Below are 72,089 nucleotides of genomic sequence, written 5' to 3'. Positions count from 1 at the left end.
TTTCATTTGCTTATAACATGGATAGTAATGACTTCACATATAAAGAGTATGAGGCATAAAAATTGTTGAGAGTTGGCAAACGTAGTTTTGGTCATCGTTGCAATTAATAGGAAGTAATAAGGAAAGAGAGGTTCACATACAAATATATTATCTTGGACATCTTTTATGATTGTGAAGCACTCATTAAGTATGACATTCTAAAAGAGTTGACGTTGGACAAGGAAGACAACGTAATGGTTTATGTTTTCTGACATCTCAGTTAAAGTATATTGTCATTGACCTTCCAAACATGTTGAGCTTGCCTTTCCCCCTCATGCTAGCCAAAAATTCCTAGCACCAAGTAGAGATACTACTTGTGCTTCCAAATATCCTTAAACCCAGTTTTGCCATGAGAGTCCACCATATCTACCTATGGATTGAGTAAGATCCTTCAAGTAAGTTGTCATTAGTGCAAGCAATAAAAATTGCTCTCAAAATATGCATAACTTATTAATGTGGAGAAAATAAACTTTGTACGATCTTGTTGTGGAAGTAATAAAAGCGGCGGACTACATAATAAAGGTCCACATACAAGGGGCAATATAAAGTGACGTTCTTTCGCATTAAGATTTTGTGTATCCAACCCTAAAAGCGAATGACAACCTCTGCTTCCCTCTACGAAGGGCCTATCTTTTACTTTATGCTTTTACTTTATGCTTGAGTCAAGGTGATCCTCACCTTTCCCTTTTTCATTTTTATCCTTTGGCAAGCTCCTCGTGTTTGAAAGATCATGATATATATATCCAATTGGATGTAAGTTAGCATGGGCTATTAATGTTGACATCACCTAAAGGTGAATACGTTGGGAGGCAACACAATAAGCCCCGATCTTTCTCAGTTTCCGGCTGCAACTCCATAACCACAAGTATTGCGTGAGTGTTAGCAATTGTAGAAGACTATATGATAGTTGAGTATGTGGACTTGCTGAAAAGCTCTATTCTTGACTCTTTCTGATGTTATGATAAATTGCAATTTCTTCAATGACTGAGATTATAGTTTGTTAGTTCTCAATGAAGTTTCTGAACCATACTTGACATTGTGAACATATTATTACTTGATCATGAAATTTTTTATGAGATAAGCTATTATTATGACACATATTGATGCTAGAAAAGGTGATTGAAATTATCTTTGATCAAACTTGTGCACCTACTAGCATTCACACTTCATAAATTATTTCTTTTATCATTTACCTACTCGAGGACGAGCAGGAATTAAGCTTGGGGATGCTGATACATCTCCAATGTATCTATAATTTATGAAGTATTCATGCTATTATATTATCCTTCTATGATGATTTATATGCATTTACATGTCATTTTATATGATTTTTGGGACTAACCTATTAACCTAGAGCCCAGTGCTAGTTTCTGTTTTCTCCTTGTTTTTGTGTTTTATAGAAAAGGGATACCAAACGAGTCCAAATGATGTGCCAATTTTTGAGGATTTTTTATGGACCAAAAGAAGACCACGGAGCATCGAAGTTGGGCCATAAGAGTCCCGGGCTGCCCATGAGAGTGCCCCCCCTAGGGCGTGCCCCCCTATCTCGTGGACAGCCCGGAGACCCCCCTGACATGAAACCAACGCCAAATATTCCTATAAATACAGAAACCTTCGGGAATGAACCTAGATCGGAAGTGCCGCCGCCGCAAGCCTCTGTAGCCACGAGAAATCAATCTAGGCCCTCTCCCGTACCCTACCGGAGGGGGCCATCATCACCGCAGGCCATGGAGGAGGATCTCGGAGGGGCCATCATCACCATGAAGGCCAAGGACCAGAGTGGGAAAGCCATGGAGGAGGAAGCACAAGGGGGAGAACCTCTCCTCCTCTCTCTTGGTGGCGCCGGAGTGCCATCGGGAGGGGAATCATCGCCGCGGTGATCGTCTTCATCAACATCACCATCATCATCACCATCCTCATCTCTTTTACGCGGTCCATTCTCCCACACCCCGCTGTAATCCCTACTTGAACATGGTGCTTTATGCTACATATTATGATCCAATGATGTGTTGCCATCCTTTGATGTTTTGAGTAGATATCTTTTGTCCTTGAGTTGATTGATGATCTAGATTGGTACGAGTTGTATTTTCATTATTGGTGTTGTCCTATGGTGCCCTCCGTGTCGCGCAAGCATGAGGGATTCCCGCTGTAGGGTGTTGCAATACGTTCATGATTCGCTTATAGTGGGTTGCTAGAGTGACAGAAGCTTAAACCCGAGTAAGGGGGTTGTTGCGTATGGGATAAAAGGGGACTTGATGCTTTAATGCTATGGTTGGGTTTTTACCTTAATGATCTTTAGTATTTGCGGACGCTTTCTATAGTTCCAATCATAAGAGCATATGATCCAAGTAGGAAAAGTATGTTAGTTTAGGCCTCTCCCTCATATGAAATTGCAATGAAGACTATCGATCTTGTTAACAATTGCTTAGGACAATTCCGCACACCAATCCACCATTATTCCACACTCGCTATTTATATTATTTAGTAATATATTTTAACTTTATGATAACAGCACCTACTTTTATATTTTAGCTCTCTGATATCATACAAAGTTATCCTCTTTATACCCACAACACAGTTTTATTTCTTGTTTCTTGCTGGAAGCAAACGTTAGGTGCACGTAGAATCGTATCAGTGGCAGATAGGGCTTGAGAGAATATTGATGTTACCTTTAGCTCCTTGTGGGTTCGACACTCCATTCTTATAACTTCCACCTTTGGGAATTGCTATGATGATTCCCTGCACTAGGGGATTATCATTCTCTCTACGGTGCTATGTGAAATTTGTCTTGCTGAGCCGGACACGACTTAAGTGTTCGAAATTTACCTTGAAATATTTGGAGATGGAACCCGCCTTGCAATGCCGAAGACAATCTGCGCGCCGGACTCATCGTCGTTGAAGCCTGATTCAGGGGCTACTGAGGGAGTCCTGGATAAGGGGGTATCCGGACAGCCGGACTATATACTTTGGCCGCACTGTTGGACTATGAAGATACAAGATTGAAGACTTCGTGACGTGTTCGGATGGGACTCTCCTTTGTGTGGAAGGCAAGCTTGGCGATTCGTATGATAGATATCCTTCTCTATAACCAACTCTATGTAACCCTAGCATCCTTCGGTGTCTATATAAACCAGATGATTTAGTTTGTAGGACCAAAACAATCATAATCATAGGCTAGCTTCTAGGGTTTAGCCTCTACGATCTCGTGGTAGATCAACTCTTGTAATACTCATATCATCAAGATCAATCAAGCAGGAAGTAGGGTATTACCTCCACGAGAGGGCCCGAACCTGGGTAAACACCGTGTCCCCAGTCTCCTGTTACCATTAGCCTTAGACGCACAGTTCGGGACCCCCTACCCGAGATCTTCCGGTTTTGAGACCGACACCGCCTGCTGGGGCTTCTGGGCCGGGTAGTGGTGCTGCAGCCCCTGGGCAGCCTGGTGAAGTCCCCGTGCCGACTGCTGAAGTCCTCGGGATGGCTCCTGAAGTCCCCACACCGACTGCTGAAGTCCCTGAGCCGGATCTGACTGCTCTAGGGTCAGCCGGCACGAAGATGGAGTCAAACTCCGACGAGGGTTGGACAGATGGCTTGTGCAGGCACTCGAGGGAGACACCGACTGGTATGGCTTGCCGGGTGGAGCCAATGTGGGTAAGGGTGTCCGTTGCATCATTGTCGGCTCGTGGTACGTCAATGAACTCGCATCCATCAAAGTGCCCGTTCATCTGCTGGATGAGGTAGTGGTAGCTCGCCATGTTGGCATCCTTGGCGTCCCATTCACTGGACAACTGCTGGACCACCAAGTCCAAGTCGCCATAGCAGAGAATGCGGCGAATGCCAATTTCTTTGGCCAGTCGAAGCCCAAAGATGAGCGCCTCGTACTCGGCTATGTTGTTGGAGGCGGCGAAGTGGATCTGCAGTGTATACTTCAGCTTGTCGCATTTGGGAGAAGTGAGGACAATGTCGTCTCCCAATCTGGTGCACATCTTTGAGCCATCAAAGTGCATCCAACAATGCGTAGAATCCAGCGCTGGTGGCAGGTACTAGGACTTGGCGCAGTCGACGAGGAAGTCGGCCAGTGCTTGGGACTTGATGGTGGTGCGTGGCTGGTAGAGGATGGTGTAGGGGCTAGCTCAATGGCCCACTTGGCCACTCGGCCCAAGGCGTCTCTGTTGCCCATCATCTCGGTGAGGGGGCGGTGCAGACAACCGTGATGGAGTGCTCTTGGAAATATTGCTTTAGCTTCTTGGTGGCAAAGTACACGTTGTAGCACATTTTCTGGTAATGGGGGTAGTTCTGCTTGGAGGCAGACATGACCTCGCTCAGGTAGAACACTGGCCTCTGGACCGACTGGACCTTGCCGTCTTCTAGACGCTCGACGATGAACACCATGCCGATGACTCGGTTGGTGGCGGTGATGTAGAGGAGCATGGGCTCTTTAGAAGCCGGAGCCACCAGGATAAGCGGTGTAGACATCATGCGCTTGAGCTGGAGGAAGGCGGCGTCCGCATGGTCATTCCACTTGAAGAAAGTGGTTTTCTTCATGAGCTGGTATAGAGGGAGTGCCTTCTCGTCTAGCCGACTAATGAAGCGACTGAGGGATGCCAGGCACCCGGTGAACTTTTGGACGTCATGCAGCTTTGTGGGTTTCTCCATCCGCTTGATGGCCTTGATCTTCACAGGGTTGCACTCCATGCCGCATTCCGAGACAAGGAAGCCAAGGAGCTGACCGGCTGGTACACCAAAGACACACTTCTCCGGGTTGATCTTGATTTGGAAGCGGTGCAAGTTCTCAAAGGTCTCCTTAAGGTCTTCCATCAGGGTACCACGCTTCTCCGTCTTCACCACAATGTCATCCACATAGACGTGGGCATTACGTCCGAGTTGCTTCAACAAGCACTTCTGCATACAGAGCTGGAATGTGGCGCCGACATTTCTCAAGCCGAACGTCATGGTGATGTAGTAGAAAGCGCCGAATGGAGTAATGAAGGCGGTCTTCAGGCGATCAGTCGGATCCAGCTTGATCTGGTGGTAGCCGGAGTAGGCGTCAAGGAAAGACAACAGCTCGCATCTGGCTATGGAGTCGATCACTTGATCTATCTGAGGCAGGGAAAACGGATCTTTGGGGCAGGCTTTGTTGAGACTAGTGTAGTCGATGCACATGCACCACATGTTGTTGTTCTTCAAGACGAGGACTGGGTTGGCAAGCCAGTCCCGGTGGAAAACTTCCATGATGAAGCCGGCTGCCAGAAGCCGGGCGATTTCTTCACCAAATCCTTCTCTTCTCTTCTGATAGATGGCGGACGGCTTGCTTGACCGGCTTGGCATCCGGCCTCACATGCAGTTTGTGCTCTGCAAAATCCGTCGGGACACCTGGCATGTCTTTGGGGGACCATGTGAAGACGTCTCGATTCTCACGGAGGAAATCGACGAGCTCGCCTTCCTATTTGTTGTCAAGGCCGGTGCCTACGACAGCAAACCTCTCCGGGTGCGCCGGGTCCAGGGGATCCTCTTGGTCTCTTTGGACGGCTGGAAGGAGGCCCCTGCTTCCGTCTCCTTGGGATCAGTCAGCACGGTCGGCTTCTCGCTGGCCATGGCTACCATCCGATCAAGGAGAAGCTTTTCTTGAGTGATGATGAGGGACTCGGCCAGCCGGCTGCTGGCAACAGTACAATCTAGCGACTTCTGGTAGTCGCCGATAATGGTGATGATGCCCTTGGCATCTTGGCCTTCAGGTAGGCATAGTGTGGGGCTATCATGAACTTGGCCAGCGCAGGGCGGCCCAAGAGCGTGTGGTAGGGGCTGTCTAGGTCGACCACCTCGAACCAGATTGGTTCGTGGTGGAAGTGGTCCCTATCACCGAACAGGACATCAATCTTGATCTTGTCGATTGGGGAGCAGGAAAGGCCGGGAACTATGCCGTGGAAGACGGTCCGTCTTGGCTGAAGCTGCTTGGCCTTGATGCCCAACCGCTCCATGGTCTCGTGGTACAGGATGTTGATGCTACTGCCGCCATCTATCAGAACCCGGCCGAAATGGCAAGTCTGCCTCTCCGTTGCAAAGGTTGCTTCCAACACAAAGGCGTATGAACCCGGAGAGGGCATGATGGCCGGGTGGTCATCTTGGCTCCAGGTGATGGGCCTCTCAGACCAGTGCATGCGGGTGGGAACCTCTGAGCTGACAGTGTTCACCTCTCAGTGCTGCTGCCGTCTGCTGTGCTTATCGCCGGCTTCACTTGTGAAGATGACGTAGGCGGCGTGTTCATCAGGGAACTCGTCTTGGATGGCGTCGACTGGTCGAGCTGTCGGCTGCTGTGCGGGCGGAGCTGCCGGGCCGGCTAGTGGGGGAGGCGGGAGGGCCTCGCCCTTGGTGATTCGAGCGAGCCAGTTGCACTTCCGAGTGGTGTGGTTGGATGGCTTTGCACCGCTGTGGAACTTGCACGGGGCATCGAGGGCCTGTTCGAAGGAGAAGGCGGGTAGCCATGCTCCCTTGCCACTTCGCTAACGCTTGAGGGCAGGCTATCCAGCCGGCTGCTGATCTTTAACTACTGCTACCTACCGGCTGTTGGAAGCCGACTGTTGGGCCTTGCGCTTGTTGTCGTTCAGCTGGCGCCGGTTGGTTTCACCAGCTGGTGTTTGGGGAGCCAGAGGGAGTGATGTCTACTACACAACCTTCTTCTTGTAGACATTGTTGGGCCTGCATGTGCACAGGTTTGTAGGACAGTAGAAAATTTCCCTCAAGTGGATGACCTAAGGTTTATCAATCCATGGGAGGCGTAGGATGAAGATGGTCTCTATCAAACAACCTTGCAACCAAATAACAAAGAGTCTCTTGTGTCCCCAACACACCCAATACAATGGTAAATTGTATAGGTGCACTAGTTCGGCGAAGAGATGGTGATACAAGTGCAATATGGATGGTAGATAAAGGTATTTGTAATCTGAAATTATAAAAACAGCAAGGTAACTAATGATAAAAGTGAGCGTAAACGGTATTGCAATGGTAGGAAATAAGGCATAAGGTTCATACTTTCACTAGTGCAAGTTCTCTCAACAATAATAACATCATATAACAATCCCTCAACGTGCAACAAAGAGTCACTCCAAAGCCACTAATAGCGGAGAACAAACGAAGAGATTATGTTAGGGTATCAAACCACCTCAAACTTATCCTTTCTATTCTATCTATTCAAGAGTTCGTAGTAAAATAACATGAAGCTATTCTTTCTGCTAAATCTATCATAGAGTTCATACTAGAATAACACCTTAAGACACAAATCAACCAAAACCCTAATGTCACCTCGATACTCCATTGTCACCTCAAGTATCCGTGGGCATGATTATACGATATGCATCACACAATCTCAAATTCATCTATTCAACCAACACAAAGTACTTCAAAGAGTGTCCCAAAGTTTCTACCGGAGAGTCAAGACGAAAACGTGTGCCAACCCCTATGCATAGGTTCATGGGCGGAACCCGCAAGTTGGTCACCAAAACATACATCAAGTGGCACATGATATCCCATTGTCACCACAGATAATCATGGATATACATACATCAAGTGTTCTCAAATCATAAAAGACTCAATCCGATAAGATAACTTCAGAGGGGAAAACTCAATCCATTACAAGACAGTAGAGGGGGAGAAACATCATAAGATCCAACTACAGTAGCAAAGCTCGGGATAAATCAAGATCGTGCCATAAAGGGAACACCAGAGAGAACACGAGAGAGAGAGAGCTCAAACACATAGCTACTGGTACATACCCTCAGCCCCGGGGTGAACTACTCCCTCCTCGTCATGGAGAGCACCGGGATGATGAAGATGGCCACCGGTGATGGGATCCCCCCCTCCAGCAGGGTGCCGGAACGGGCTCCCGAGAGGTTTTTGGTGGCTACAGAGGCTTGCGGCGGCGGAACTCCCGATCTATCTTCATATTTGATGTTTTAGGGTACGTAGGCTTATATAGGCGAAAGAAGTCGGTCGGGGGAGCCTCGAGAGGCCCACGAGAGGGTAGGGCATGCCTAGGGGGTGGGCGCGCCCCCTTGTGTCGTGGGCTTCCTCGATGACCCCCGTCTTGCACTCCAAGTCTCCTGGATCATAATCTTTCCAAAAATCACGCTGCCGAAGGTTTCATTCCGTTTGGACTCCATTTGATATTCCTTTTCTTCGAAATACTGAAACAGGCAATAAAACAGCAATATGGGCTGGGCCTCCGGTTAATAGGTTAGTCCCAAAAGTAATATAAAATTGTATAATAAAGCCCATAATCATTCAAAACAGATAATATAATATCATGAATGCTTCATAAATTATAGATACATTGGAGACGTATCAGCATCCACAAGCTTAATTCCTGCTCGTCCTCGAGTAGGTAAATGATAAAAGAAAGAATTTATGAAGTGTGAATGCTAGAGGTGCACAAGTTTGATCAATAATAATTTCAATCACCTCTCTAGCATGTTCATATGTCATAACGGTAGTTCATCTCATAAAACTTTTCATAATCAAGTAACAAGATATTCACATGTTAAAGCATAGACCATAAACTTTCTTGAAAACTAGCAAACTTCATTCTTAGTCATCAAACAATTGCAATTCATCCTATTTTCAGGAAGGGCCTATGTCAGAGCTTTGATTTAGCAAACTTCACATACTCAACTATCATATAGTCTTGTACAATTGCTAACACTCATGCAATACTTGTGGTTATGAAGTTTTAATCAGACACGGAGAAAGATAGGGGCTTAAAATGTTGCCTCCAAATGTATTCACCTTTGGGTGATGTCAACAATAATAGTTCATGCTAACATACATCCAATTGGATATATATATATATATATATATATATATATATATATATATATATATATATATATATATATATATATATATCAGGATCACCCCAACACAAAGTGCTTGCCAAAGGATAAAATGAAAAAGGGAAAGGTGAAGATCACCTTTGACTCTTGCATAAAGTAATAGACATAAAGTAAAAGATAGGCCCTTCGCAGAGGGAAGCAGAGGTTGTCATGCGCTTTTAGAGTTGGATACACAAAATCTTAATGCGAAAGAACGTCACTTTATATTGCCCCTTGTATGGACCTTTATTATGCAGTCCGTCGCTTTTATTGCTTCCATAACAAGATCGTACAAAGCTTATTTTCTCCGCACTAATAAGTCATGAATATTTAGAGAGCAATTTTTATTGCTTGCACCGATGACAACTTACTTGAAGGATCTTACTCAATCCATGGGTAGGTATGGTGGACTCTCATGGCAAAACAGGGTTTAAGGATATTTGGAAGCACAAGTAGTATCTCTACTTGGTGCTAGGAATTTTGGCTAGCATGAGGGGGAAAGGCAAGCTCAACATGTTTGAATGATCCATGACAATATACTTTAACTAAGATGCGAGAATACATAACCCATTACATTGTCTTCCTTGTCCAACATCAACTCTTTAGCATGTCATACTTAATGAGTGCTCACAATTATAAAAGATGTCTAAGATAGTATATTTATATGTGAAATCTCTCTTCCTTCAATATTCTTTCATGAATTGTTCAAATGACCAATACAATGCTTGCTAACCTTCAATAAACTTACTATTTCTACTTTTTTGATGTGAAGTCATTACTCCCCATGGTATAAGCAAATGAAACATATATAATTTCATATTTATGACATTCAACTCATTCAACCATTTACTCATAGGATATAAGTGAAGCACACGAGTAAATGACAAAGTACTCCAAAAAGATATAAGTGAAGATCAATGAGTAGTTAAATTATTATGCAACTATGCAAAGACTCTCTCTCATTGAAGAATTTCAGATCTTGGTATTTTATTCAAACAGCAAGCAACACAAAGTAAAATGACATTGCAAGGATAGCACAACTCATGTGAAGAAGCAAAAACTTAGGCTCAACCGATACTAGCCGATAGTTGTTGAAGAAGAAAGGTGGGATGCCTACCGGGGCATCCCCAAGCTTAGATGCTTGAGACTTCTTGAAATATTATCTTGGGGTGCCTTTGGCATCCCCAATCTTTAACTTTTGTGTCTCCTTGATTCCTCTCATATCATGGTTTCTCTTTTTATCAAAAGCTTCATCCACACCAAACTTAACAAGAACTCGTGAGATAGGTTAGTATAAAACAATGCAAAACCTTATCATTTTATACTGTAAAAAATTACTAACATTATTATTCAACATTGAATACTAGATGTCTCTGCATATTTAATACTCCCATCCTCAAATAGAATCATTGAACAAGCAAGCATATGCAAACAATGCAAACATAACAGCAATCTACCAAAACAGTATAGTCTGTAAAGAATGCAAGATTCATCATACTTCCCTAACTCCAAAAATTATAAGAAAAATACTACACTATAAAATATTTATCAGATCTCAATATGCAAAAATATTCAACATTATATCACTCTCTTACTTCTCTAGGGAATTTTTGCAACAGCGGTAAACTTTTTGCTTTCAAACATTAACATGTATACTAGCAAAATAAGCATGGTAAAGGCTATCCTTGACATTTTTATTGAAAATATAGATGCAAAACTTTATTCTCAATAATAGCAAGCAAATCTAACAAAAGAAAATGACGCTCCAAGAAAAACACATAAAAGTTAGTCCCAAAAGTAATAACATGAATGTGGGGAGCCTCAAGGGGCCCACGAGAGGGTAGGGCGCTCCCAGGGGGTGGGCGTGCCCCCCTGTCTTGTGGCTTCCTCGATGACCCCCCGGCTTGCACTCCAAGTCTCCTGGATCATAATCTTTCCAAAAATCACGCTGCTGAATGTTTCATTCCGTTTGGACTCTATTTGATATTCCTTTTCTTCGAAATACTGAAACAGACAATAAAACAACAATATGGGTTGGGCCTTCGGTTAATAGGTTAGTCCCAAAAGTAATATAAAAGTATATAATAAAGCTCATAATCATTCAAAACAGATAATATAATAGCATGAATGCTTCATAAATTATAGATATGTTGCAGACGTATCAGGGAGCACCTTCCCGGACGCGTCCACTCAGAGTTCTGACATCATGGAGGAGTCAGCCGTGGCGTACTTGTCCGCTATGATCAGCAGTTCATCTAGGGTGGCTGGCTCGTCACAGAGAAGCTTGTCCTTGAGTAGGGTGCCCTCTCTGCATTCGGCAGTGAAGTATTCTATGGTCGTCACCTCGTGCACCCCTTCATAGGACTTGCGCAGCTCGCCCCAACACGTTAAGTAGTCGCTGATGGACTCGGTCGGGCCGTGGACGCACTGGAGAGTTGGCGAGGCTTGGGCAGATGCTTGTAGGTGCTGGTGAAGTTGCGGAGAAGACTTCGGTGAAATCCAGCCAGCTGTTGACACTGTACGGTTTGAGGTTGTTCAGCCATGTCCGGGTCGTGCCCTGGAGCATGAGCGGAACATACTTCGCAGCAACATGCTTGTTGCTGTTTGCGATGTTGACGGTTGTGGAGTAGTCGACCAGCCAATCCGCTAGCTTCACAAAGCCGTTGTACTTGGGAGTGTCTCATGGGAGCAAGAACCCTTTAGAGAAGGGCTCGTCGTGTATGCGGGGGCCGAAACAAGGCGGGCCGACTGCGTCTTCTTCTTCTACCATTAGGGATCGAGCGAGTCGGTCGATCCGGTGGCGAGCGTCATTCTCTCTGACTCCTTCGTGGGGGCCAAGCCGGCCTCTGAGAGTCGGATGCTCGACAGGCGGCGGGGAGGCGCGCCTCTCCCTGCGTGGGGGAGGCAGGTCTAGGACTTTGAGAAGTAAGTCTAGAGGGGGGTGATTAGACTACTTGACCAATTAAAAACTATGCCTTTTCCCAATTTTAGTCTTTGGCAGATTTTAGCTATCTTAGCCCAAGTCAAGCAATCTTCACACAATTCAAGCAAGCATGCAAAGAGTATATGAGTAGCGGAAAGTAAAGCATGCAACTTGCAAGAATGTAAAGGAAAGGGTTTGGAGATTTCAAACGCAATTTTGAGACACGGTGATTTTTGAGCCGTGGTTCCGATAGGTGGTGCTATCGTACATCCACGTTGATGGAGACTTCAACCCACGAAGGGTAACGGTTGCGCGAGTCCACGGAGGGCTCCACCCAAAAGGGTCCACGACTAAGCAACCTTGTCTATCCCACCATGGTTGTCGCCCATGAAGGACTTGCCTCACTAGCGGTAGATCTTCATGAAGTAGGCGATCTCCTTGCCCTTACAAACTCCTTGGTTCAACTCCACAATCTTGTTGGAGGCTCCCAAGTGACACCTAGCCAATCTAGGAGACACCACTCTCCAAGAAGTAACAAATGGTGTATTGATGATGAACTCCTTGCTCTTATGCTTAAAATGATAGTCTCCCCAACACTCAACTCTCTCTCACAGGACTTGGATCTGGTGGAAAGAAGATTTGAGTGGAAAGCAACTTGGGGAAGGCTAGAGATCAAGATTCATATGGTAGGAATGTAATATCTTGGCCTCAACACATGAGTAGATAGTTCTCTCTCAGAAATGGTAAGTTGGAAGTGTAGGTTTGTTCTGATGGCTCTCTCCATGAATGAAGAGGAGGTGGAGGGGTATATATAGCCTCCACACAAAATCTAACCGTTACACATAATTTACCAATCTCGGTGGGACCGAATCAACAAACTCGGTCAGACCGGTTTAGTAAACAATGTGACTGTTAGGGTTTTCGGTGGGACCGATACGCAACTCGGTACGACCGATATGGTTAGGGTTAGGGCATAACGTAATCTCGGTGAGACCGATTACACAAACTCGGTGAGACCGATTTTGGTAACAAGCTAACCAGAGAGTTGGTCAGGCAAACTCGGTGGGACCAATTTTGGTAATAAGTTAACCAGAGAGTTTGCATTGTAATCTTGGTAGTACGAATTGCTCAAACTCGGTGAGACCGATTTTGATAATGGACATACACAGAGAGATTACAATCCCGTCTCGGTGAGACCGAGATCCCTATCGGTGAGACCGATTTGCCTAGGGTTTGTGGCAGTGGCTATGACATCTGAACTCGGTGGCGCCGGATAGAAAGAATCGGTGGGGCCGAGTTAGAATTTTGGTTTAGGACATATGTGGATGTGCGAAAGTAGTTGAGGGCTTTGGAGCATATCACTAAGCACTGTGGAGCAAGAAACTCATTAAGCAACACCTCATCCCTTCTTGATAGTATTGGATTTTCCTATAGACTCAATGTGATCTTGGATCACTAAAATATAAAATGAAAAGTCTTGAGCTTGAAGCTTGAGCCAATCCTTTGTCCTTAGCATCTTGAAGGGGTTCCACATCCTTTATTCCATGCCACTCCATTGTTGAACTTGTCTGAAATATACTTGATAAAAGTGTTAGTCCAACAAGAGATATGTTGACATTAATTACCAAAACCACCCAGGGAGCACTTGTGCTTTCAGTCTCCCCCTTTTTGGTAATTGATGACAACTTACATCAAAGCTTTAGATAAAGATAAAGAGAATAAAAAATAAAGCTTTGGAAAGACATGTAACAAGCATAGGCTCCCCCTACATGTATGCAATCATGTGAATATGGAATATAGAAGCATGTGAATGCATGAACATGACAGAGTAGGCAATGTGTTACATGTATCTTGGCCATATGCATCAGAGAAGAATATTAAAAAATACCTTCATGCTCATGAGTCCTTCTTGCAAACAGTATGTACATCAACAAGAATTCCTCATACACATGATTGTGATGCATATACTTACCTTGTGGTCTTGAGTTGGCTTAGGATGGAATGAACCTGCGTAAACAAGGTTAGATAACACAGATACACCTACTAGCCAGAGCAAACGGAAGAAACCACAAGAATACCAAGACTGGGATGACATGTAGAGAGTGAGTACCAAGTACCACATTGGATTAGACATGTCCCCAAAGGTAAAGATATGCAATGAATTTAAATGATTTCTTTCCCTTAGATGTCTTGCTCCCCCTGAATCTAGCATGGGATACTGGGAGAAGATAGGGAACAGAAAATCAGAGCTGAAAGAAACAAATGAACAGAGCTAATGCAAATAAGCACATAAGAACATGTCTTTCCCCTCAAGAAGACATGTGGCATCTCTCCTCTTGAACACCAAGCATCTGGGATCCTTGAGGATTACTCTCTTCTTGAGTATTCTCTCCCCCTGGAGATCTCTCTCTCCCCCCGTGGGAGTGATACTCTCTTTCTCCCTTTGAAAGTGATAAGCTTTGATGTGATCTCTCCCTCCCCCTTTGACATAAATTTCCAAGAAGGGCCTTCTGGAATTTGTTGTGAATGGGTTTGATCCTCGAGTCACAGCACAAAGCACTGATAAAAAATGTGATGCTTGTAGAGGACAAGATTCATTGAGTGGAGCTGGATCATAAGTAAAGATGAATAAGTGGCAAAATGTTTTTCCTGTTGTGAAGTCGGTGGCACCGAGTGGTATGATTCGGTTGCACCGAAAGGTTTCGGTTGAACCAAAATCAACAAACCAGTGAGACCGAGTTCATCGCAGAGAAAACACTTGTCACCTTAGCTCACTAGACTAGTAAGATCTCACAATGATTTGCAAGGTATTGGATGCAGAAAATATAGAACAAACAGAAAAGAAAGAAATCTAGATGATGTTTTTTTTTGAAAGGGGAAACAAGCATGCATGAGACAAATGCAAGAGCACAGAAAAGAACACGAGAGAACTTCATGTAGAATTGGTCAGCGACAAAGTCACCTATGTTAGAGTATATTGACTTAGGAGTCAAGTGAGATCACTTGATCATAGGTCATACTCATCGTTTAAGCTCAAAATGGGGTTACCATTTTTCGTTTAAGCATCTTGATGTATTCACATCTTGTCGAGTTGCTTTAACTCATGACTCGGAGTAAAGCTTCTCTAAGATGGAATAACATACCTTGGGTGGTGGTGTTGATCATGTAGTTGAACTTGTGTGGGTTGCTCAAGGTTGATGTAGCTCATCAAAAATTGGGAGCACCACTTGGAATTTGAGTTCATCTTCCTACATGGGTTAGTTCTTGCAAGGAAGAGCACTTGTGTGTCCAAAAATGACAATCATGAAACTTAATGTAGAATTTGTCAAAGGATATGTTCGAATGATTCCGTGCTTCCTTGTCTTCAACCACCATAGTGTAGAGACTTGGTGATATAGAGATTGCTCAAGATATGAGTAGGTTACAATCTCATGGAATTTGATTCAACCAAGTACCTACATGGGTTAGATAACATGCAAGATGCAAATATATCCAAGACATTAGATTTTCATCATAAGAGAAATATCTAGGATTAGTCATAAGCTCATGTCTTGCATGTATCCAATGGAGTTTCTACTCCAAGTTCGAAGCATCAATGATGTTCAATTCTCCTCTCAACCTGCGAAACATTTTCTCATCGAGTGGTTTAGTGAAAATATCTTCTAATTGCTTTTCAGTGCGAACATGCTTAAGATTAATGTCACCCTTAGCAACATGATCTCGAATGAAATGATGATGAACTTCAATATGCTTAGTTCGAGAATGTTGCACGGGATTATGAGCAATTTTGATAGCACTTTCATTGTTACAAAGCAATGGAACATGTTTCACATATACCATAATCTTTAAGAGTTTGGGTCATCCAAAGTAATTTAGCACAACATGCACCAGCAGCAATGTATTCCGCTTCGGCGGTGGATAAGGATACCGAGTTTTGTTTCTTGGAAGACCAAGACACAAGAGATCTACCAAGAAATTGACAAGTACCCGAAGTGGACTTTCTATCAACCTTATCTCCGGCATAGTTCGAGTTGGAGTAGCCAACAAGATCGAAAGAGGCCCTCTTAGGCTACCAAATGCCAAAATTTGTCGTATGAATTAAATATCTCACTATTCTTTTCACGGCCTTAAGATGACATTCTTTAGGAGCATCTTGATATCTTGCACACATGCACACACTTAGCATAATATCAGGACGTGAAGCACATAGGTATAACAATGAACCAATCATAGAGCGATAAACCTTTTGATCAACCGGTTCACCATCTTTGGTCAAATCAAGATGTCCACTAGTAGGCATGGGTGTAGACATACCTTTGCATTATTTCATATTGAACTTCTTGAATAAGTCCTTAGTGTAATTCGTTTGAGAGACAAAAGTACCTTCCTTAGTTTGCTTGATTTGTAACCCAAGAAAGAATTTGAGTTCACTCATCATTGACATCTCAAACTTCTCCGACATTAGCTTTCCAAACTTCTCACTAAAATGAGGGTTAGTTGATCCAAATATAATATCATCAACATGAATTTGGCATACAAATAATTCCCCATTAACCCTTTTAGTAAAAAGTGTAGAATCAATTTTCCCAATTTCAAAGCCTTTTTCAATAAGGAACTTGGTTAAGCATTTATACCAAGCTCTAGGAGCTTGTTTAAGACCATAAAGAGCTTTGCGAAGTTTGTAGACATGATTGGGTTTCTTAGGATTGATAAAGCCGGGAGGTTGTTTAACATAAACTTCCTCCTCTATTTCACCATTTAGAAAAGCACTTTTACTGTCCATTTGGTACAAGGGGATATCATGGTGACTAGCATAGGCAAGTAAGATGCGAATGGACTCAAGTCTAGCAACGGGAGCATAAGTCTCACCATATTCCATACCTTCGACTTGTGTGTAGCCTTGGGCGACGAGACGTGCTTTGTTGCGAACTACTTGTCCATCTTCATCTTGCTTGTTGCGAAACACCCATTTGGTACCGATGATGTTGTGGTTGTTGTTGGGCTTCTCAACCAATGTCCAAACTTGATTTCTCTCAAAGTTGTATAGCTCTTCATGCATAGCATTTGTCCAATCCGGATCTTCCAATGCTTCTTCGACCTTCATAGGTTCAATGCTAGAGATGAATGAATAGTTTTCACAAAGTTAGCTAAACGAGTTTTAGAGCGAGTGATTCTCCCGGTTTGAATATCATTGTAGATTTGCTCGACGGGATGGTCTTTAGCAATTCTTGCTCGAACTCGTGAAAGCTTTTGCTTGGGTCTTGGTTGAACATCTTCTTCATCTTGTTCTTCTTACTCTTGGCCTTCTTCATTATTGGCGTTGTCGTTCTCTTGTCATGGTGGAGAAGGAGGTTGTTGACGTTCTTGATGTACTTCCTCGTTTTCTTCATCTTGGTGTGTCCCACTTGTGGATGCTTCCATATCAACTCTTGGTTCACCTTGTCGTGAAGTAGAAGCTTCCACTTGAACGGACGAGGTACTCTCCTTCACCTCCGTTGGACGAATCTTGCCAATAGACAAGTCTTGGATTGCTTCCGGGGGGTCTTTGTCTCCTACATAAATTGCCAATTGCTCTAATTGCGAGCCGTTAGATTCATCAAACTTCACATCTACCCTTTCTTCAACCTTTCGGGTGAAATTGTTGTAGACACGGTAAGTGTGAGAGTTTGAGCCAAAACCAAGTAGGAAACCTTCATGAGACTTAGGAGCAAATTTAGAACAACAATGCTTATCAAGAATGTAGCACTTTGAGCCGAATACCGAACTTGGGGTTTGTTACCGGTGAGAAGCTCGTATGCCGTCTTGCCGAGTAGCTTGTAAAGATACAAGCAATTTGTTGCATGACAAGCTGTCTCAACCGCTTCTGCCCAAAAGTGCTTCGGCGTCTTGTACTCATCAAGCATCATTCTTGCCATTTCGATGAGCGTCCGGTTCTTCCTCTCAACGAGTCCATTTTGTTGAGGTGTGTACGTAGCCGAGAACTCGTGTGAAATCCCTTCTTCGTCAAGAAAGGTGTCCACATTTGTGTTCTTGAACTCTGTTCCGTTGTCGCTACGAACATTCTTTATCTTCACTTCGAACTGATTTTGAGCATTCCTGGCGAAGTTTTTGAAGATCTTTTGGACCTGCGATTTGTCATCGAGAAAGAACACCCACATAAATCTTGAAAATCATCAACTATAACTAGACCAAAAGAATTTCCACCGAGACTTTTGTAGGCATTGGGACCAAAGAGATCCATGTGAAGTAGCTCAAGTGGCCTCCTTATGGTCATGATGTTCTTCACGGGATGCCTTCCTCCAACCTGTTTACCTGCTTGACAAGCACTGCAAAGTCTATCCTTATCAAATATGACATCGTTAACACCAAGGATATGATTCCCTTTAATAAGTTTGTCAAGGTTTCTCATGCCAACGTGACCTAGTCGTCTATGCCATAACCAACCTTTAGAGGATTTAGCAATGAAGCAAGTTTTAGGTTGAGACTTTTTAGTGAAATCAACAATGTAAAGATCACCTCTACGTATACTGGTAAAGACCATTTTATGATTGTCTCTACGAAAAACTTGGCAGTCTACTTCAGTAAATAGGACATTGAAACCGAAATCAGCAAGTCTAGATACTGAAAGTAAGTTGTCGCCAAGAGATTCAACGAGCATAACATTCTGAATGGAGCTGTCATGTGAGATGGCCACCTTACCAAGGCAAACCACCTTACCCTTTGAGTTGTCATCGAAAGTGACATACTTTCGAGGACCATCATTTTCAGCAAGCTCACGAAACATGTCTTTATCTACGGTCATGTGATCGGTACATCCACTGTCAAGAACCCATTCCTTTCCTCCTGCCATATATCCCCGAAGATTTGCCATAAGACCAAATGTCTCATTGCGTCATCAAGATCAAAGTCATCATCATCATCCTCATCATAGTATCCATGTTCAACATTGTCATGTGGTGGATCAATTTGTAGTGAGGGTGATTCATTAGTATGAGTTTGACAATAATATCCTCTATGAAGTCTATTAGCTTCGGAAATAATATCGCTAATAATTCCAACATTTCCTTTGGCACGCATAAGGTTTTTAAGTTCAAATAGACAATTACCAAACATAAGATCATTAGAATTCATCTTACTCAAGGCAATAGACTTATGAAGAATTTCATCCACATTTTTCAAGGAATAATTAGGAAATCGTTCCTCAAGAAATTTCCATATAGTGTAGGCACACTCAAGAGTAGGCAGTTTTACAATCAAGTTTCTAGGCAAGCCTCTAGTGATAAGATTAATAGTTCTAACATACTAATCATGTCAATCGACTCATCAAGGGTAGGATGCCTAGGATCAACATGAGGTGCACAAGGACTAGCAATGTACTTGTTCAAATGATATTGATTGAAAATTACAAGCATCTCATTTTTCCACGCATAAAAATATTCTCCATCAAGTATAGGCACTCTATGTCTAAGACTCCCTAAAGTAGACTCATCCATCTTCCTCCAATGGTGATTAAACCAAAGCAATGGACACCAAGCTCTGATACCACTTGTAGGACCTTGAGAACTAAGTCTAGAGGCGGGGTGATTAGACTACTTGACCAATTAAACACTATGCCTTTTCCCAATTTTAGTCTTTGGCAGATTTTAGCTATCTTAGCACAAGTCAAGCAATCTTCACACAATTCAAGCAAGCATGCAAAGAGTATTTGAGCAGCGGAAAGTAAAGCATGCAACTTGCAAGAATGTAAAGGAAAGGGTTTGGAGATTTCAAACGCAATTTGGAGACACAGTGATTTTTGAGCCGTGGTTCCGATAGGTGGTGCTATCGTACATCCACGTTGATGGAGACTTCAACCCACGAAGGGTAACGGTTGCGCGAGTCCACGGAGGGCTCCACCCAAAAGGGTCCACGAAGAAGCAACCTTGTCTATCCCACCATGGCCGTCGCCCACGAAGTACTTGCCTCACTAGCGGTAGATCTTCATGAAGTAGGCGATCTCCTTGCCCTTACAAACTCCTTGGTTCAACTCCACAATCTTGTCGGAGGCTCCCAAGTGACACCTAGCCAATCCAGGAGACACCACTCTCCAAGAAGTAACAAATGGTGTGTTGATGATGAACTCATTGCTCTTGTGCTTGAAATGATAGTCTCCCCAACACTCAACTCTCTCTCACAAGATTTGGATCTGGTGGAAAGAAGATTTGAGTGGAAAGCAACTTGGGGAAGGCTAGAGATCAAGATTCATATGGTAGGAATGGAATATCTTGGCCTCAATCATGAGTAGCTAGTTCTCTCTCAGAAATGGTAAGTTGGAAGTGTAGGTTTGTTCTGATGGCTCTCTCCATGAATGAAGAGGAGGTGGAGGGGTATATATAGCCTGCACACAAAATATAACCGTTAGACATAATTTACCAATCTCGGTGGGACCGAATCAACAAACTCGGTCGGACCGATTTAGTAAACAAAGTGACCGTTAGGGTTTTCGGTGGGACCGATACGCAACTCGGTACGACCGATATGGTTAGGGTTAGGGCATAACGTAATCTCGGCGAGACCGATTACACAAACTCGGTGAGACCGATTTTGGTAACAAGCTAACTAGAGAGTTGGTCAGGCAAACTCGGTGGGACCGATTACTCAAACTCGGTGGGACCGATTTTGGTAATAAGTTAACCAGAGAGTTTGCATTGTAATCTCAGTAGTACCGATTACTCAAACTCGATGAGACCGATTTTGATAATGGACATACATAGAGAGATTACAATCCCATCTCGGTGAGACCGAGATCCCTATCGGTGAGACCGATTTGCCTAGGGTTTGTGGCAGTGGCTATGACATCTGAACTCGGTGGCGCCGGATAGAAAGAATCGGTGGGGCTGAGTTAGACTTTTGGTTTAGGACATATGTGGATGTGGGAAAGTAGTTGAGGGCTTTGGAGCATATCACTAAGCACTATGGAGCAAGAAACTCATTAAGCAACTCCTCATCCCTTCTTGATAGTATTGGCTTTTCCTATAGACTCAATGTGATCTTGGATCACTAAAATATAAAATGAAGAGTCTTGAGGTTGAAGCATGAGCCAATCCTTTGTGCTTAGCATCTTGAAGGGGTTCCACATCCTTTAGTCCATGCCACTCCATTGTTGAACTTGTCTGAAATATACTTGATAAAAGTGTTAGTCCAACAAGAGATATGTTGACATTAATTACCAAAACCACCCTGGGAGCACTTGTGCTTTCAGCAGGCGGTCGTCCCACCGTTCTACTGCTCTTGGGCTGCCGTCTTGGTCATGCTCGATCATGATGTGGGTGCGCCAACTGCGGCTGGCAGCCGGCTCCGGGTTCCTCCGACCATGAGTGCCGACTGTTGGGGACCGAGATGTCGCGCCATGCTCGCGGTGAGGGAGACGGTTCTCGTCTTGCACGCCGGGTTCCACCATGCGGCGGCCGGCTTCCTGCTGCACGGCGGCCGCGTCAAGGAGCTGTTGGAGGCACTCCGTCATGCAGCATTTCTCATTGCCCTCCAAGTGGTCCAGTTTGTCTGTCGCCGCCTAGGCGGCATGCAGGTTCTCCATCGGGGTGGCGTAGACTGGGCGGTCGGCTCCCAATATGTCGGCAATAGCCACTCAGCGCTGCCGGATTGCGCCCAGACGGCTAGGCTCGCGAGAAGCCGGTGTGCTGCCCACAGCATGGTCGATCACGTGCTGGTAGGCATCATTGAGGTGCCTCATGGCGGCCAACTTGTTGGCGCTATCGAGGAGCGAGACGCGGTATGCTTCGTGCGTCGCACCATCCGCGCCTTCCTTGATCGGGGCAAACAGGGCTCGTAGTGCTACCTGCAGCGGATCCCGGCCCACTCTGGCAGAGGCTCTGCCCTTACTTATCACCAGCACCTCTGTGACGGTGCTGGCGCTGGTGATGTTGTCTGCAGAAGGGAGAGGGTCATCGACGATCTCCACGTGGTTGCGGTAGGCATCAATGTCTGCCCTGTCGGAGTCGATGAGCATCTCGACGGGCGGATGGGGGGAGCCGACGGACTCCAAGTCATAGGCAAGCTCATTGGTGATGTGTAGCTTGCCGAGGAGGTCGAAGAGGCAGCTCTCGGAGGTGGCGGATCCCATGTAGGTTGTGGGCTCATCGGTGAGGCGGATCCCGTCGAGGAGATCAGTGAGGGAGCTCGCAGCGCAAGCGGCCACCACACCGCGCAATGTTTCGGTGCAAGCGCCATCCGGCGCTCCGGGCTAGCTGCGCTCGCTGGGAAGGAAGAGGGTTCCTGTCCAGAACGTATCTCTGGCCAATGGTGCACTTAGCCCCATGGTGGGTGCCAAATGTTGTGGTATTTCCTCAACATATGCCAAGGGATGGCTTATCATGTGTGGGGACAAGAGTATGTTGTCGGGCTCTAGAAGCGGGAGTAGGCAAGACCTCAAACGATGATGGATCTTACCCAGGTACGGGACTCTCCGCGGAGATAACACCCCTCGTCCTGCTCTGCGGGGTCTTCGCATGATGACTATGATCGATAGAGTAGCTATAAGAGTGCTCCTTGAGCTGTTTCAGCTAGAGGAAGGAGAAGGCAAGGCTAGCTCTACCTCTTCCCTAGCTACGTGGGTGTGTGATGGCTGGGATGCTAAACCCTTTGCATGGGTGAGCCTAGGGGTTTATATAGGCCTACCCCCAGGGGTACAATAGTAATCTTGCTGGGAGTAGGACCCGACTGTTAGTGTCTCTGGGCTCCGTCTTCTCCACCGACCATTGGGGCCCGTCGCCTGGTGGGTCCCGCGGGCTGCCGTGAACTCGGCAGACAGGTAGGGCTCACCGCCTGCGGGCCAGGAGGACTGCGCTGCGCTGTAGCCTCGTCTTTGATGACGGAAGCTTGGTCGGGGGCGTATGGCTACAATACCGCTGTCTGGCAGGTGATTACTGTAGCCACAGCCCGTCCCTTCAGGTTAATGGCGCACATACTCCAAGGGGAGGGATGGCCGCCTGCTACGAGTTGGTCTTCCCTTGCGGCCGCCTGTTCTGGCCTCGCCGCCTTCTGGCGATTCACGGACAGGGGGACCTGCCGTCTGCGGGCCATACCGACCGCCCGTCGTGGGAGCATGGCCCTATCTGACGTAGGCGACGTCACGGGCCGTGTGGCTACATTACCGCGTCAGGCGAGGGGTGTCCGCTTGGTACACCTGTACTATGGCCATGTTCCGCGCTATATTTGGGGGCAGCAGGTCGCACCTTAGCCACGCCCTGTCTTGTCGTAGCAGGTGGGTGCAAACTTTGAGGGGGGAGGGCCTCCTAATAGGAGTCGGTCCATGCCCTTGCTGCCTTCTGGAGTGTGCCGCCTTCTTGGGTCCGCCGCCTTCTAGGAGGCGGTCCTTTGGCACCAGCCGGCCCCTAGGGCCGGCCTTGCGACCAGTCAGGCTGAGGGGCTTGGCCAGCCCTGATGTCTTAAAAAGTGTTAAAGTGTTGATGAGGCTACCCAGTGTCTATCCCCCCATCAACGATTTTACTGAGATATGTTGCTTTCAAACATGTCTTATATTACAGGACGAAGGGAGTAGCATACTGCTAACAATAACACAGAATCAGTTGTGTCCATGTAGCCTCAAAGTTAGTAGGCGAATTAACGTTTTTTTCTTTTTAACCTAGCAATGAACAAGCATGCAACATCCAACTGACCAACCACCCTGAGCTATATTGGTCATGGGATACCCGGCCCGGCTAGCCCGACCCGACCTAGCCCAATCTTTTGTGTGGGCCGGACCTGGGTCTAAGTTTTGAGTCTGAAGGACACACCAGGGCGGGCTTGGGCTTGGTCTTTTTGTATTTTAGGGAAGAGGAACGGCCCAAGGCCCAGCAAGATTTTTGGTTGACGGGCCAGCCTTGGGCCTGAAAATTAGGCCCGACAGCCGAGCCTGGCCCGAGCCTAGGTTTTCTGCAACTGGTTTTGTTAGGCCCGACCTGAAGTCCGGCCCTGCCCGACAGATGGCCAGGTATACCCCGAGCCAAAAGACCCACGGACTTAGAAAATTCCTATTTGTGTATAAAAGGGGCTTTAACGAAAAATGATATCGCTTAGCTGGCTATTGTAGTAACGTGATTGCATCCGCACAGATTGCCTCTTGACACACAACAAACTTCACTTAAATGCAAACTGTCAAAAAAAACAAATTCACTTAAATGCAAGGTCTTATCAGGGAAATGCAAGGGTTCTTTAAAAAAAGTTCCAATTTATTCATCATATGTCAAGACAGTACAAAGAACACTGGAAGTAAAAAATTACATCCAACTTCGAAGATAACCTAGCGATGATTATAAGCACTGGAGTGAACCAAAGACGTGTCGCGGTTATTGCCCCTCCTCACTGGAGCCGGGCAAAGCTTGTTATGGTAGACAATCAAAAAATCATCATGTTAAGGCCCAATGAGACCAGAGCAGCAGAATGTCAGTGTACAGAAGTAGGGGCACTCCTTTGTACCCCTTTACCTGTGCACGGGCAGTCAGAGCCACACCTGCGGTCACGCTTAGCAGGGCAGAGGGAGGACTCAAAGCCACAAGATGGTCAAAGCAACGCCAAGACACAAAGAGCAAGAGGGCGAGGTGGACTCCCCTGACAAGACCCCTTGCTGGGGTGGCCTCCGTGGCCCCGGCAAGGACCTTGCCGGGACAGCTCGCCCAATGCCAGCGGAGCGCGCTGCACTTGATCCACAGGTTTTCCAACATCACCAACCACGTTGGGACCAAGGCTCGGGAGGTGCCTCCATGATGGCACGCGGATCTTTGTGAAGACAAGGAATGCTCCAAGTCAGATGAGGATTAGAAGACGATGAACCTCGGCGAGATCCTTGCCGAGGAAACCCACAAGACCTCTGGCAAGATCCTTGCCGGGGACGACCATGACACCACGGAAAGACCCTTGCCGGGGCCCCCGGCTAGGCCCTTGCCGAGGATATCTGCGGGGCCACAGTTAGGCCCACGCCCGCCAAGTTTCTGCCGTAGCTCCCATGCAGCTACCAGCCCACCATCTAGGCAGGCACCTCCGTGTCAACGGGAGGCTTCCAAGCCAACTCAGCGAGCGCCTACGTGGTGGCATGCAAATCTTCGTGAAGGCCCTACCACTGCGCCACCTCAGCAGCCTGCCAGCCTACATGGCACTGACCGCCTCGCTGGTCCGGGAGCATGTCGAAGTAGGGAGAGGCGGCGGTAAAGTAAGGGGGACACCTAAGAGGCGCATTAAATGCATCTTGTACCATAATGGCTAAGCGATAAGCTTAGCCACTATACTCCGATGCCACCTCATGTGTGCCACTGTGGTGATCCCCTTGACTATAAAAGGAGGCCCAAGGCATCCAGGAGAAGGATTCAGACCCTGGGACACGTTACGCTCATCGTAGCTAGCTCAAGAACTCCAAGAACACAGATATACACACCAAAGCATGACTAGGGTATTACGCATCCTCGCGGCCCGAACCTAGGTAAACGACCCGTGTGCCTGTGCTGACTGCCGATCCCGCTCTTCTCACGACCCCGCGCCCCGCAACCGTAGTAGGGATTCTTGTGATCCCATAGGTGTCGTTTCCACCGACATCTTTGGCGCGCCAGGTAGGGGCGCAGTAGTAAGAATCTGGTTCGGTCATCAGCCCGGCAGTTCTCTGTCGCCATGTCTTCCAAGGAAGAGGGCGACCAAGCGAGCAACACCGTCAGCAGATGCTGCAAGCGTTCACGTGACGACAAGAAAGCTAAGTCATGCAAAAACTCTGAGTAATTCCTTTTTATATAAGGTTATCCTCCTCGGAGATCTTACCTTTGTATAAGAAACCTGCATGCAGTGGGGCCCTTCCATTATTGGCAATGCCCTTTGTCTGTTTCGAGTCTGCTCAACAGATCGAGCGGCTGCGTCGAGAACGGCAGGGTGGCCATCCGCTATTTGCAACGCTCTCGCTCTGTCTCGAGTCCGCTCGACAGTTCGAGCGGCCACGTTGAGAACGGCAAGGTGTTTTGCACGGTAGCAAGCATACCCTATCGGCCGCTAAAGGATCCATCCTTCAAAGTGCTGCAGTTTGGGTTTACGCGCCGGCAAGCCTACCCAATTGGCATAGGGTGGACGTACAAGGAGAGGTTGAACAGGGAAATAACATGCATCGTTCTAAAACACTGCAGAGTTATGTTACATCAATTGTTGCCGTGGTTCTAACTAAGGATAAACATTATCTTGGTCATGAACCTACAGCGGCGATAAGAAACGGGGTGCCTAATCCCGGCGCTTGCCCTCTACCCTCTGAATACCGCCAACGCGGCAGATGATGGGCTCGATGCGCTTCTCGAGCACCGTGAGGTCTGCATCCCCCGGCAACCTATCCAGCGCAGCATCAAAGTCAAGGTTGGGGTTCCAGTATGCCAGCTTGGTGAGAACCTTGGTCGTGGCGCCCCGACAAAGTATCTGGGCCTCTCTTGCCAGGGAGCTCGCCCAGTTGGAGTTGAATTGTTCCAGGGCTCCAAGAACACCCTCGAAGAACAGGGTCATCTTGGTGTTGGGGCTCACATTCGGCTCCGGGGCGTACCTCACATCCGGCATCCCCATGTCGGCCAACTGCTTGGTGATCCTATTGGCGACGTCGGCGAGGCGGCTGATCCAGAGGTCCTCGCCCTTCATGAAATCCTTGTGGTTGGTGGCGTCGTTCTTCCACAGCTACCTCTCCTCCGCCAGGCTCTTGGTCAGGGTTCCTTCCCTGGTCCTGGCCTCCGACAGCATCCCCTCAAGGTTCTCCAGCTTCAACTTCAGGTCCTTGATGGAGTCGTTGGCACGAGAGAGCTGCTCGGCCTTGGCAAGGATGTCATCCTGCGCCACCGTCAAGGTGCAGTTGGCCGTATCCCTCTCCTTCGCCAGCTCCTCGGTCCTGTTCTTCAGGCCATCCTGCTCCACCTCCAGCTCCTTCACCTTGTCACCGTGGGCCAGAGCTTGGGCATCGAGCGCTTCCTTGTGCTTCTGCTCCAGCTCCCGGGTCCGCGCCGCGGCAAGCTTCTCGGCCTCCTCGTCCTTGCCGCGGAGTATGGCAGCGAGCGCCACCTCGTGGGCGGCGAGGTCCTCCTCCTAAGAGTCCAGCTCGGCCTGGCGCTGGGACCGGGCGGCCTCGGCCTTGGAGGCCTCTTCCCTCGCTGCCTCCTGAGCTTTCTCGATGTCGGCCTGCTTCAGGAGAACCTCCAGCTCGCGCTCCGTCAGCTGGACATTGGCGGCCTTCAGCTCCTCATGGGCCTCGCGGAACCAGGTCTGTGCCTTGGCGACACGCTTCCCGAGGTCTGCTTCTGCCTTGCCTGCCACCGCCTCCCTGGACTTCGCCTTGTCTAGACGGGCGCGATGGAGCGCCTGCAGCTTCCAAAAGTTGGCACCCATGGCCCGAAGAAGCTGCACCTCCTGGGTGCCACCGCCACCGGCGCTCGGTTCCTCGACGACCTCGAGCCCGGCGGCGGCAAGCACTTCGTCATCGAATACCTCCCCCTCGGTCGGCGCCCTAGTGCTCGCCGTCCCTGGGAAGTGGACGAACAAGTCATCGCTCACTTTCAGATATTTGTCTGAGCTGGAAGCAGCGGACGAGGAGGGTTGGTTGCCAACCACCTCCTCCTCGACAACGGCCTTGCTGGCCTCCCCGGCAGCGCCCTTGCCGGTCTCCTCGGCAGCAGCCTCGCCAGTCTCGTTGGCAAGCCCCTTGGCGGCATCCTCGGCCGCGGTCTCGGCGGCCTCCTTGGCGTGACCTTGTCAGCCTAGGCCACGGCGTTCGCGGCGACCTCCGTGATGATGGTGTCCGTGTCCTCCTGGTCCGCCAGGGGGGATCTGGATGCCGAAAGAGGAAATGAGGCAGGGCCAAGATCAAGATTCAAAAAGAAGGGAAGAAGAGTAAGGAAAAACAGGTGACTCACCCGTGCTGGGCTGAGAAGAAGTGGCCCCCTCCCCGCCAACATCTGTTGCCGGGACGGGGCCACGAGTGCCCAAGTCTACCTCCTCCTCCTTCGTGCGCATGGGCTTGGTGTCTGGTGCCCGTGTCGGGGACACCCCTTGGGGCGGTGTGGTTGATGGGGGCGGCATGGTGGGGGTGGCCCTTGGTGGTTCCTCCTGTTGTTGCCCTCCTCCTGCAGCCACGGCAAGGTCAGTACCAAAAAGTCGCACCCCATCGCACATTGATGGGGAGTAGGTGGTGAACGCACGCTGGGGGCTGAGCCGGGGGCTATGTTGCGGGCTACTGTCCGGGCTGCTCTCTACCACCAGCGGCGCCTTTGAGGTACCTGCTGGGGGCTGGCTGCCCATCGAGGCCTTGGCCCTCTTTGCTACCCGCTGGGCCAGCGTCTCCATTTCCCTGCAAAGACAAAAACAAATCAAGGAAGGCGGCACGACTGGAGAAGAGGGAAACAGCGAGGGGCAGAATGCTTACTCGTCCTCCACCTCCTCTTCTGCTGCCTTCCTCTTCCTCCTCGGGCTGAGGGACGAAAAGTCGAAGGCAACCTCCATGCTGCCGTTTGCGGGAGGAGGGGAAGGCGATGGAGTCCGATAGCGTTTGGATGAAGAAGAGGCGGGCGCCTTCTTCTTCGCCACCGCTGCCTTCTTCTTTGCCGCCATAGCCCTCGTCACGCGCGTGGTTTCCCCCTGAGCCCCTTCCTGCGGCTCAGCCCTGTCGGACTGGACCGGCTCACCAGAGCTGGCCCGACGTAGGACGCGTCTTTTCTTCATAGCCGAGGGGTCATCGGCCTCGGCCTCCTTCTTAGACGATTCCTCGACCACGTCCTCGGCGGGGGGGGGGGGGGGCTCGGTGCTAACGCCGCCCTCCTCCCTGGTAGACTTAACCCACTGAGCGAGCTCCTTCTCTTCTGCGGCCACAGAGGCCTTGTCCTCCATGCCACTGGCGTCGCCGGCTGCCCTAGCAAGCTCCGCCTCCACCAATCTGGCGGCAATGTAGTTCAGCTCCTCCTGGGTGGTGTCCTGCAAGAGCAGCGGCTCGTCATGATTGAGTTCTTCGACTAAGTTGTCGAAGAACTCCTCCACCTCGCGTGACGGGGGCTCGACCCAGGCTGGGGAAAGACCGTGCGCGTTGAAGACCGGCATCATGGCGAGGATGTCGGCCTACCGGAAGTTGTTGCTCAGCGGGACCACTCCCGGCGACAGCCCGAACAAGGGCCCCTTGATGGCCTTGCCGGACTTCGCGGCCTTGCCTGTCCTCTTCACCCTACCGTCGGCGAACACGTCGAGTTGGAAGAGCCTCCGGCAATACCAGGAGTGCCCCACCACTGTGAGGTTGTGCTTCAGGCCGGTGCGGAGCCTCATGATGTCGGCTATGTTCCTGAAATCCCAGGACAGCCTCCCCTTGTTGTGCAGCGGAGTGATTTGACGACAGATGAAATCTATCGCAATCATCTCAAGGGTGAGCCCGACCTCGGTGAGGTGGCGAATCTTGGTGGTGGCGATTGAAAACTTCCTGTCATCGGCGTCGAGGTTGCTCCAGTCCGCGCCACGGGTCGGTGGCTCCCGACAAACACCCTGGCAGAACTCCGGTGGGTTCTCCTCCATGATCCAGCACCACCGGGACGGCCACTCCTCCCACCTCTCCTTCACGGCACCCTCTGGGTATGAGCCTTTCCCCTGGGCCCTCGGGATCCATGCGACGCTTCCAGAAAGGGTGCCCCCAGATTGGATGCGGGGGGAGAAGTAGTGGCGAAAAAGCGCTGTGCTGGGAAACACCCCGGCGAAGCCCTCACAGAGGTGGGCAAAGCATGCCAAGCACGCCACGGCATTCGGCGTGAGATCCAACAGATGGAAGCCAAAAGTGCGCATGACATCGTTGAAGAAGTCGGAAAAAGGAGGCAGAGCCCGTAGAAGAAGAAGTCGACGAAGAATGGGTACCGTTTTGAGCCACCCTTGTTGCAATCCGCGGGGATGGCTGATGTCTACTACACAACCTTCTTCTTGTAGACGTTGTTGGGCCTCCAAGTGCAGAGGTTTGTAGGACAGTAGCAAATTTCCCTCAACTGGACGACCTAAGGTTTATCAATCCGTGGGAGGCGTAGGATGAAGATGGTCACTCTCAAGCAGCCCTGCAACCAAATAACAAAGAGTCTCTTGTCTCCCCAACACACCCAATGCAATGGTAAATTGTATAGGTGCACTAGTTCGGCGAAGAGATGGTGATACAAGTGCAATATGGATAGTAGATATGGGTATTTGTAATCGGAAAATATAAAAACAGCAAGGTAACAAGTGATAGAAGTGAGCGTAAACGGTATTGCAATGCTAGGAAACAAGGCATAAGGTTCATACTTTCACTAGTGTAAGTTCTCTCAACAATAATAACATAATTGGATCATATAACTATCCCTAAACATGCAAAAAAGAGTCACTCCAAAGCCACTAATAGCGGAGAACAAACAAAGAGACTATGGTAGGGTACGAAACCACCTCAAAGTTATCCTTTCTGTTCTATCTATTCAAGAGTCTGTAGTAAAATAACATGAAGTTATTCTTTCCGTTCAATCTATCATAGAGTTCGTACTAGAATAACACCTTAAGACACAAATCAACCAAAACCCTAATGTCACCTAGATACTCCATTGTCACCTCAAGTATCCGTGGGCATGATTATACGATATGCATCACACAATCTCAAATTCATCCATTCAACCAACACAAAGTACTTCAAAGAGTGCCCCAAAGTTTCTACCGGAGCGTCAAGACGAAAACGCGTGCCAACCCCTATGCATAGGTTCATGGGCGGAACCAGCAAGTTGGTCACCAAAACATACATCAAGTGGCATAGAGGGAACACGAGAGAGAACATGAGAGAGATAGATCAAACACATAGCTACTGGTACATACCCTCATCCCCGAGGGTGAACTACTCCCTCCTCGTCATGGAGAGCGCCGGGATGATGAAGATGGCCACCGGTGAGGGATCCCCCCTCTGGCAGGGTGCCGGAATGGGCTCCCGAGAGGTTTTTGGTGGCTACAGAGGCTTGCGGCAGCGGAACTCCCGATCTATTGTGTCCTTTGATGATTTTAGGGTATATGGGAATGTATAGGCGAAAGAAGTCGGTCCGGGAAGTCTCAAGGGCCCCACAAGACAGGGGGCACGCCCAGTGGGGGGTGGGGGCGCCCCCCACCCTCGTGGCCACCTCGAAGCTTCCTTGACTTCAAATCCAAGTCTCCTGGATCGCTTCCGTTCCAAAAGTAACGCTCCTGAAGGTTTCATTCCATTTGGACTCTGTTTGATATTCCTTTTCTTCGAAACACTGAAATAGGCAAGAAAACAACAATATGGGCTGGGCCTCCGATTAATAGGTTAGTCCCAATAAATAATATAAAAGTGTATAATAAAGCCCATAAACATTCAAAACAAATAATAAAATAGCATGAATGCTTCATAAATTATAGATACGTTGTAGACGTATCAGCATCCCCAAGCTTAATTCCTTATCGTCCTTGAGTTGGTAAATGATAAAAGAAAGAATTTATGGAGTGTGAATGCTAGAAGGTACACAAGTTTGATCAATGATAATTTCAATCACCTTTTCTAGCATGATTATATGTCATAACGATAGTTCATCTCATAAAACTTCTCACGAACAACTAACAATCAATTCACATGTTGAAGCATAGACCATAAACTTTCTTGAAAACTAGCAAACTTCATTCTTAGTCATCAAACAACTACAATTCATCTTATTTTCAGGAAGGTTCTATGTCAGAGCTTTGATTTAGCAAACTCCACATACTCAACTATCATATAGTCTTCTACAATTGCTAACACTCACGCAATACTTATGGTTATGGAGTTTTAATCGGACACTGAGAAAGATAGGGGCTTATAGCGTTGCCTCCCAACGTATTCACCTTTGGGTGATGTCAACAATAATAGTTCGTGCTAACATACATCCAATTGGATATATATATCATGATCTTTCCAACACGAGGACCTTGCCAAAGGATAAAATGAGAAAAGGAAAGGTAAAGATCACCTTGACTCCTGCATAAAGTAAAAGACATAAAGTAAAAGATAGGCCCTTTGCAGAGGGAAGCAGAGGTTGTCATGTGCTTTATGGTTGGATGCACAAAATCTTGATGCAAAAGAATGTCACTTTGTATTGCCACTTGTGATATAAACCTTTATTATGTAGTCCGTCGCTTTTATTGCTTCCATAACAAGATCGTATAAAGCTTATTTTCTTCACACTAATAGATCATGCATATTTAGAAAGCAATTTTTATTGCTTGCACCGATGACAACTTACTTGAAGGATCTTGCTCAATCCATAGGTAGGTATGGTGGACTCTCATGGCAAAATTGGGTTTAAGGACATTTGTAAGCACAAGTAGTATCTCTACTTGGTGCAAGGAATTTGGCTAGCATGAGGGGGAAAGGCAAGCTCAACATGTTTGAATGATCCATGACAATATACTTTAACTGAGATGTGAGAAAACATAACCCATTACGTTGTCTTCCTTGTCCAACATCAACTCTTTAGCATGTCATACTTAATGAGTGCTCACAATTATAAAAGATGTCTAAGATAGTATATTTATATGTGGAATCTCTCTTCCTTCAATATTCTTTCATGAATTTTCAAATGACCAATACAATGTTTGCTAACCTTCAATAAATTTACCAGCTCTACTTTTTAGATGTGAAGTCATTACTCCCCATGGGATAAGAAAATGAGACATATATAATTTCAGATTTATGACATTCAACTCATTCAACCATTTACTCATAGGATATAAGTGAAGCACACGAGTAAATGACAAACTACTCCAAAAAGATATAAGTGAAGATCAATGAGTAGCTAATAATTGCGTAACTATGTGAAGACTCTCTCTCATTTAAGAATTTTGTATCTTGTTATTTTATTCAAACAGCAAGCAAAACAAAATAAAATGACATTGCAAGGATAGCACAACTCATGTGAAGAAGCAAAAACTTAGGTTCAACCGATACTAACTGATAGTTGTTGAAGAAGAAAGATGGGATGCCTACCGGGGCATCCCCAAGCTTAGATGCTTGAGACTTCTTGAAATATTATCTTGGGGTGCCTTGGGCATCCCCAAGCTTGAACTTTTGTGTCTCCTTAATTCCTCTCATATCATGGTTTCTCTTTTTATCAAAAGCTTCATCCACACCAAACTCAACAAGAACTCGTGAGATAGGTTAGTATAAACCAATGCAAAACCTTATCATTTTCTACTGTAACAAATCACTAAAATTATTATTCAACATTGCATACTAAATGCCTCTGCATATTTAATACTCCTATCCTCAAATAGAATCATTAAACAAGCAAACATATGCAAACAATGCAAACATAACAGCAATCTGCCAAAACAGTACAGTCTGTAAAGAATGCAAGAGTATCTATACTTCCATAACTCCAAAAATTATGAGAAACATACTAAGCTGTAGAAGATTTATCATAGCTCATTATGAAAAAAGTTTCAACATTATATCATTCTCTGACTTTTCTAGGGAAGTTTTGCAACAGCGGTAAACTTTCTGTTTTCAAACAGCAACATGTATACTAGCAAAATAAGCATGGTAAAGGCTATCCTTGACATTTCTATTGAAACTAAAGATGCAAAACATTATTATAAATAACAGCAAGCTAATACTAACAAAATAAAATGACGCTCCAAGCAAAACACATATCATGTGGTGAATTAAAATGTAGCTCCAAGTAAAGTTACCGATAAATGAAGACGAAAGAGGGGATGCCTTCCAGGGCATCCCCAAGCTTAGGCTCTTGGTCGTCCTTGAATATTACCTTGGGGTGCCTTGGGAATCCCCAATCTTAGGCTCTTGCCACTCTTTATTTCATAGTCCGTCAAATCTTTACCCAAAACTTGAAAACTTCACAACACAAAACTCAACAGAAAACTCGTAAGCTCCGTTGGTATAAGAAAATAAAACCAGCACTTAGGTATTCTAATGAACTCATTCTAAATTCATATTGGTGTAATACCTACTGTATTATAACTTCTCTATGGTTCATACACTCCGATACTACTCATAGATTCATCAAAATAAGTAAACAACATATAGAAAACAGAATCTGTTAAAAACAGAACAGTCTGTAGTAATCTGTATCAAACGTATACTTATGGAACTCCAAAAATCCTACCAAATTATGAAGTCCTAAGAAATTTGTGTACCAATCCAGAGGAAAACGAATCATATCAGAAGCACGTTTCTGTGAATTAACAAAACTAATTTACTGGGTGCAAAAGTTTCTGATTCTCAGCAGGATCAACACAACTATCACCGTAAGCTATCCTAAAGGTCTTACTTGGCAATTTATTGAAACAAAAGCTATAATACATGATTACTACAGTAGAATAATCATGTGGACACACAAAAACAGTAAGGATAAATATTGCGTTGTCTCCCAACAAGCGCTTTTCTTTAATGTCTTTCTAGCTAGGCATGATGATGATAATGATGCTCACCTAAAAGATAAGAATTGAAACATAATGGGAGCATCATGAAGCATATGGCTAGCACATTTAAGCATAACCCACTTCCTATGCATAGGTATTTTGTGATCAAACAAATTATGGGAACAATAATCAACTAGCATAGGAAGGCAAAGCAAGCATAACTTCGAGATTTTAAGCACATAGAGAGGAAACTTGATATTATTGCAATTCCTACAAGCATGTATTCCTCCCTCATAATAATTTTCAGTAGCATCATGAATTAATTCAACAATATAACCAGCACCTAAAGCATTCTTTTCATTATCTACTTGCATAGAAAATTTACTACTCTCCACATTAAAAGAGACTTGAATACTATAGATTGTTTCCACATTAAAAGAGTAATGTTCATAAAAAGGGTAATCATAATCATGACAAGTTTTATAAATATAATCATCACTACTTTTTGTAGCATAAGTTTCATCACAATAATCATCATAAGTAGCAACTTCGTTCTCATCATAATCGATTGAAACCTCTCCCAAGATAGTGGAATCATCACTAAATAAAGTTTACACTCTTCCAAATCCACTTTCATATATATAATCATCATAAGTAAGAGGCACGCTATAATCATAACAACTTTGTGTATCAAAACTTGGGATGCTAAAAATATCATCTTCATTAAACGTAGCGTCCCCAAGCTTGGGACAAACATTAATTTCAGCAAATATATTCTCAGATATTTCATCCTTATCAAACATAGCTTCCCCAAGCTTGGGCCCTTTCAAATCATAAGCATAATCACTCGCATCATTAATAGTATGGATAACACCAATAGTATAGCAATTATCATCATTACAATGAGTAGTAGGAACCACATCATTTGGGAGGGATACCTTTCTACCTTTGTTGCTTCGTCTTTTCTTTTTCTTCTTCACATTATGTGTGGGTTCAACCTTCTTCTCTGAGCTCCTTATTGATGAGATTGGTTGAACAGAAAGCTCCTCCTCGTTACCTGATTCATCATAATAAATAATAGGAGGATATTGGGAAGTCTCTTCCCTTTCATTAGTATTCTCTTCATCTTCTATTTGCTTTCTTTTCTTTAGGTAATTGGAAATATAACGATTTTCAATGCAATTCACCGCACAATACAAATAAATCTTCTTTAGATCAATATCAAGAAAATTCTCAAGGTTAAATTCTGGAATATGCTTAGTTGCACGTTTCAATTCTTCATAACCCAAAAGCAAACTAAATTCATTATGATATGTGAGGGAAATCAGATCATCACAATTTTTGGACACGATTCGATCATGAAACAATTTGCATCGGAGATTTAAATGACCATGTTCATTGCAAAGTTCACAAGTACGGCAGAGATATTTTAAATTTTCAGCACTAACATTAAGCCTTTCTTGCAACCATTTAGTTTCTAAATGCTTATGCCTCTTGCAATATCTATCTTCCCTCTTTGGTGTGTCCATGCAAATCCGATGCTCTCCACAAAAATCGACATGCTTATAAGAGACATTTTCATCATAACTAGTGCAATCATCATTAGTACTATGGATATTCAAAGAGTTCATACTAACAACATTGCAATCATGATCATCATTCAAAGATTTAGTATCCTATAGATTTCTTCTTCTAGACTTGAGCACAATTTTCCTTTCCATCCTTCTCACGAAAAATATTAAAAAGATGAAGCATATGAGATAAACTCAATTCCATTTTTTTGTAATTTTCTTTTATAAACTAAACTACCGATAAAACAAGAAACAAAAGATTCGATTGCAAGATCTAAAGATATTCCTTCAAGCACTCACCTCCTCGGGAACGGCGCCAGAAAAGAGCTTGATGTCTACTACACAACCTTCTTCTTGTAGACGTTGTTGGGCCTCCAAGTGCAGAGGTTTGTAGGACAGTAGCATATTTCCCTCAAGTGGATGAACTAAGGTTTATCAATCCATGGGAGGCGTAGGGTGAAGATGGTCTCTCTCAAGCAATCCTGCAACCAAATAACAAAGAGTCTCTTGTGTCCCCAACACACCCAATACAATGGTAAATTGTATAGGTGCACTAGTTCGGCGAAGAGATGGTGATACAAGTGCAATATGGATAGTAGATATGGGTATTTGTAATCTGAAAATATAAAAACAGCAAGGTAACAAGTGATAAAAGTGAGCGTAAATGGTATTTCAATGCTAGGAAACAAGGCATAAGGTTCATACTTTCACTAGTGCAAGTTCTCTCAACAATGATAACATAATTGGATCATATAACTATCCCTCCACATGCAACAAAGAGTCACTCCAAAGTCACTAATAACGGAGAACAAACGAAGAGATTATGGTAGGGTACGAAACCACCTCAAAGTTATCCTTTCTGTTCTATCTATTCAAGAGTCTGTAGTAAAATAACATGAAGCTATTCTTTCCGTTCAATCTATCATAGAGTTCGTACTAGAATAAAACCTTAAGACACAAATCAACTAAAACCCTAATGTCACCTAGATACTCCATTGTCACCTCAAGTATCCGTGGGCATGATTATATGACATGCATCACACAATCTCAGATTCATCTATTCAACCAACACAAAGTACTTCAAAGAGTGCCCCAAAGCTTCTACCGGATAGTCAAGATGAAAACGTGTGCCAACCCCTATGCATAGGTTCATGGGCGGAACCCGCAAGTTGATCAACAAAACATACATCAAGTGGATCACGTGAATATCCCATTGTCACCACAGATAAGCACGGCAAGACATACATAAAGTGTTCTCAAATCCTTAAAGACTCAATCTGACAAGATAACTTCAAAGGGAAAACTCAATCCATTACAAGAGAGTAGAGGGGGAGAAACATCATAAGATCCAACTATAATAGAAAAGCTCGTGATACATCAAGATCGTGCCATAAAGAGAACACGAGAGAGAGAGAGATCAAACACATAGCTACTGGTACATACCCTCAGCCCCGAGGGTGAACTACTCCCTCCTCGTCATGGAGAGCGCCGGGATGATGAAGATGGCCACCGGTGAGGGATCCCCCCTCCGGCAGGGTGCCGGAACAGGCTCCCGAGAGGTTTTTGGTGGCTACAGAGGCTTGCGGTGGCGGAACTCCCGATCTATTGTGTCCTTCAATGTTTTTAGGGTATATGGGAATATATAAGCGAAAGAAGTCGGTCGGGGGAGTCTCGAGGGGCCCACGAGACAGGGGTGCGCCCAGTAGGGGGGCGCCCCCCACACTCATGGCCACCTCGAAGCTTCCTTGACTTCAACTCCAAGTCTCCTGGATCGCTTTCGTTCCAAAAATAACGCTCCTGTAGGTTTCATTCCGTTTGGACTCCGTTTGATATTCCTTTTCTTCGAAACACTGAAATAGGCAAGAAAACAACAATATGGGTTGGGCCTCCGGTTAATAGGTTAGTCCCAAAAATAATATAAAAGTGTATAATAAAGCCCATAAACATTCAAAACAGATAATAAAATAGCATGAATGCTTCATAAATTATAGATACGTTGGAGACATATCAATGGCGCGCGTGGCCGGGTGCCCCGCTGTCTCCGCCCCCCACAAAGGCTTGAAGTAGTCCCTGAGGTCGAAGACGTTGATTGACGACGGGATGAAATAGGCGAATTGCGCCCGCCGCGCCACCGCCTCGCTCTCCGGCATCTCCTTCTGCTTTGTGTCCTTGGCTACGCCCTTGCCCTTGCCAGATTTAGGCGCCATGGCGGCTGGGAAGAGGGCGAGGGGTCGAAGGTAGTGGGGGGTGCAGCAGCAGGAGCGAAAGCTTGAGGAGGGAGAAGATGGGGACGGCGATGCCAAGATTGGGGAAAGCACAAAGGGTAAACGAGTCGTGCGCCCGCGGTTATTCCTTTTTATGGGGAAGGCGTGGGCCGCCTCTTTACCATTTATTGCAACGTGACGCATGCCTGCAGCAACCGCCCCATGCATGCCCCCCGCTGTTGGGGAACGTTGCAGAAAATAAATCTTTTCTACGCTTCACCAAGATCAATCTATGGAGTCATCTAGCAACGAGAGAGAGGAGTGCATCTACATAACCTTGTAGATCGCGAGCGGAAGCGTTCAAGAGAACGGGGTTGATGGAGTCGTACTCGTCGTGATCCAAATCACCGAAGATCCTAGTGCCGAACGGACGGCACCTCCACGTTCAACACACGTACGATTGGGGAAGACGTCTCCTCCTTCTTGATCTAGCAAGGGGGAAGGAGAGGTTGATGGAGATCCAGCAGCACGACGGCGTGGTGGTGGAAGTAGTGGGGAATCTCGGCAGGGCTTCGCCAAGCTTAGCGAGAGGGAGAGGTGTTGCGGGGGGAGAGGGAGGTGCCAGGGACTAGGGTGCGCAGCCCTCCCTCACCCCCTCTTTATATAGGGGCCCTGGGGGGCGTCGGCCCCCTAGAGATCCAATCTCAAGGGGGGCGGCGGCCAAAGGGGGGACTTGCCCCCCAAGTCAGGTGGGGCGCCCTCCACCCCTAGGGTTTCTAACCCTAGGAGCAGGGGGGCCAAGGGGGGCGCACCAGCCCACCAGGAGATTTTTCTTCCCACTTCATCCCATGGGGCCCTCCGGGATAGGTGGCCCCACCCGGTGGTCCCGGTACAATACCGGTGACCCCTGAAACTTTCCCGGTGGCCGAAACTGGACTTCCTATATACAATTATTCACCTCCGGACCATTCCGGAACTCCTCGTGACGTCCGGGATCTCATCCGGGACCCCGAACAACTTTCGAGTTACCGCATACTAATATCTCTACAACCCTAGCGTCACCGAACCTTAAGTGTGTAGACCCTACGGGTTCGAGAATCACGCAGACATGACCGAGACAGTTCTCCGGCCAATAACCAACAGCAGGATCTGGATACCCATGTTGGCTCCCACATATTCCATGATGATCTCATCGAATGAACCACGATGTCGAGGATTCAAGTAATCCTGTATACAATTCCCTTTGTCAATCGGTACGTTACTTGCCCGAGATTCGATCGTCGGTATCCCAATACCTCGTTCAATCTCGTTACCGGCAAGTCACTTTACTCGTACCGTAATGCATGATCCCGTGACCAACCACTTGGTCACATTGAGCTCATTATGATGATGCATTACCGACTGGGCCCAGAGATACCTCTCCATCATACGGAGTGACAAATCCCAGTCTCGATCCGTGTCAACCCAACATATACTTTCGGGGATACCTGTAGTATACCTTTATAGTCACCCAGTTACGTTGTGACGTTTGGTACACCCAAAGAACTCCTACGGTATCCGGGAGTTACACGATCTCATGGTCTAAGGAAATGATACTTGACATTGGAAAAGCTCTAGCAAACGAACTACATGATCTTGTGCTATGCTTACGATTGGGTCTTGTCCATCACATCATTCTCCCAATGATGTGATCCTGTTATCAATGACATCCAATGTCCATAGTCAGGAAACCATGACTATCTGTTGATCAACGAGCTAGTCAACTAGAGGCTCACTAGGGACATGTTGTGGTCTATGTATTTACACATGTATTACGATTTCCGGATAACACAATTATAGCATGAATAATAGACAATTATCATGAACAAGGAAATATTATAATCATTTTATTATCGCCTCTAGGGCATATTTCGAACAGTCTCCCACTTGCACTAGAGTCAATAATATAGTTACATTGTGATGAATCGAACACCCATAGAGTTCTGGTGTTGATCATGTTTTGCTCGCGGAAGAGGTTTAGTCAATGGATCTGCGACATTCAGATCCGTATTCACTTTGCAAATATCTATGTCTCCATCTTGAACATTTTCACGAATGGAGTTGAAGCGACGCTTGATGTGCCTGGTCTTCTTGTGAAACCTGGGCTCCTTGGCAAGGGCAATAGCTCCAGTGTTGTCACAGAAAAGAGTGATCGGCCCCGACGCATTGGGTATGACTCCTAGGTCGGTGATGAACTCCTTCATCCATATTGCTTCATGCGCTGCCTCCGAGGCTGCCATGTACTCCGCTTCACATGTAGATCCCGCCACAATGCTTTGCTTGCAACTGCACCAGCTTACTGTCCCACCATTCAAAATATACACGTATCCGGTTTGTGACTTAGAGTCATCCAGATCTGTGTCGAAGCTAGCATCGACGTAACCCTTTACGACGAGCTCTTCGTCACCTCCATAAACTAGAAACATATCCTTAGTCCTTTTCAGGTACTTCAGGATATTCTTGACCGCTGTCTAGTGTTCCATGCCAGGATTACTTTGGTACTTTCCTACCAAACTTACGGCAAGGTTTACATCAGGTCTGGTACACAACATGGCATACATAATAGACCCTATAGCCGAGGCATAGGGGATGACACTCATCTTTTCTCTATCTTCTGTCGTGGTCGGGCATTGAGTCGAGCTCAATTTCACACCTTGCAACACAGGCAAGAACCCCTTCTTGGACTGATCCATATTGAACTTCTTCAATATCTTATCAAGGTATGTGCTTTGTGAAAGACCTATGAGGCGTCTCGATCTATCCCTATAGATCTTGATGCCTAATATGTAAGCAGCTTCTCCAAGGTCCTTCATTGAAAAACACTTATTCAAGTAGGCCTTAATGTTGTCCAAAAGTTCTATATCATTTCCCATCAAAAGTATGTCATCTACATATAATATGAGAAATGCTACAGAGCTCCCACTCACTTTCTTGTAAACGCAGGCTTCTCCATAAGTCTGCATAAATCCAAATGCTTTGATCATCTCATCAAAGCGAATGTTCCAACTCTGAGATGCTTGCACCAGCCCATAAATGGATCGCTGGAGCTTGCATACCTTGTTAGCATTCTTAGGATCGACAAAACCTTCCGGCTGCATCATATACAGTTCTTCCTTAAGATAGCCGTTAAGGAATGCCGTTTTGACGTCCATTTGCCATATCTCATAATCATAGTATGCGGCAATTGCTAACATGATTCGGACGGACTTCAGCTTCGCTACGGGAGAGAAAGTCTCATCGTAGTCAACCCCTTGAACTTGTCGATAACCCTCAGCGACAAGTCGAGCTTTATAGATGGTAAAATTACCATCCGCGTCCGTCTTCTTCTTAAAGATCCATTTGTTTTCTATCGCTCGCCGATCATCGAGCAAGTCTGTCAAAGTCCACACTTTGTTTTCATACATGCATCCTATCTCGGATTGCATGGCTTCAAGACATTTGTTGGAATCTGGGCCCGCCATCGCTTCTTCATAGTTCGAAGGTTCACCTTTGTCTAACAACATGATTTCTAGGACAGGGTTGCCATACCATTCTGGTGTGGAACGTGTCCTTGTGGACCTACGAAGTTCAGTAGCAACTTGATCCGAAGTACCTTGATCATCATCATTAACTTCCTCTCCACTCGGTGCATGCACCACAGGAACATCTTCCTGAGCTGCGCTACTTTTTGGTTCAAGAGGTAGTACTTCATCGAGTTCTACTTTCCTCCCACTTATTTCTTTCGAGAGAAACTCTTTCTCCAGAAAGGACCCGTTCTTGGCAACAAAGATCTTGCCTTCGGATCTAAGGTAGAAGGTATACCCAATGGTTTCCTTAGGGTATCCTATGAAGACGCATTTTTCCGACTTGGGTTCGAGCTTTTCAGGTTGAAGTTTCTTGACATAAGCATCGCATCCCCAAACTTTTAGAAACGACAGCTTAGGTTTCTTCCCAAACCATAATTCATACGGTGTCGTCTCAACGGATTTAGACGGTGCCATATTTAAAGTGAATGTAGCTGTCTCTAGAGCGTATCCCCAAAATGATAGCGGTAAATCGGTGAGTGACATTATAGATCGCACAATATCCAATAGAGTGCGATTACGACGTTCGGACACACCGTTACGCTGAGGTGTTCCAGGCGGCGTGAGTTGTGAAACGATTCCACATTTCCTTAAGTGCGTACCAAATTCGTGACTTAAATATTCTCCTCCACGATCTGATCGTAAGAACTTTATTTTTCGGTCATGTTGATTCTCTACCTCATTCTGAAATTCCTTGAACTTTTCAAAGGTCTCAGACTTGTGTTTCATCAAGTAGACATACCCATATCTACTTAAGTCATCAGTGAGAGTGAGAACATAACGATAGCCACCGCGAGCCTCAACGCTCATTGGACCGCACACATCAGTATGTATAATTTCCAATAAGTTGGTTGCTCGCTCCATTGTTCCGGAGAACGGAGTCTTGGTCATTTTACCCATGAGGCATGGTTCGCACGTGTCAAATGATTCGAAATCAAGAGACTCCAAAAGTCCATCTGTATGGAGCTTCTTCATGCGTTTGACACCAATGTGACCAAGGCGGCAGTGCCACAGATATGTGGGACTATCATTATCAATCTTACATCTTTTGGTATTCACACTATGAATATGTGTAACATCACGTTCGAGATTCATTAAGAATAAACCATTGACCAGCGGGGCATGACCATAAAACATATCTCTCATATAAATAGAACAACCATTATTCTCGGATTTAAATGAGTAGCCATCTCGTATTAAACGAGATCCAGATACAATGTTCATGCTCAAAGCTGGCACTAAATAACAATTATTGAGGTTTAAAACTAATCCCGTAGGTAAATGTAGAGGTAGTGTGCCGACGGCGATCACATCGACCTTGGAACCATTCCTGACGCGCATCGTCACCTCATCCTTCGCCAGTCTCCATTTATTCCGCAGCTCCTATTTTGAGTTACAAATATGAGCAACCGCACCGGTATCAAATACCCAGGAGCTACTACGAGTACTGGTAAGGTACACATCAATAACATGTATATCATATATACCTTTTGTGTTGCCGGCCTTCTTATCCGCTAAGTACTTGGGGCAGTTCCGCTTCCAGTGTCTGCTTCCCTTGCAATAAAAGCACTCAGTCTCAGGTTTGGGTCCATGCTTTGGCTTCTTCTCGGCAACTGGCTTACCAGGCGCGGCAACTCCCTTGTCGTCCTTCTTGAAGTTCTTTTTACCCTTGCCTTTCTTGAAACTAGTGGTTTTATTGACCATCAACACTTGATGTTCCTTTTTGATTTCCACCTCCGCTGGTTTCAGCATTGAAAATACTTTAGGAATAGTTTTCACCATCCCCTGCATATTGTAGTTCATCACAAAGCTCTTGTAGCTAGGTGGGAGCGACTGAAGGATTCTGTCAATGACCGCCTCGTCCGGGAGGTTAATGTCCAGCTGGGACAAGCGGTTGTGCAACCCAGACATTTTGAGTATGTGCTCACTGACAGAACTATTTTCCTCCATCTTACAACTGTAGAACTTGTCGGAGACTTCATATCTCTCAACCCAGGCATGAGCTTGGAAAACCATTTTCAGCTCTTGGAACATCTCATATGCTCCGTGTTACTCAAAACGCTTTTGGAGCCCCGATTCTAAGCTGTAAAGCATGCCGCACTGAACGAGGGAGTAATCATCAACACGCGACTGCCAAGCGTTCATAACGTCTTGGTTCGCTGGGATGGGTGCTTCACCTAGCGGTGCTTCTAGGACATATGCTTTCTTGGCAGCTATGAGGATGATCCTCAGGTTCCGGACACAGTCCGTATAGTTGCTGCCATCATCTTTCAGCTTGGTTTTCTCTAGGAATGTGTTGAAGTTGAGGTTGACATGAGCATGGGCCATTTGATCTATAAGACATTTTGCAAAGGTTTTAGACTAAGTTCATGATAATTAAGTTCATCTAATCAAATTATTTAATGAACTCCCACTCAGATAGACATCCCTCTAGTCATCTAAGTGATCCATGATCCGAGTCAACTAGACCGTGTCCGATCATCACGTGAGACGGACTAGTCATCATCGGTGAACATCTTCATGTTGATCGTATCTTCTATACGACTCATGTTCGACCTTTCGGTCTCTTGTGTTCCGAGGCCATGTCTGTACATGTTAGGCTCGTCAAGTCAACCTAAGTGTTTCGCATGTGTAAATCTGTCTTACACCCGTTGTATGTGGACGCTAGAATCTATCACACCCGATCATCATGTGGTGCTTCGAAACAACGAACTTTCGCAACGGCGCACAGTTAGGGGGAACACTTTCTTGAAATTATTATGAGGGATCATCTTATTTACTACCATCATTCTAAGCAAATAAGATGCAAAAACATGATAAACATCACATGCAATCAAATAGTGACATGATATGGCCAATATCATATTGCTCCTTTGATCTCCATCTTTGGGGCGTCATAATCATCTTCGTCACCGGCATGAGACCATGATCTCCATCATCATGATCTCCATCATCGTGTCTCCATGAAGTTTTTCGCCAACTATTACTTCTACTACTATGGCTAACGGTTTAACAATAAAGTAAAGTAATTACATGGCGTTTATTCAATGACACGCAGGTCATACAATAATTAAGACAACTCCTATGGCTCCTGCCGGTTGTCATACTCATCGACATGCAAGTCGTGATTCCTATTACAAGAACATGATCAATCTCATACATCACATATATATCATTCATCACATCCTTTTGGCCATATCACATCACAAGGCATATGCTGCAAAAACAAGTTAGACGTCCTCTAATTGTTGTTGCATGTTTTTACGTGGCTGCAATAGGGTTCTAGCAAGAACGTTTCTTACCTACGTCAAAACCACAACGTGATATGCCAATTTCTATTTACCCTTCATAAGGACCCTTTTCATCGAATCCGATCCGACTAAAGTGGGAGAGATAGACACCCGCTAGCCACCTTATGCAACTAGTGCATGTCAGTCGTTGGAACCTGTCTCACGTAAGCGTACGTGTAAGGTCGGTCCGGGCCGCTTAATCCCATGATGCCGTCGAAACAAGATAAGACTAGTAGTGGCAAGTAAATTGACAAAATCTACGCCCACAACAAAATTGGGTTCTACTCGTGCATAGAAACTACGCATAGACCTAGCTCATGATGACACTGTTGGGGAACGTTGCAGAAAATAAAAAAATTATATGCTTCACCAAGATCAATCTATGGAGTCATCTAGCAACGAGAGAGAGGACTGCATCTACATACCCTTGTAGATCGCGAGCGGAAGCGTTCAAGAGAACGGGGTTGATGGATTCATACTCGTCGTGATCCAAATCACCGAAGATCCTAGTGCTGAACCGACGGCACCTCCGTGTTCAACACACGTACGGTTAGGGAAGACGTCTCCTCCGGAAACTTTCCCGGTGGCCGAAACTAGACTTCCTATATACAATTATTCACCTCCGGACCATTCCGGAACTCCTCGTGGCGTCCGGGATCTCATCCGGGACTCCGAACAACTTTCAGGTTACCGCATACTAATATCTCTACAACCCTAGCGTCGTCGAACCTTAAGTGTGTAGACCCTACGGGTTCGGGAACCACACACACATGACCGAGACAGTTCTTCGGCCAATAACCAACAGCGGGATCTGGATACCCATGTTGGCTCCCACATGTTCCACGATGATCTCATCTAATGAACCACGATGTCGAGGATTCAAGTAATCCCGTATACAATTCCCTTTGTCAATCGGTACATTACTTGTCCAAGATTCGATCGTCGGTATCCCAATACCTCATTCAATCTCGTTACCGGCAAGTCACTTTACTCGTACCGTAATGCTTGATCCCGTGACCAACCACTTGGTCACATTGAGCTCATTATGATGATGCATTACCGAGTGGGTCCAGAGATACCTCTCCGTCATACGGAGTGAGTGACAAATCCCAGTCTCGATCCGTGTCAACCCAACAGATACTTTCGGGGATACCTGTAGTATACCTTTGTAGTCACCCAGTTACGTTGTGACGTTCGGTACACCCAAAGCACTCATACGGTATCCGGGAGTTACACGATCTCATGGTCTAAGGAAATGATACTTGACATTGGAAAAGCTCTAGCAAACGAACTACATGATCTTGTGCTATGCTTACAATTGGGTCTTGTCCATCACATCATTCTCCTGATGATGTGATCCCGTTATCAATGACATCCAATGTCCATAGTCAGGAAACCATGACTATCTGTTGATCAACGACCTAGTCAACTAGAGGCTCACTAGGGACATGTTGTGGTCTATGTATTCACACATGTATTACGATTTCCGGATAACACAATTATAGCATGAATAATAGACAATTATCATGAACAAGGAAATATTATAATCATTTTATTATTGCCTCTAGGGCATATTTCCAACACCCACGTCACACATTCAACGTGGGTCATGGGGAAGCGCAGCGGACGAAAAAAGTTACCGCGGTAAAAACCGCCCCACCTGCCCGCGCACCGTTTTGAGCCTAGTCAAACAACATGTTGCGCTTATGTGTGGCCCCGGCCCGGGGGCTCCTATCGGTGTACAGAAGTAGGGGCACTCCTTTGTACCCCTTTACCTGTGCACGGGCAGTCAGAGCCATGCCTGCGGCCACGCTTAGCAGGGCAGAGGGAGGAGTCAAAGCCGCAAGATGGTCAAAGCAACGCCAAGACACAAAGAGCAAGAGGGCGAGGTGGATTCCCCCGGCAAGACCCCTTGCCGGGGCGGCCTCCGCGGCCCCGGCAAGGACCTTGCCGGGGCAGCTCACCCAAAGCCAGCGGAGCGCGCCACCCTTGAGCCCCAAGTTTTCCAACACCACCAACCATGTTGGGACCAAGGCTCGGGAGGAGCCTCCATGATGGCATGCAGATCTTTGTGAAGATAAGAAACGCTCCAAGTCAGATGAGGATTAGAAGATGACGAACCTCGATGAGATCCTTTACGAGGAAACCCACAAGACCTCCAGCAAGATCCTTGTCGGGGACGACCACGATGCCACGGCAAGACCCTTGCCGGGGACCCTGGCAAGGCCCTTGCCGAGGACATCCGCGGGGCCACATCCAGGCCCGCGCCCGCCAAGTTTCCACCGCCGCTCCCATGCAGCTGCCAGCCCACCAGCTAGGTAGGCACCAGCGTGTCAACGGGAGGCTTCCAAGCCAACTCAGCGAGCGCCTACGTGGTGGCATGCAAATCTTCGTGAAGGCCCTACCACCATGCCACCTCAGCAGCCTGTCAACCTACATGGCGCTGACTGCCTCGCTGGCCCGGGCGCATGTCGAAGTAGGGCGAGGCGGCGGTAAAGTAAGGGGGACACCTAAGAGGCGCATTAAATGCATCTTGTCCCGTAATGGCTAAGCGATAAGCTTAGCCACTATACTCCGATGCCACCTCCCGTGTGCCACTGTGGTGATCCCCTTGACTATAAAAGGAGGCCTGAGGCATCTAGGAGAAGGATTCGGACCCTGGGACAAGTTACGCTCATCGTAGCTAGATCAAGAACTCCAAGAACACAAATATACACACCAAAGCAGGACTAGGGTATTACGCATCCTCGCGGCCCGAACCTGGGTAAACAACCCGTGTGCTTGTGCTGACTGCCAATCCCGCTCTTCTCACGACCCCGCGCCCCGCAACCGTAGTAGGGATTCTTGTGATCCCATAGGTGTCGTTTCCACCGACACAGAACAACAACCGTCAACGATTAAGAGAAGTGTGATCAGAAGGATAAAACTTGAAGACACACGACCAGAGACGAATGAATACTGGATCTAAGTGGATCCACCAAAGACCAACACCGGCCAAATCCCACGAGATCCGTTAGAGCATCTCCAATAGATGGTCCAAAATTTGGCGGTCCAAAACCGAAGATGTAAAATTTGGACCGCCAAAAAGTGTGTTTTGGAGCTCCGAAAAAAGCTCAACTCCAATAGATGGTCCAAATTGATGGTCCAAAAGAGCAACTCCAATAGATGGTCCAAAATGAAGATGTAAATTTCTTAAAATGACAAACTACTAGTCCATTCAACATAATTCAAACACCAAATTCAACATAGTTTCATACATGAACTTCAACTACTACTTATTCAAACTACTAGATAAACTACTCCTCATTGTCGGAGCTGCGGAACTGCGCCCAGAACCCCTCCTTCTCCGGGTCATCGCACCCCTCCTCCTCCTCCTCCTCCTCTGAGAAGTCTGCCCGGTCCTCCTCGGAAGAGGACTCGATGGGGATCACCGTCGAGGGACCGGCCTCGTCCTCCTTCTTCTTCTGCTCCGCCTCACGCTTCCAGTAGTACTCTAGCTCGGCCTGGACGTACTCCGGATGCTCCCGAGCAAACCTCGCCATCGCCTCCTCGTCGGTCTCGCCGGCATTGACGACAACCGACGGCTTCTTCATCGTGATCTCCTTCATCTTGATGTCCTGCGGCACAAGCATCTCCGCTTCCACCCGACTCTCGATCTCTGGGAGGTTGAGGTGCTCCCGAGGCCTCTCGGCACGCCACACCGCCATGTCGTAGGCACACGTGGCCTCGTGGGCGGAGGGGTACGTGCCGATCCACCAATGCCTCCCGGCGTCGGAGAACTCCACTCCCCAGTTACCGGAGGGCTTCTGCCTCATGCCGAAGAAGCCTAACTTGCCCTTTGGCGTCTTCTTAGGCGCCATCGGAGAGCGGTGGAGCGGCGGCGGCGTGCGGCCGGGGCAGTGGCGGACGGAGCCGGGCGGGGCAGAGCTGAGGTGCGGTGGCGGACGGAGCCGGGCGGGGCAGAGCTGAGGGGTGGTGGTGGACGGAGTCGGGCGGGGCGGTGGCGGACGGAGCTGGGCGGGGCCTAATCTGATGCGGGGCGGCGGCGACGTGCGGGGCGGTGGCGACGGAGTCAGGGCGGACCGGAGCTATGGCGGGCGGGCCGGGGCCGGGCGGAGTTGCGACGGACGGGGCGGCAGCATGCGCTGCGGCCGCGGCCGGATCCACGGCGGGCGGGCGGCGGGGCTACGCGGAAACAGCGGCGGGGGGCGGGGCCGGATCTGATGCGGGCGGCGTGCGGCGGGGCGGCAGCGGGTTGTGGGGGCGGCGGGGCGATGGTGAACGGGCAGGAGGTCGCGAGCGGGCGCGAAAGGAAATGAAGTGGCGGTTGGGCGTTTGCGGGCGGCGGCTGGTTTTGGACCAGATGCACCTCGTGATGTAAATTTGCACCGCGAGGTGTTGCATTTTACATCGCGTGGAGGCCGCGGTCCAATTTTTTTTACATATGGACCATCTGTTAGAGTTGCGTTTTTAGACTTAGACGGTCCAAAAGTTAGTTACTTTTATATTTGGACCATCTATTGGAGATACTCTTAGAGGCACACCTTCGCATGCCCTTTAATGGCGCTAGACCCACCACCAGAATGGAGGCTAGAGAGGGAGTTGCCGTCATTTCGTCTTCATATCTTCATGAACAAGACAAGAACCCTAAATGGATATAAACGAACACCTAAAAACAAAACAGGAGCCCTCACGTCGGCAAGGACTGGGATCCACCATGCCTCCATTACCGCAAGGCCATAGAAGACGAAGTCATGCAAGGGTTTCTTCATGCTAGAAGTAGTTATATACTCCCTTCGTTTCATAATGTAGTGCTTTCTTCCCATAGTTCAACTTTGATCATAAATTTAACCAACAAGACCGACTACGGTGGGAGCAAAAGTTATATCAGTGAATTTGTATTTAAAATAAGTTTTCAATTATATAATTTTTTTCTTCCACCGCAGTCGGTCTCGTTGGATAAATTTATGGTCAAAGTTAGACCTTGAAAAGCGCGGGCTTAGTGGAATGGAGGAGTAAGAAATTAAAAACGTTGCAACGAGATAGAAAACCGAAACACTAGACAAATCTTCAAGATATCGAGTTCATACAATTAAAGCGACCACGTCATGATCACAATAGAAAAATGAAATACAAAGTAAACCTTAGGCTGGTCACAATGAGCAAGAACATAAGCTAGTAACTTACACACTTCCCTAGACTATGTTACTACCTCCATAGTGGGTAGGAACATCTATGTAGTGTCATGCAACGATGTATTTATTAGGTTATAGACTCATTGTTTGTTGGAGTGTGTGATGTTCCGGTAACTTAGTTAGTTACCACAAACACCTCTCTTTTTATTAAATACGTGCCACATAAGCAAAGTTGTATTGGAGTATGTGATGTTACTCCTAAGTTCCTCCCTACTGTGACCGGCCTTATGTAGCGGTAGGCAATACTAATTTAACATTTCACAATAAGGCAAACCAGCAACACTGTATTCACAACTATGCCTTGCTCCAACATCTACTTTTTTTTCGAGAAACCCGTCATCTACTTCTACATTACAAAATTTTCTCGAAGTAATAGTAATGGGAACCAAGCAACTCTTTACAAATCCTAAGCACACCACCAGTCGTACTAGCACCTAAAACTCCTTATGTGTCCTTACCAATCATACAATCGACAAATTTACAGAACCCTTTTCAACGCAAAAAGAAAAAAGAGGAGTAACAATGAAGAGCAGCGAGGTGCACCCATGTAGACTACCCGTCACCTGCTGCGCCGCCGGTCAGCGGCGTATTGCGAGAGCGGGACGAGCTCCTAGAGTGGCGTCGCGAGCGGCGTGGTGACGGGCGTGGGGATTGGGGACGATCTGCAAACGGGGCACGACGCGCTCCTGCGCAGCCAGGCGTCGAGGCACATGACGTGGAACCTGTGCCTGCACTCGGGCATCAGCCGTAGCATCTCGCCGTCCATGTACTCGGAGAGGCAGATCGAACACATGGCGTCGCCGCCCGCGGCCCTGGAGAAGGGGGCCTTGGGATACGACGCGATGGCAGCGGGGTCGAGCCCGACTGGCGACGAGGCGGCCGCGGCTGCCGAGGAGTAGGCCTCGGGGGACTCGGACCCCTCGGCGACGAACAGCACGCGCGGCACGGTGATGGACAGGTGGCTGGAGCTGGACGTGGGCGTGATGGCGCCGGCGAAGTGGCCGCCCGCGCTCTCGCCGTGTCGGAAGCAGAAGTAGGACGCAAGCAGGACGGAAGCGAGGAGGACGAGGAAGCCAAGCGCGATGGCGATGGAGTAGCCGAGGCCGAGCGTGGCGAGCGAGGAGAGGAGGGACGGTGTTGTCATGGCGACGGTAGCGGTAACGGCGGCGGCCGATACGATTTTGCAGTGGGGAAGTGGAGGAATGGCATCGGTGGCGTGCGCGTGTGGGGTGGGGATGGGGTGGGTCGATCGAACGACTAGAGAGTAGTCCTGTGGGGTGGGGTGGAAGGGAGTAAATGTGGATGGTGGCTGGTGATTTTTCTTCGTTTCCTTCTCGTCCCGTCGCGGCGAGGGGGTGCTAGATCTGTGGTGGTGGGTGGACGGCGCCAGCAGCTGCATTTATTGCCGGAGAAGTGGCACGGGCCGAGGAGTAATGGCGGCTGATGGAGATGCTCTGCTCGGCTCCGCTGTCATGACTTCGGGAGGGAGAGGACGGGAGCGTCGCGGCATGGCAGCGTGGGAGGGGGGCTATCTGCCTGTGCTCACTGCTGGAAGTGCTGCGGCATGGGATGTTGGAGTTGGAGGTCACTCGTTTGACCTTTGGAGCGCCATGCTGGTGAGCAATGCCACTCATAGCGGGGTCAATTCCTTGGAAGATATCCTGTCGCTGAGGCACCATGGGCCGGTGATGGTGATATGCAACATTGATACCTAAGTAAAATGCTTTATTCTTTCCATGATCCATTGTTTGTTTGTTTGTTTTTTCTAGAAAATGATCAGATTTATATAAAGATTCATCGAACGAACAAAGCACCTCAGACGTAATAAAAATTACATTGAAGTTCATGGACTATCGAACGACCAGGCAACCGCCAGAACGAGCCGCCGACGCACCGTTGTCGTGGCTCTCACACCGGAGCCGGCCTAATCTTGTCGATGACAATTGAAAAGTCTTCGTGCACGTGCCCCTCTGCCCCTAAGAACTAGGGCCCGAGAGCCGCAGTCGTCACTGTTTGAATCCTTGAATCAATCTAAAGAACCTGGCACCTAATCTCGCCGTAGCGTACATATGCATGACAAGAAACCTTAACCACCCCGCTCTGAGGAGCTGGGAGGAATCTGCGCTGAAGCTCCATCTAATCTGTCCCAGCGAACGATCTTGAGGATGATCAGAGCCCAAAAGAGTAACTCGAAGAAGAAGCGTTCGAGTGTCCCCCATGTGAGGAGTAAAGCCCCACCTATCTACTGGTCAGAGCCGAGGCACCAGGATTCTCCTCCCCATTACTAACCGCCAGATCAACAAGCGGAGGGGAGGCGAATCCACACACTCGTCGACGAAGATCGAGAGAATGAAGGCTTTATCCTAGTCACCTTGCGAGAGGTCGTTGACACTTAAGCTATAGTTCATCCTTAGTTCTTGTTGTTGTTTTCTTATCGCTAACTTGTATTTTACTTTTTCACTGGGCATGTCTCGTCCAATTCTTCGTAATTCATTAAAGACTAGAAGGGTTGGGCGCCTGCAGAGCCCTTGTTGTTGTTGGGTTTTCAAAAAATTGACTTTGTTTTAAAATATAAGGTGTATTAGATTTTGAAAAGTCAAGCCTCTTTAAGTTAGACTAAATTTGTAGAGAAATAAAGTCGCTGCTCCTCCTTCAAGAAAGAAAGCTAGGGTTTCTGCCTCTCGTCGGCGCTGCCGCAGGTCCGCCTCGTCTCCGGTGGCCCTAGGGCCATGGGGCGTGGTGGATCCTACCAAGGGCCGGCGGGAGGGCTCCGTTTTCAGTCGTTTTTTTCCTGTCTTGTTAGGGTTTGTGTCATGCTCAGAAAGGCGAGACGGTGGCGGCTCCCTGAAGATGGAATAAAGGTCTCCCCGCCTAGCCCCCGTTCCGGCGGTGCATCTAGCATCGTTGGTGGGCGTGTGGAGGTGTGTCTCCGGCGGATCTATCTTTGGTGGATTTGCTCGGATCTCGTCGTTGTTCGTCTATATTCGTGTGTCTTTGGGTTGAATCCTTCCAACCTACGTTATTCTTCATCGGCGGCGGTTGTTGTTCTGGTGCGCTGGTCCTATGGGGTCTTAGCACGACAACTTCCCGACTCTCTACTACAACAAGTTGTGGCCGACTCCGGCGATGGAGGGGTGATGACGGCGGCGCGCCTTCGGCTCGCTTCAGTGCTTGTAGTCGTCGCTAGGTGGTCTACGGATCTGGATGTAATTTTTATTTCTGGTGTTCGTTGTACTGCCATGATTGAAGATGAATAGATTGGAAGTTTTTTCGCAAAAAATACATATATCAATATCGATAATATCAATTTGGTAGCATTAGATTCATCTTGAAATGAATTTTCTTTTATTTATTTAGAACTATGGATGTCGATATTTTTAGCTCTGAACTTGGTCGTGGCTAAAGAAAATTTGAGTTTTCAAAAAACAAATACACCTTATATTTTGGAACTTAGTAAGTATTTGGTACGACGAGTGTGGGACATGATCGACTCTGTTTTTCGTTGGACCCCGATAAGTACCACACGTGTGGCACGAAGCAACTTGGGCCAAACGTCCCCATCATCACTGATCATGCCACGTCACTCCATGCGTGCAAAAAAACGGAACTGATGATGTCAGCGGAAATCTTTTGGGTTTTAAGTTTTTGAAATTTTTTATCTCTTAAATTTAAAATCCGATTAATAATCATTTTCATCATTAAATCCGTTGCGACGAGATCTACGAAACTAGATCACATATTGATATGTTTCGATGACTTTTTCTATTAAAAGTTGTCATGTCTATTGCACATAAATTGCCATGGCATTGACATTGAAGTTAACATGATATGTTTCAACTACTTTTTTTCTACAATTAAATAAATTTTGACATGTTATAAAAAAAGGGAATTAAGAAATTAAACTTGCCATGGTGAATTACTAAAATTTGCCATGATTCATGAAATAATTTTGACATGGTTCATAATTAAAAAGAAATTTGTCGTCAATTACTTTAAAAATGCATGACCACTCACTCAAATTTGGCATGAACCATAAACTAAAATTGCCATGGTGAATTGCTTAAATCTGCCATGATACACGCACTGAATTTGCCATGGTTCATACAAAAAAATAATTACCATGATGAAAACACTAAAATCGCCATGCTCTATAAACTAAATTTGCCATGATGAATTACTAAAAAATGCCATGATCCATGAAGTAATTTGTCGTGGTTAATTACTATAAATTCCCATGGTCAATTAATAAATTCGCAGTAAAAAATAATTGAAATACAATGTTAGCTTTAAAATCTAGAAGAAAAGATAGATGAAACTTATCATGACAATTTTAGTGTAAACACTATGACAACTTCAGTGTAAACATCATGGCAACTTTTGGCCTAAAAAATTCATCGAAACATATCAATATAGGATCTAGTTTTGAAGATCTTGTTGAGATAGATTTAATGATGAAAACGGATGTTTAATCAGATTTTTTGTGTAGGGAATAAAACGTTTTTATGTCTGAAAAACAAAAATATTCTGCTGATGTCATCTGTTTGACGTGGCAAAATTGATGATAATGAAGGCATTTGGGCCATGTTATGTCATGCCACACATGTGGCACTTATCATTTGAGTTTTCTTTTTATTATAATCTCGTGTTTTGGTGTGGCTTTCACGCTGTGATGATGTGTTATCTGCTAATCAACCATACTAATGTGGGAAAATTTCTACATCCATGGCTGCATGTATTATATTTATGCTAGAATATCGAGGTTGACATTTATTTTTCTAGGTGGTGAGGGGGTGTGGAGGGTTGGTATTCTTTTATAGGCCGATTGCCGCCTATTGATTCAAAAAATTGTTGACCCAGTCAAAATCATAAACCAAATCTAAAATTGAATATCTCAATTTAATGGGAGAGCTTGAAAATTTGGGAGCATAATGAATTAGAAAATTTAATGAGAGAGCTTCTTGAGAAATGTCTGACCTAATTTTAAATGGAGACCTTAATTGATTATGAGGCCATAAAAAATAGGGAGCATAGTGAACTAAAAAAATCTGAATGAGAGAGCTCCTTAATAAATTGTTGATACAGTTAAAATCGGGTCGCCCAATTCCAAATTGAAGACCTCAGTTTACTGTGAGGCCTTAAAAATTATGAAGCATATTGTATTTACAGATAGTGAAAGGATCGATATAGTTGACTAGAGGGGGGTGAATAGGCAACTAATAGATTTTAGCTTTTCTTTACCAAATTAAACTTTGCATCAAAGTAGGTTGTCTAGATATGCAACTAGGTGAGCAACCTATATGATGCAACAACAACAAGCACACAAACAAGCAAGGAATACAACACAAATAAACTTGCACAAGATAACCAAGAGTGGAGCCGGTGAAGACGAGTGTCGGTGTCAAAACCGACGGATCTCGGGTAGGGGGTCCCGAACTGTGCATCTAAGGCTAATGGTAACAGGAGGCGGGGGACACGATGTTTACCCAGGTTCGGGCCCTCTCGATGGAGGTAATACCCTACTTCCTGCTTGATTGATCTTGATGATATGAGTATTACAAGAGTTGATCTACCACGAGATCGTAGAGGCTAAACCCTAGAAGCTAGCCTATGATATGATTGCCGTTGTCCTACGGACTAAACCCTCCGGTTTATATAGACACCAGAGGGGGCTAGGGTTACACAGAGTCGGTTACAGAGAAGGAGATCTACACATTCGAATCGCCAAGCTTGCCTTTCACGCAAACGAGAGTCCCATCCGGACACGGGACGAAGTCTTCAATCTTGTATCTTCATAGTCGAACAATCCGGCCAAAGTATATAGTCCGGCTGTCCGAGGACCCCTTAATCTAGGACTCCCTCAGTAGCCCCTGAACCAGGCTTCAATGACGATGAGTTCGGCGCGCATATTGTATTTGGCATTACAAGGCGGGTTCCTTCTCCGAATACTCCATAGAAGATTTTGAACACAAGTGTCGTGTCCGGCTGTGCAAAACAAATTCCACATACCATCTTAGAGAGAACAATATTCCACAAATCTAATCTGCTGACAACTTTTCGTAGCGTGACATCACGCCATGGCCCGGTTATTATTCGAACCGTTTTTTCACAACCAGCTACTGCACATATTGTGAGGCGGCTTCCTTGGCACGTCTTGTCGAAGCAGAGATCGTGTCCCCTTATCATGGGATTCTCATCAATACGGGTGTGGGTAACCCAACCGCGCCATCAATCGTAGCGCTTGGGGAATAAGCGATTTTACCGGGCAAGTGGGAAGGCGCACAGTTTCTACCGCCTTTATAAAGAGGTAAGGATTCCTCTTTTTCACCCACGCCTTCTTCTTCCTTTGCTCATCCATTCTCGCACGCTCCAGCTCTAGCGCCCAAGTTCTCACCTTCTCCGTAAAGCCATTCCAAACATGTCCGGAGCGGGAGGCAAGTGGATGGCCTACTCCGTTACGGAGGAGGACATCACGAAGCTCTGGGAGGCCGGATACTTGGCCGCAGACATCGCGCACCGGCTCCCGGACGCAGGGCAGATCATCTCTACTCCGGAACCCCACGAGAGGGTCGTGTTTCTTGCCCACTTCGTCCACGGACTGGGATTTCCTCTCCACCCATTTGTCTGCGGGCTCATGTTTTACTATGGGCTACATTTCCATAATCTGGCCCCCAATTTCATCCTCAACATCTCGGCGTTTATCGTCGTGTGCGAGGCCTTCCTCCGCATCAAGCCCCACTTCGGCCTGTGGCTGTAGATCTTTAACGTGAAGCCAAAGATAGTGGTCGGCCAACAAGCGGAGTGCGGAGGCGCCATGGTGGGCAAGATGCCCAACGTCACCTGGCTTGAAGGCTCATATGTGGAGACCCTGAAGGGGTGGCAATCAGGGTGGTTCTATATCACCAAGCCGTGCGACTCCAACTGGGCGGCGGCCCCCAAATTTCGATCTGGCATCCCCATGCGGCTTACCTCCTGGAAAAGGAAGGGTTTAGCCTAGGGTGAGCCAGCGGAGCTGACCAGACTCCAGAACTGTGTCAAGAACATGATAAGCAAGAAGATCAAGCTTGTCAACATGGTCCGGGTCATGCTCTTTTGCTGGATACTTCCGTGTCAAAGACGGGCATTCAATATGTGGGAGTTCGACCCGGCCGAACACCAGACGCTGCGAGAGCTCTTTGACATGACGCACAAAGACGTCAGGAAGGTGTTGTTCAAGGCCGCCGAGGTGCCTCCTCCTATTACCGAGGATCGCGGACTCAGCGCAAAGCGCCCCGCCAATCCGGTAAGCTATCTGTATTTCACAAGATGCGCTTTTCCTAGTATGTTCGTGGCAGGAATGTAAGCCTCCACGTCGATTTAACAGGACTAGGTGGCGACAGCGGAGCGGATCGATTGTCCAGCTCCACTACCTGAAGATCCAACAACAGCTCTCCTAACGGAGATGCTGTTTTCGGCGCCCTACGAGGTGCCGGAGAAGAAGGCCCAGAAGAAGGCCATGAGGACCAGGAAAGGTCTCCGGCCAAGGTTGTGTCGGACTCATCGCCCAAAGACACCGAGGCACGCTCCTCCAACGAAACCGAGGAGGAAGAGGAAAGTCCTCCCCCTCCCCCAACCAGGGGGGACAAGAAAAGGAAGGCTGCCCCATCTGGGGAGGCCGAAGGATCCAAGAAGGGGAAGACCCTCCCTCCGGACCACTCCACAACAGCAGCCTACAGCGACGAGGAGTGGCTGCCTAGGGACAAGCCCCTGGCGAAGTTGTAAGTATCCGGATACCATAATATTTCCGGCATGTTTTGCTTTATTGCTTCTTATCATGTTAAATATGATCGTGCAGTCTGTCCAAAGCCCGCATTGACTTATCCTCCTCGGATGGGTCTTTGAGCGCGTCGGCGATGAACAGCGATTCTCTCCCGACGGCCACCACCCCCCCCCCCCCGGCCCACGGACGACACCGAGGTGTTGTCTTAGAGGATACCAGGCCCGGGGGCAGTTCTGGAGGCGCCCCAAGGCGAAATCCTCGATGCTGACCACATGGGGGGGAAGACCCCCATGGATTCTGATGAGGGGGGGGGGCGCAACAAGTTTGGCCCCCAGCCGGATACTGCACTGGAACCTCCAGTGGTTCTGGTTTCAAGCAGGCAGCCCCTCGCTAAGGGGGCCGAGCCCCCTGTGCCGATGACCTCTGTCCATCCAGAGGCATCGGACAACTTGTTGGAAGCGCTTCAGTGCGCTTCCATTGATGAATAACACCATAATCTTATGAGTACGATGATTGCGAAGGTTTGGTCCGCCAAAAGCGGATTGACCGAAGCCTGCGCCAGCCTCCTAACAGGCTTTGAGGTAAGTAATTAAATTATGAGAAAATATCACAATAAAGACAGTAGCCCCTGATGCTCTGTTTGGTGTTCGGAAAGAAAGGCCGGACAGAAGATCAAATAACATCCACAGGAGTCTAATCATATTACGTCTATGTGAATAAGCAGGCGTCGTTGCTGGCCACTACCGCCCGCATTGTGGAGGTATCCGGACTGAAGCGGGACCTGGGTGTTGGAAATATGCCCTAGAGGCAATAATAAATATGTTATTATTATATTTCTTTGTTCATGATAATAGTCTTTTATTCATGCTATAACTGTATTATCCGGAAATCGTAATACACGTGTGAATACATAGACAACACCATGTCCCTAGTAAGCCTCTAGTTGACTAGCTCGTTGATCAATAGATGGTTACGGTTTCCTGACCATGGACATTGGAGGTCATTGATAACGGGATCACATCATTAGGAGAATGATGTGATGGACAAGACCCAATCCTAAGCCTAGCATAGAGATCGTGTAGTTCGTATGCTGAAGCTTTTCTAATGTCAAGTATCTTTTCCTTAGACCATGAGATTGTGCAACTCCCGGATACTGTAGGAATGCTTTGGGTGTACCAAAGGTCACAACGTAACTGGGTGGCTATAAAGGTGCATTACAGGTATCTCCGAAATTGACTGTTGGGTTGGCACGAATCGAGACTGGGATTTGTCACTCCGTGTAAACGGAGAGGTATCTCTGGGCCCACTCGGTAGGACATCATCATAATGTGCACAATGTGATCAAGGAGTTGATCACGGGATGATGTGTTACGGAACGAGTAAAGAGACTTGCCGGTAATGAGATTGAACAAGGTATCGGTATACCGACGATCGAATCTCAGGCAAGTAAAATACCGCTAGACAAAGGGAATTGCATACGGGATCGATTGAGTCCTTGACATCGTGGTTCATCCGATGAGATCATCGTGGAACATGTGGGAGCCAACATGGGTATCCAGATCCTGCTGTTGGTTATTGACCAGAGAACGTCTCAGTCATGTCTGCATGTCTCCCGAACCCGTAGGGTCTACACACTTAAGGTTCGATGACGCTAGGGTTATAAAGGAAGCTTGTATGTGGTTACCAAATGTTGTTCGGAGTCCCGGATGAGATCCCAGACGTCATGAGGAGTTCCAGAATGGTCCGGAGGTAAAGATTTATATATAGGAAGTCCTGTTTCGGCCATCGGGACAAGTTTCGGGGTCATCGGTATTGCACCGGGACCACCGGAAGGGTCCCGGGGGCCCACCGGGTGGGGCCACCTATCCCGGAGGGTCCCATGGGCTGAAGTGGGAAGGGATCCAGCCCAAAGTGGGCTGGGGCGCCACTTCCCTCATGGCCCATGCGCCTAGGGTGAAGGGGGAACCCTAAGGAAGAGTCCTAGGAGGGGAAGGCACCTCCTAGGTGCCTTGGGGGGGAGGGAATCCTCCCTTTCGCCGCCGCCCCTTTCCCATCTAGGGCTGCCGCACCCCCTAGGGTGGGAACCCTAGAGGGGGCGCACCCTCCTCCCTCTCCCCTATATATAGTGAGGCCTAGGGCTGCCCATAACACGTGATTCGATCTCTGCCTGTTGGTGCAGCCCTCCCTCTCTTTCTCCTCATATCTCGTGGTGCTTGGCGAAGCCCTGCAGGATTGCCACGCTCCTCCATCACCACCACGCCGTTATGCTGCTGCTGGATGGAGTCTTCCTCAACCTCTCCCTCTCTCCTTGCTGGATCAAGGCATGGGAGACGTCACCGGGCTGTATGTGTGTTGAACACGGAGGTGTCGTCCTTTCGGTACTTGATCATCGGTGATTTGAATCACGACGAGTACGACTCCATCAACCCCGTTCACTTGAACGCTTCCGCTTAGCGATCTACAAGGGTATGTAGATGCACTCTCCTTCCCCTCGTTGCTAGTTTCTCCATAGATAGATCTTGGTGACACGTAGGAAAATTTTGAATTTCTGCTACGTTCCCCTACAGTGGCATCATGAGCTAGGTCTATTGCGTAGTTTCTATGCACGAGTAGAACACAAAGTAGTTCTGGGCGTTGATTTTGTTCAATATGCTTGCCGTTACTAGTCTTATCTTGATTCGGCGGCATCGTGGGATGAAGCGGCCCGGACCAACCTTACACGTACTCTTACGTGAGACCGGTTCCACCGACAAACATGCACTAGTTGCATAAGGTGGCTGGCGGGTGTCTGTCTCTCCCACTTTAGTCGGAACAGATTCGATGAAAGGGGTCCTTATGAAGGGTAAATAGCAATTGGCATATCACGTTGTGGTTTTGCGTAGGTAAGAAATGTTCTTGCTAGAAACCCATAGCAGCCACGTAAAACATGCAAACAACAATTAGAGGATGTCTAACTTGTTTTTGCAGGGTATGCTATGTGATGTGATATGGCCAAAAGGATGTGATGAATGATATATGTGATGTATGAGATTGATCATGTTCTTGTAATAGATGATCATGGAGCCCCAAGATGGAGATCAAAGGAGCTATATGATATTGGCCATATCATGTCACTATTATTTGATTGCATGTGATGTTTATTATGTTTATGCATCTTGTTTACTTAGAACGACGGTAGTAAATAAGATGATCCCTTACACCAATTTCAAGAAGTGTTCTCCCCTAACTATGCACCGTTGCTACAGTTCGTCGCTTCGAAGCACCACGTGATGATCGGGTGTGATAGATCCTTACGTTCACATACAACGGGTGTAAGACAGATTTACACATGCAATACACTTAGGGTTAACTTGACGAGCCTAGCATGTACAGACATGGCCTCGGAACACGGAGACCGAAAGGTCGAGCATGAGTCGTATAGTAGACACGATCAACATGAAGATGTTCACCGATGATGACTAGTCCGTCTCACGTGATGATCGGACATGGCCTAGTTTGACTCGGATCATGTGATCACTTAGATGACCAGAGGGATGTCTATCTGAGTGGGAGTTCATAAGATGAACTTAATTATCCTGAACATAGTCAAAAGATTTTTGCAAATTATGTCGTAAGCTCGCGCTTTAGTTCCACTGTTTAGATATGTTCCTAGAGAAAATATAGTTGAAAGTTGATAGTAGCAATTATGCGGACAGTAGAAAGCTTATGTCCTTAATGCACTGCTCAATGTGCTGAACCCCAAACGTTGTTTGTGGATGTTGCGAACATCGGACATACACGTTTTGATAACTACGTGATAGTTTAGTTAAACGGTTTAGAGTTGAGGCACTAAAGACGTTTTCGAAACATCGCGGAACATATGAGATGTTTCAAAGGCTGAAATTGGGATTTCAGGCTCGTGCCCACGTCAAGAGGTATGAGACCTCCGACGATTTTCTTAGCCTGTAAACTAAGGGAGAAAAGCTCAATCGTTGAGCTTGTGCTCAGATTGTCTGAGTGCGACAATCACTTGAATCGAGTGGGAGTTGATCTTCCAGATGAGATAGTGATGTTTCTCCAAAGTCATTGCCACCAAGCTGCTAGAGCTTCGTGATGAACTATAACATATCAGGGATAGATATGATGATCCTTGAGGTATTCACGATGTTTGACACCGCGAAAGTAGAAATCAAGAAGGAGCATCAATTGTTGATGGTTGGTGAAACCACTAGTTTCAAGAAAGGCAAGGGAACAAAGGGATACTTCATGAAACGGCAATTCAGTTGCTGCTCTAGTGAAGAAACCCAAGGTTGAACCCAAACCCGAGACTGAGTGCTTCTGTAATAAGGGGAATAGCCACTGGAGCAGAATTACCCTAGATACTTGGTAGATGAGAAGGCTGGCAAGGTCGATAGAAGTATATTGGATATACATTGTGTTGATGTGTACTTTACTAGTACTCCTAGTAGCACCAGGGTATTAGATACCGGTTCGGTTGCTAAGTGTTAGTAACTCGAAACAAAAAGGCTACGGAATAAACGGAGACTAGCTAAAGGTGAGCTGACGATATGTGTTGGAAGTGTTTCCAAGTTTGATGTGATCAAACATCGCACGCTCCCTCTACCATCAAGATTAGTATTAAACCTGAATAATTGTCATTTGGTGTTTGCGTTGAGCATAGACATGATTGGATTATGTCTGTTGCAATACGGTTATTCATTTAAGGAGAATAATGGTTACTCTATTTATTTGAATAATACCTTCAGTGGTCTTGCACCTAAAAATGGTTTATTGAATCTCGATCGTAGTGATACACATTTTCATGCCAAAAGATAGTAATGATAGTACCACTTACTGGTGGCACTGCCATGTAAGTCATATTGGTATAAAACGCATGAAGAAGCTCCATGTTAATAGATCTTTGGACTCACTCGTTTTTGAAAAGTTTGAGACATGCGAACCATGTCTATTGGTGTATACGCATGAAGAAACTCCATACAGATGGATCATTTGGACTCACTTGATTTTGAATCACTTGAGATATGTGAATCATACCACATGGGCAAGATGACTGAAAAGCCTCGGTTTCAGTAAAATGGAACAAGATAGCAACTTGTTGGAAGCAACACATTTTGATGTGTGCAGTCCAATGAGTGCTGAGGCATGCAGTGAATATCGTTATGTTCTTACTTCACAGATGATTCGAGTAGATGTTGAGTATATTTACTTGATGAAACACAAGTCTAAATTATTGAATGGTTCAAGTAATTTCAGAGTGAAGTTTAAGATCTTCGTGACAAGAGGATAGAATATCTATGATATGATCATAGAGATGAATATCTGAGTTACGAGTTTTGGCACACAATTAAGACATTGTGGAAATTGTTTTGCAATTAATACCGCCTGGAACACCATAGTGTGATGGTGTGTCCGAACATCATAGTTGCACCCTATTGGGTATGGTGCGTACCATGATGTCTCTTATCAAATTACCACTATTGTTCATGGGTGAGGCATTAGAGACAACCACATTCACTTTAAATAGGGCACCACGTAATTCCGTTGAGATGACACCGTATGAATTATGGTTTAGAGAAACCTAAGTCGTCGTTTCTTAAAAGTTTGGGGCTGCGACACTTATATGAAAAGTTTCAGGATTGATAAGCTCGAACCCAAAGCGGATAAAATGCATCTTCATAGGACACCCAAAACAGTTGGGTATACCTCCTAATTCAGATCCGAAAGCAATATGGATTGTTTCTTGAATCGGGTCCTTTCACGAGGAAAAGTTTCTCTCGAAAGAATTGAGTGGGAGGATGGTGGAGACTTGATGAGGTTATTGAACCGTCACTTCAACTAGTGTATAGCAGGGCACAAAGAGTTGTTCCTGTGGCACCTACACCAATTGAAGTGGAAGCTTATGATATTGATCATGAGACTTCGGATCAAGTCACTCCCAAACCTCGTGGGATGACAAGGATGTGTACTACTTCAGAGTGGTACGGTAATCCTGTCTTGAAGGTCATGTTGCTAGACAACAATGAACCTACGAGCTATGGAGAAGCGATGGTGGGCCCATATTTCGACAAATGTTTAGAAGACATGAAATCCGAGATAGGATCCATGTATCAGAACAAAGCATGGACTTTGGTGGACTTGCCCAATGATCGGCAAGCCATTGAGATAAATGGATCTTTTAAGAAGAAGACGGACGTGGATGGTAATGTCACCATCTATGAAGCTCGACTTGTGGCGAAGAGTTTTTCACAAGTTCAAGGAGTTGACTACGATGAGATTTTCTCATCCGTAGCGATGCTTAAGTCCGTCAGAATCATGTTAGCATAAGCTGCATTTATGAAATCTGGCAGATGGATGTCAAAACGAGTTTCCTTACCAACTTTCGTAAGGAAAGGTTGTATGTGATACAATCAGAAAGGTTTTGTCGATCCTAAGGATGCTAAAAGGTATGCTAGCTCCAGCAATCCTTCTAAGGACTGGAGTAAGCATCTCGGAGTTGGAATGTGCGCTTTGATGAGATGATCAAAGATTTTGGGTTTATACAAAGTTCATGAGAAACTTGTATTTCCAAAGAAGTGAGTGGGAGCACTATAGAATTTCTGATGAGTATATGTTGTTGACATGTTGATGATCAGAAATGATTTTCTAGAAAGCATATAGGGTTATTTGAAAGGTGTTTTTCAATAGAAAACCTGGATTAAGCTACTTGAACATTGAGCATCAAGATCTATAAGGATAGATCAAAATGCTTAATAATACTTTCAAATGAGCACATACCTTGACATGATCTTGAAGGTGTTCAAGATGGATCAGTCAAAGAAGAAGTTCTTGCCTGACTTGTAAGGTACGAAGTTAAGACTTAAAGCTCGACCACGGCAGAATAGGGAGAAAGGCCGAAGGTCGTCCCCTATGCTTAAGACATAGGCTCTACAGTATGCCATGCTGAGTACCGCACCTGAAGTGTGCCTTGCCATGAGTCAGTCAAGGGGTACAAGAGTGATCCAAGAATGGATCACAGGACAGCGGTCAAAGTTATCCTTAGTAACTAGTGGACTAAGGAATTTTCTCGATTATGGAGGTGGTAAAAGAGTTCGTCGTAAGGGTTACGTCGATGCAAGCTTGACACCTATCCGGATAGCTCTAAGTAGAGATACTGGATACGTATAATGGAGCAACAATTTAGAATAGCTCCAAGTAGAACAGTTATTTGGAATAGCTCCAAATAGAGCGTGGTAGCTGCATCTAGGAGATGACATAGAGATTTGTAAAGCACACACGGATCTGAAAGGTTCATACCCGTTGACTATAACCTCTCTCACAAGCATAACATGATCAAACCCAGAACTCTTGGGTGTTAGTCACATGGGGATGTGACCTTGAGTGTTAATCACATATCGATGTGAACTGGATTATTGACTCTAGTGCAAGTGGGAGATTGTTGGAAATATGCCCTAGAGGCAATAATAAATATGTTATTATTATATTTCTTTGTTCATGATAATAGTCTTTTATTCATGCTATAACTGTATTATCCGGAAATCGTAATACATGTGTGAATACAGACAACACCATGTCCCTAGTAAGCCTCTAGTTGACTAGCTCGTTGATCAATAGATGGTTACGGTTTCCTGACCATGGACATTGGATGTCATTGATAACGGGATCACATCATTAGGAGAATGATGTGATGGACAAGACCCAATCCTAAGCCTAGCATAGAGATCGTGTAGTTCGTATGCTGAAGCTTTTCTAATGTCAAGTATCTTTTCCTTAGACCATGAGATTGTGCAACTCCCGGATACCGTAGGAATGCTTTGGGTGTACCAAACGTCACAACGTAACTGGGTGGCTATAAAGGTGCATTACAGGTATCTCCAAAAGTGTCTGTTGGGTTGGCACGAATCGAGACTGGGATTTGTCACTCCATGTAAACGAAGAGGTATCTCTGGGCCCACTCGGTAGGACATCATCATAATGTGCACAATGTGATCGTTGATCACGGGATGATGTGTTACAGAACGAGTAAAGAGACTTGCCGGTAACGAGATTGAACAAGGTATCGGTATACCGACGATCGAATCTCGGGCAAGTAAAATACCGCTAGACAAAGGGAATTGCATACGGGATCGATTGAGTCCTTGACATCGTGGTTCATCCGATGAGATCATCATGGAACATGTGGGAGCCAACATGGGTATCCAGATCCCGCTGTTGGTTATTGACCAGAGAACGTCTCGGTCATGTCTGCATGTCTCCCGAACCCGTAGGGTCTACACACTTAAGGTTCGATGACGCTAGGGTTATAAAGGAAGCTTGTATGTGGTTACCAAATGTTGTTTGGAGTCCCGGATGAGATCCCGAACGTCACGAGGAGTTCCGGAATGGTCCGGAGGTAAAGATTTATATATAGGAAGTCCTGTTTCGGCCATCGGGACAAGTTTCGGGGTCATCGGTATTGTACCGGGACCACCGGAAGGGTCCCGGGGGCCCACCGGGTGGGGCCACCTATCCCGGAGGGTCCCATGGGCTGAAGTGGGAAGAGATCCAGCCCAAAGTGGGCTGGGGCGCCACTTCCCTCATGGCCCATGCGCCTAGGGTGAAGGGGGAACCCTAAGGAAGAGTCCTAGGAGGGGAAGGCACCTCCTAGGTGCCTTGGGGGGAGGGAATCCTCCCTTTGGCCGCCGCCCCTTTCCCATCTAGGGCTGCCACACCCCCTAGGGTGGGAACCCTAGAGGGGGCGCACCCTCCTCCCTCTCCCCTATATATAGTGAGGCCTAGGGCTGCCCATAACACGTGATTCGATCTCTGCCTATTGGTGCAGCCCTCCCTCTCTTTCTCCTCATATCTCGCGGTGCTTGGCGAAGCCCTGCAGGATTGCCACGCTCCTCCATCACCACCACGCCGTTGTGCTGCTACTGGATGGAGTCTTCCTCAACCTCTCCCTCTCTCCTTGCTGGATCAAGGCATGGGAGACGTCACCGGGCTGTACGTGTGTTGAACGCGGAGGTGTCGTCCTTTCGGTACTTGATCATCGGTGATTTGAATCACGACGAGTACGACTCCATCAACCCCGTTCACTTGAACGCTTCCGCTTAGCGATCTACAAGGGTATGTAGATGCACTCTCCTTCCCCTCGTTGCTAGTTTCTCCATAGATAGATCTTGGTGACATGTAGGAAAATTTTGAATTTCTGCTATGTTCCCCTACACTGGGGTGGGCCGAGGAAGAGCTCGGCCTCGTGAAGAGGCAGCTTGAGGAGAACAAAGGTAAGTGATACCCCGTTTGTAGGTCGTATAAAGGAAAAATTGTTGATGCTAACAGAAGCATCATGAATTTAATAAGGGCCACGACCGAAGTGGCGGCCCTTAAGAAGGCGTTGTCCGAGGGCGAAGACAAGGCATCCAAGGAGCGCATCGAGCGCGAGAAACAAGAGGATCGGGTTGATGAGGTCTAGCAAGAGCTCCAGGACTTCGTCAAAAAATTCGAGTCCTTAGAGCATGACTCCAAGATGCAAGAGTCCGAGCTTGCGAAGGCCCTCGAGAGCGTACAAAACGCCAAGGCCGAAGCCCAAAAGGCCCTCTGGGAGATTCAGGCGGCCAAGAAGATAGCGGCGGGTAAGGCATTCATTATGCAAAGCAGGCATGTGAAGGAGACTTTCCTTTTACTTACCCGAATTCGGAGCTCTCTAGGAGCGTTCGTAGATCTGCCGCGCAGCATATCAGATGCTGCGGAGTTCTACCGTGCCGAAGAAGGGAGCTCGACGAAGAAGTTGTTCTGGTCTCAATATACTGGGACCGAACATCCGATGCCCTTGAGCAACCAGCTGAAGCAACTGGTCGAATTGCACAAGGCGGGCGAACTAGCCATGAAGGACCTCATAGTCCGGCTGTGGCCTGGCGAGCCCGTGCCCAGCAGCTACTTCGGCCTGGTAAAGTGGCTGGTAAGTTCTTGTCCGTGGCTTGAAGTCATTAAGCGGTTCGTCTGCATTGAAGGTGCGTGCATGGCCTTGGCCCATGCGAAAGTGCACTTGGCGAAGATGGATGCCGAGAAGCTCGTGACGGAGGGGCCGCCGAAGGGCAAGGAGCATTGCCGCCCCGAATAGTATTATGACAATCTCCTGAATGGTGCCCGCCTTGTGGCGGATGAATGTGCTAAGGATGTAATATTTGGATGAATGTACTCATGTCATCCTGTAATATGAAAACGGGTTCATGTACGCTATATAACGCTTGTTGATTTAAAATATTACCTTCTGTGCGGCGGTTTATAAAGTCTGAGAGTTGGCCAGTCGTCGGCTTTTGCTCCCATGTAACTAGTACTGGGGTGTTCGGGATAAATCTAAACACTCTTTATCCAAATTTTTGGTCCTTTAAGGAAGTGTTTAGCACAACGAACAAGGAAATTGGACTATACAACTTTATCACTCTCAGTTAGCCATAGAAGTCTACAATTTTAAATTTTGGCGAAGCCCCTAGTATATGGAAGGCCTAACTTGGGGCGCTATACACGCCTAAATCGGACAAGGCCGATTCCTTGCCTGAAGTGGAAAAAATCTTTAAGGATTTGAGACCTCTCGAACAGTGACCAACTCTCGCCTCATCATGACAGTCAGTTTTCGGCTTTCTCTACTGAGGTGCCTGTTCGGAAGAACCGGGACACAATCGCAGTAGTTCGCCCCGTGCTACCTTAGCCGATATAGCGGAACGTAAGGTACCAAAACATGGGAGCCGGGCAAACCCAACTATTGACCCAAGACATGATTCGGAGCTGATGCATATAATGCTATAAGTTCGGGGTTTCGCACTATCGAAAGTGTTCGGACTTTTCTTGCCGTGTTATGGGGTACACTGAAGCCCCAGGAGAGCCGGACGTACCAAAATGTATGGGTGCAATTTGTAATAAATAAACAGTAAAGGAAAGGGATAAAGAAATGTAATAGTAAGCTGAAGATATACATTATTTTACATTGTTATTTAAATAATACGTCAAAGCATATGTATACAAGTAGTGCGATAAGCAAAAATAGGACTATTTGACATGTCCTGGCCAAGGGTAAGCTGCATGTGGGTATGTAAAACAGGTATGACGATCGTTATAAGAGACCACCTGGGATTCCCTTGTACGCCAAAGCTTCTTGTCTCCTTGGTGTTTCCATCCCGTTATATGTCCGATAGTCGGACTATCTGGAGGGCCTCCCTGAAATAGGGACCTAAAAAGAAAAGGTGTGAAGATATACGGATCTTGGGGCGGTTGATTCGCATTTTGGACCATGTCATAGCCATGCCTCCGCCTATGCCCATGGTATTGTGAGTACGTAATTATGTACGCGCGGCGCAAATTTCGCCGCTTGACTGGGACAAGGACGGAGGCCGAATTGCTAGGCGAGCTCTGGACATGCCGGACGATCTTGTTGCGGGGTAATCCGAACTCGCTTGATGGTGTCTGGGTTCTTTATCGCCGAATTGGCGGTCTGCCTAAGAAGGCTGCTTTGTACTTCTGCTCGAGGGCCGCAGTGTGCTCCTCCGTACGGAGCGAGCGCTCTGTGTTTCCATTTACTGCTATAACCCCGCGAGGTCCCGGCATTTTGAGCTTGAGGTATGCATAATGCGGTACCGCACTGAATCTAGCAAATGTGGTTCGTCCGAGCAGTGCATGATAGCCATTGCGGAAGGGGGCGATATCGAAGATTAACTCCTCACTTCGGAAGTTGTCCGGTGATCCGAAGACTACTTCCAATGTGATTGAGCCCGTGCAACATGCCTCTACACCTGGTATGACACCTTTAAAGGTGGTTTTTGTGGGCTTGATCCTTGAGGGGTCGATGCCCATTTTGTGCACTGTATCCTGATAGAGCAGGTTCAGGCTGCTGCCACCGTCCATAAGGACTCGTGTGAGATGAAATCTGTCAATGATGGGGTCGACGACCAATGCGGCCGAACCGCTGTTATGGATACTGGTAGGATGGTCCCTGCGGTCGAAAGTGATCAGACAAGAAGACCATGGGTTGAATTTTGGGGCGACTGGCTCCATCGCGTAGACTTCCCTTAGTGCGTGCTTCCGTTCCCGCTTGGGGATATGGGTTGCGTATATCATATTCACCGTTTTCACCTAGGGAGGAAATTTCTTCTGTCCTCCTGTGTTCAGCGGCCCGGGCTCCTCGTCGTTATCGCTATGCAGCCCCTTTTCCTTGTTTTCGGCATTCAACTTGCCGGCCTGTTTGAACACCCAGCATTCTATGTTGGTGTGGTTGGCTGGTTTATCGGGGGTGCCGTGAATTTGACATGAGCGATCTAGTATGCGGTCCAAACTGGACGGGCCCGGATTGGTTCTTTTGAATGGCTTTTTTCACTAACCGAACTTAGAGCCACTAAATCCGGCATTGACAACCGTGTCTTCGGTGTTGTCGCCATTGTTGCGACGCTTATGTCTGTTGTCGTGGTTCTAAGTCTGACAGTAGTGTAGGAGGGTACTAATGGAGAGGCAAGATCCTAGCTATGGAGTAGTTGTATACGCAAGAGATTTACGAGTTCAGGCCCTTCTCGGAGGAAGTAACAGCCCTACGTCTCGGAGCCCGGAGGCAGTCGACTGGATTATATGCGTATGAGTTATAGGGGTGCGAACCCTTGACACTGAGGAGGGGGGTGGCTTATATAGAGTTCGCCAGACCCCTCCAGCCCTCAGTTATGCAGGGTTTAAAGTACATTAAGACCGGGGGTTACTGGTAACGCCCACATAAAGTGCTATGAAGACCATAAAGGCTACTTAATGATAGACCATTACACGCAGAGTGACTTTAGACCTCCTGGACGTCGAGTGGTGGGCTTCATGGTCGAGTGGTTGGCTTCATGGTCGAGTGTCCTCGAGTCTGTCGAGTGGAACACCTCTAGGTCGACTGGCAGGTGGTTTCTTCTAGAGATGTCCTTGGGTAGGGTAGTTTGGACAGGTCCGTGACCCTACCCTAGGTATATAACTCCATCATTAGCCCCCGAATGGATCGAGGTTTGAGTTGGGAAGGAGTTGAGAATTCTTCCGACTCGTTTCTCGTGCTAAGAATATGTCTTGTCTTGGATCAATGAGCTTTAGGTGACGACACCAACTTCTTTTTCAGTCGCCTTGATCCATTCTTTGTATCTGTCGAGTGAAGTTTTCGCTTAGAGAGCTACGAGTGACAGAGTGGAGGAGATCTTCCATCTGACGAGTTGTTCTGCAACTCGCAGATTTTGTGGGATTCGAATTTTGGGAAGCGCACGGGATGGGGCGAGGCCGCAGCAATCGGACGGGATAAGGCAGGGATGCCTTGATCTCCGTGCCACCTTTTTCGCCATGTATCACGCGCGTGACTGTTGCGGGATTTGACAGGATCGCCCGGGCCTACGTGTTAGCCACTCGGAAACGGCCTTATATAAGGTGTCGGGCGGGGGGTTTGAACAGTGCATCCTCATTTCCTTCTCTCTTCTCCAGATTCATCCGCCGCGCTCGCCTCCGCCCTAGCGCCGCTGCTTCGTGCACGCCTCGCCGGCGACGATGGTGAAGGAGAAGACGGCGGCTTTGGAGTGGGCGAAGAAGGCGACGACAAAGGCGAAGGGAAGGGCGCCCAGTCGGGGCGGATCTTCGTCAAGGACCGGCCTGTCGCGGGGCTGGATCAAGGGCGACTGGATCCGCTCGACGATCCGTCAGAAGGACCTTGACGACCTGGCCGATGAGGGACTGATCCCTCATGGATCAGCGAGGCTTCCGGGGAACGAGTGGGAGCTGCAGCCTCAGGAGGGTGAGTGTGTCCTCTTGGCCACTCACATCGACCGTGGATATTCTTTGCCTCCTCATCCTTTCTTTTGGGGATTTCTGAACTTCTTTGGGGCACAACTCCACCATTTCACACCAAACTCTATCGTTTATCTTGCTGCTTTCGTGTCGTTGTGTGAGAACTTCCTAGGTTGTCGGCCTCATTGGGGTCTCTTCAAGCACATTTTCACCTGTCGCTCACGGACGGTGAAAAAGGCCAATCCGAGTGATGAGAGAACCCAAGTGATTCAGATGTGCGGGGGCCTCGGAGTTCAGATTAGGGGAAAAAGCGCCTTTCCGGCCATGGTCCTTCCCGAGTCGGTTCGTGGATGGCAGTCGACCTGGTTTTACTGCAAAGACCAGCTGATGCCAGGGCAGTCGACTGGAGTTCCTCCTTTTCCATGGACTGAGTGGGGAAGCCTTCTTCTCTGAAAGTGATCCCGGAAGAGAAAGGGCAGGTTAGAG

General features: G+C 46.9%; 1 protein-coding gene across 1 annotated transcript; it reads right to left on the bottom strand.

Annotated features, from left to right (window-relative positions):
- Positions 1–50,353: 50,353 nt before the first annotated feature.
- Positions 50,354–51,566, bottom strand: LOC123065622 (RING-H2 finger protein ATL67). Its single transcript, XM_044488866.1, has one exon. It carries the CDS (start codon positions 51,486–51,488, stop codon positions 50,700–50,702), a length of 789 nt encoding a protein of 262 aa, XP_044344801.1. The 5' UTR covers positions 51,489–51,566; the 3' UTR covers positions 50,354–50,699.
- Between the last annotated feature and the right edge of the window lie 20,523 nt (positions 51,567–72,089).

The sequence above is a fragment of the Triticum aestivum genome, chromosome 3B (assembly GCF_018294505.1).
Source record: "Triticum aestivum cultivar Chinese Spring chromosome 3B, IWGSC CS RefSeq v2.1, whole genome shotgun sequence".
Lineage (NCBI taxonomy): Eukaryota > Viridiplantae > Streptophyta > Magnoliopsida > Poales > Poaceae > Triticum > Triticum aestivum.
This window is presented reverse-complemented; position numbering and strand designations above follow the sequence as displayed.

Bases quoted from the DNA above. Each gene is read 5' to 3' on its own strand.
- LOC123065622 (XM_044488866.1), bottom strand. From the start codon at position 51,488: ATGCAGCTGCTGGCGCCGTCCACCCACCACCACAGATCTAGCACCCCC.